We start from the raw sequence: 64199 nt of genomic DNA, 5'->3' as shown, positions 1-64199 counted from the left end.
GCCAGTAGGGAGATATAAGGATGGAGAAGCTTCTTCCAAAGAACTACAAGCTATAATTCTCAAGCCCAATAAAAGATCCAATAAGGACTCTACAAAGAATCCTTTAAAAGAAGTGGACTTTCCTCCTCCAAAAGCTGATGAGAACAAGCTTTTAGGTAGGAGTATTGCTTATCTCAAAGAGACCATGGATGAGGCTGTAAGGAGAAATAGGGCTATTATCTCTAGAGAGGGAAAGGGCATATGTGTGATGCAAGGACATCCCAAATTCTCAATAGCCAAGAAGGAAGAAGTCAAGCAACTAAAGGCTGACAAAAGAGCACAAGCAAAGCTTGAACAACAGCTAAAGTCAAGTCAAGTTGAAGAAGAGAAAGGAATTGAAGTCAGGGGTGAAGACAAGATTGCAAACCTAGATGAGGTTTTTGGGAGTATATTTGGTGAGAGTATGGAAGAAAGAGAGGAATGGCAGAAGGGAAACAGAAGAAAGGCCAAGGCACATAGAAGGAGTGAAGATAATACTGAAGTAACCAAATCTATATCTAAATCACTACCTTCCATACCTGAACCTCTTGTTGCTAATCCCACTATAAACATCCATGGTGAACCAATCATTCCAAAAGAGGAACCTATTGATTGGGACACCATCAAATTGCCTACCTTTCTAACCACTCTTCCACTACCAAAGAAACAGAAAAGAAAACCCAAATCTACACCTCCCATAACCTCTAAGAAATTCACTCAAAAACAAAAGCCTAAGCCTAAGCCATCCATTTCTAAAGATGATTATGTTCACATCTGTGACATAAAAGAAATTTCAGACATTGAACTCTATCTTGATGAGCTGGAGGATGTAAGAGGAATAGCTGCTTACAGACAGCTACCAGAGAGATTAGTGTTCAGATACAAAGGAGCTGGGGAAAGAACATGGCCTCTCCACAGGATTCTGAATGAAGGCTACTCTACCTTGATTAGAGTCTTTTCAGCTATACAAAAGGATTCTGGCTTTACCAGAACTGCCAAGACTGAAATTCTCAACAAGATTGCCAATATAAGGAAAACTTGGAGGGAGCCCAATGCTTTACCCAGGACTTTACTCATTCAAGAAAGGGGAATTACAATTCACAAATCACCTCATTGGTTGATGGAATTTAGAGATGATAAAGGAGTCAGAAGATTTTTCAGACTTGAAGACCAACTCAAGATTGCCAGCAATGAAACTCTCAAGGAAATGCAATCTAAGTTGGATATCAGTGTTGAAGATGAAGCTGAATTCTTCAGACAACTCCAACTCCAAATTGAGGAAAATGACAAAGGGCTAGGAAAGAAAACCAGGGAACAAAGAAGAAAAAGATGATTTGCTCAGGCTAAAGGAGTATCCTTGGAAATACTGTAAATCTTCAATTTCCTCCTAGTACATACATTTTTGCAGCATTTTCAAATTTCTACTTAGTTTCAATTCATATATCTGTTAAGTGTTTTGTTATCATCAAGTTAACCCTGAATTTATGCCTACAATTCTTATAGACATAAATAGGGGGAGATTGTTAGGAATATATGTGCATTAGTTTGATGATATGTTTAACAAAACACTTAAGTAGAAATTCAGTGTCTGTAGCCTCAACGGATAAGACCACTTTGGCTATCCGTTGATGGTGTAGCTTTACTTAGAAATAAGTCTAGTGTTGTAGCATATTTCAGTCTCTGTATTTAAGATGTAATTCTTAGAAGTTGAGAGAAACTATGAGTCATGTTGACTACTAGAAGATATGCAGATAGGAAGGCCAATTGTAAATATTTCATGCCTTGTAATTTTGTATAAATGAAGTGGTATCAACGGATGACTTAAAGACCTTCAACGGATGAGAAGCTAAGCTTCAACGGATGTCTCTAAAGCTTCAACGGATAACATCCTTCAACGGATGAGTGCATCAACGGATGAAAGCTTCAACGGATGTTCTGTTGATTAACCGTTGATAAGTGGTAGTTGTACCTACAAATAGAGGCACGTGGGTGAACAGAGATAACTGAAATGTGGCAGCCTAATTTCAGGAACATCAGAAAAAGCAGCCGTTCTACTCTAGTATAAAGAGACATTAAGTCAACAAAGTACTGGAGTGAACTGGAGAAGAAACAAGTGGAGATCTTACTTTATTATTTTATATATCCTTGTCTTCACTGGTAAAATTGGTAATATATAAACCAAGTAGTAGCTAGTAATTAGATAAGAATTTTTCCAGAGCTGTTTAGAAAAATCTTGAGAGAAAAATTATCTAGTTTGTACTAGGATGCAGCTGTGATCAAATTCTTAGATCACAGAATTTCTGAAATACCATCTCTGGTGGAACAACAAATCCACCAGAAAAGTTTTTAAAGGTTTATTGTGTTCTTTACATTTGTGTTTGAATATATATCTGTCTGTATCAGCTTAAAGCAATTCACACACTTGTTCATCTTGAACACACAGTCTTTATAAACTGCTCAAAACTTGAAAAAGTTTTGAGATTTACATTCAACCCCCCTTCTGTAAATCTCATTGTTAGTTCTCTAGAAATAACAATGTCATTAAAAGCATCATTGCACTCTTCTTTAGTAAGCTGTGTTAAATCAGTAGTGATTACCTGGTTGCTTGATGAACTAACTTCATTTTCCTCAGAATCAGCCATGAGAGCCAAGTTGACATATTCCACATCTTCACGCTCTTCTTCTCCATCAGCTGCCCAGTCTTTTTCTTGAGTAATGAAAGCCCTCTCCTTTTGCTTGAGCAGATCAAAATATTTCTTTTTGTAATCTACTTGGTCAAATTTCTTCTTTTCAGAAGTTGGCTTTCTGCACTCACTTGTAAAGTGTCCACTTATACCACAATTGAAACACTTGAACTTGGATTTGTCCACCATGTTCTTATGAGGTTTAGTGGCTCTAGTATTTTTCCTAAATTTCATCTTTGCAAATCTCCTGGACAGAAATGCAAGATGCTCATCAATACCATCATAGTCATCTTGGCTGGAGTTGTCTTCATTTTCAGCAACTTGCTCCTTATCCTTGCTTGATTCTGATTTGCTTGTGCCATCTTTGGAGTTTGATGTAGATCTCACAGTTTCTTGTCTGCATTCTTTCTCATTTTCAGCTACCAAGGCAACTGAACCTCCTTTCTTTCTTCCCTTCTCCAATACCTCATCCTGTTCCAGCTCTAGTTCATAAGTCTTCAAGATTCCATATAATCTTTCAAGAGTGAAGTCCTTATAATCTTGAGAGTTTCTCAAGGAGACAGTCATGGGTTTCCATTCCTTTGGCAAGGATCTTAAAAATTTAAGATTTGAATCTTTCACCTGGTACACTCTACCATACAGCTTCAGTCCATTCAACAGCTTTTGGAATCTATTGAATGTGTCATTTAAAGATTCATTTTCTTCAAAATGAAAATACTCATACTGTTGAATGAGAAGCTGCATTTTGTTTTCTTTTACTTGTTCTGTACCTTCACACAGTAGCTGAACTGTGTCCCAAATCTCTTTGGCAGTTGTGCAATTTATCACATTATCAAACATATCCTTGTCAAGACCATTAAACAAAATGTTCATAGCCTTCTTATCCTTGTGGACTTCTTCTGTGTCTTCCATTGTCCATTCTGCTCTAGGTTTTGGAATGGATTGACCAACAGCAATTGTGGCCGTAGCAACTGTGGCTACTTTGTGGGGAATGTGAGGACCATTCTCAATGCAGTTTACATAACCTTCATCTTGGGAGAGTAGATGAAGGTGCATTTTCACCTTCCAATGGTGATAACTGTCTTTGTCAAGAACTGGGATTTTTACTCCAATATCCTTCTTACTCATCTTTGTTAGTTTCCAAGACCTTTAAACTCTTTGTGTGTCAAGAGCTTGCTCTGATACCAATTGTTATTCCTAGTGGACTAACAATGAGATTTACAGAAGGGGGGTTGAATGTAAATCTCAAAACTTTTTCAAGTTTTGAGCAGTTTTAAAGGCTTTGTGTTCAAGATAAACAAGTGTGTGAATTGCTTTAAGCTAATACAGACAGATATATATCCAAGCACTAATATAAAGAACACAACAGACCTTAAAAACTTTTCTGGTGGATTATTGTTCCACCAGAGATGGTATTTCAGAAAATCTGTGATTCAAGATGTTGATCACAGCTGCATCCTAGTACAAACTAGATAATTTTTCTCTCAAGATTTTTCTAAACAGCACTGGAAAAATTCTTATCTAATTACTAGCTGCTACTTGGTTTATATATCACCAAGTGTACAAGTGAAGACAAAGATAAAAATACAATAATAAAATAAGTTCTCCACTTGTTTCTTCTCCATATCACTCAAGTACTTTGTTGACTATTGCCTCTTTGTACTAGAGTAGAACGGCTGCTTTTTCTGATGTTCCTGAAATTAGGCTTCCACATTTCAGTTATCTCTGTCAACCCATGTGCCTCTGTCTGCTGTTACAACTACCACTTATCAACTGCTATTTAACAGAACATCCGTTGAAGCCTTCATCCGTTGATGGCTTTATCCATTGATGTGTTAGCAGTTGAAGCTCTATCCGTTGAAGCTTTAGAGACATCCGTTGAAGCTTTGTTTCTCATCCGTTGAAGGTCTTTAAGACATCCGTTGATACCACTTCATTTATACAAAATTACAAGGCATGAAATATTTACAATTGACCTTCCTATTTGCATATCTTCTAGTAGTCAACATGACTTATATTTTCTCTCAACTTCTAAGAATTATATCTTAAATACAGAGACTGAAATGTGCTACAACACTAGACTTATTTCTAAGTAAAGCTGCACCATCAACGGATAGCCAATGTGGTCTTATCCGTTGAGGCTGCAAACACTAAACTTCTACTTAAGTGTTTTGTTAAACATATCATCAAACTAATGCACATATATTCCTAACAACTTTGATCCTTTCGGACTACGTGTCCATCACAGGGGGTTGTTTGCAGCTCCTTTGATATTCCAAGAGAAATCTTTGACGAACTCTCGTAGGATGATCAACTCATCATTCTTTTCTTTGAGATGGAAGTCTCTCTGGAGCAGGAGAGACGTGCTAGGGTAGCTGAGGAGCAACGCCTTGCTGCTTTGGAGTTGCAGGAGAGGATCATCTCTCTTCCATACTCCATGTCCAGAGCTTACCAGCGCAGGGCAAGGAGGTTAGAGACTGAGAAGAAGAAGCCCAAATTAGAGTAGTTAGGATTATGATTTACTTAATGTAATCTGAATCTTAATGTACTCTATGTTTAATATTAATGAAAATATTCTTCTTCTTTATCAACTTATTTTTTTTTTTTTTTTTGCTAAATCAATCAACTTATTTTTGATTGCTTGATTGTTTATGTCATGATTTCCTTGTGTCTACAAATTAATTAATTATTAGTTTTCCTGTCATAATGCTTGCAACTGTATGACTCAATGCTTATGCCTAATCAAAACTTCAGATATGTTCAATGCATTACAGTACATTTTTGTTTGACTGTTGAACACTACATAATGAGACAAAAGCAGTTTCTTAAGCAATGCGTTATAAGTGTTTGATATAAGTCCCCTTAGATTTTTTCCTGTATCTGAACTTAAGAGGCTGGTTTTATTATTTATTGTCTAAAGTCATCTTTAAAGCTTCCTGTCTGAACTAGTGTTTGTGATATTTCCTGCACATTCTAATTTTTACTTGCATGCTCTATTCGTATGAGTTTATTTGTTACTGACAGATTTATTTGATACTTTGCCACATTTGTTATCTTAAACTTGTTTGATAGCTAGTGTCGGTGTGTTACCTAATGGAAAATTGTATTTAGCGTTTTATGTAATTGAACGATGGTCAAGTTTATACTTGCTATCTGCTAGGTCACGCATTTAGAGAAAACCGTTTTATGATAATATATGGGCAAAACTGCGTGTATTGGGACCAATCCCTTTTTTCTATGCTTAGTATATGAGGATTATTATTACATTACTGCATTATATCATAGCTTTTTAATAAAGTGGATCTGCGGGGTTTAATGTTTTATATTTTTTGGGGATTAATATGGACAGAACATTTTTTTGCAGTTGCTGCTTGTTATTGTCCACTTGTTGATCAGGATGGTTACAAAAAGTAGGGATCAAAGAACTTATATTGCTTATTTTATGGCAATCCTAAGAAAATGCATCTTTTTGGTTCTTTCTAGGGGTCCAATCCCTAACCACATTGCCTTCATAATGGATGGGAATCGGAGGTTTTCTAGAAAGAATAAATTGATAGAAGGGGACGGGCATAGAGTTGGCTTCTCTGCTCTTATGTCGATGGTCAAATATTGTTATGAGTTCAATGTCAAATATGTAACCATTTATGCCTTCAGCATCGATAATTTTAAAAGAAGTCCGGAAGAAGTTAAATCAGTTATGGAGTTGATGCAAGAGAAAATTGAAGGCCTTGTTAGAGAGGGAAGTAGTCAACCAATACGGAGTTAGGGTCCAGTTTTTGGGAAATCTTAAACTTCTGAGCAAGCCTGTCAGGTTGGCAGCTGAAAGGGCTATGGCGGCTACTGCTTATAATTCGAAAGCAGTGCTTTCCATATGTATTGCGTACACTTCTACTGATGAGATATTACATGCTGTTCAAGAATCCTGCGAAGAAAAAAGGGATGAAATAAATGTATTAGAAGCAAGTGGTTCTGGATACGGCTTATTTGGACTGAACAGTATTGGGAAGGAACATGAAGAGCGTCTAATTGATGTCAGAGATGTTGAGAAATATATGTATGTTACGCCTGATCCTGACATTATAATTCGTACTTCAGGCGAGACTCGGCTAAGCAATTTCCTTTTGTGGCAGAGTTCATTTTGCCATTTGTACTCTCCATTGGTGCTTTGGCCAGAGATCCGATTCTGGCACTTGGTTTGGGCAGTTTTGGACTTTCAAAGGAACTACTTGTATTTTGAAGAGTAAACTGAAGCAATAATAAATGGTCAGACGTTTACGGTCGAGTAATCATGTCTCCCAACACTTAGGTATTTGTTAAACTTAATGTGTTTTTTAGAAAGATCAATTAATTTCTCTATCTACAGATCAATACTTAAAGGCTGTTCAGACATCTACATAAATCATGTTCTCACATAAGCAGGAGTTTTCTTGCGAAAGAATATTATTTTCACTTGCCGTAAGTTCTATTCTGTGTGCAGTCTGAATCTGAGTAGGGAAGACTAATGTGTGAAACCTTCTGCGCATCTTGAGAAGCTAATTAGTGTAGATTATTTTCACGAGCAATTGCTTAAGGATAGTGTGAATTATGTAATTGTAAATTAGTTCCTAAACTCAGCCTTAACCATGTATCAGTCAGGCGTATGTAGCTGCGATTGTGAAATAACAATGCATTCTCCTTTAAGTTTCATTATCAGTACTTGCATATATATTTCATTGCTGTTTCTTTGCAATTAATTGGGCAAAGTAGCTTCACTTTTAGTAGTTCTGCATTTCTTTCCTTGAACATGTATTAGAGTATTCATTCTACTGGGTAACAAATTATTCTGCCACATTAGCAAGCTTAAATTATTTTTTGCTCGTACATCTATATTCATTCTACTCGGCAACAGTTCTTATTGCTCTGGATAATACATTTGTATATTTAAGTCGGACTTGTTGAGCAATTACATCTGCATCTCATATGCCGAATATAGGGCTGTAATTCGGGCCGAGCGAGCCGAGTTTCGAGCCGGGCGTATTTCGAGCCGAGATTAATCAAGTCAAACCGAGCCGGTCGTTTAACTAGTCGAGCCTAAATCTCTGCCCGAACTCGACTCGTTTAATTTCACGAATCGAGCCGACTCGTTTAGCTAAACGACCCGATTTTAGCGAGTCGGACGAGCCGGCTCGTTTAATTTTACACTTAATTGAGCCAAAAACTCTACCCGAACTCGGCTCGTTTAATTTCACGAGTTGAGTCGAGCTGGCTCGGATAATTAAACGAGTCGGAACGTTTTCCCGAACTCGGCGTTTAACTAAACGAGCCGAGTTGCGTCCACTTAAACGAGTTCGAGTCGAGCCGCCCAGCTCGAATTACAGTCCTAGCCGGATATCATATGATATGGATATCGGAACTTATTTCGAGAAGTAATAAGTTGATGAGTATATTAAAGTCGGACATGTTGGTTGATTTGGGAAAGCAAAGAGATAAAATGTGTTGAAGACTGGCAACCAATGGCACTGCAGCTGGCATTCAACTTGCAAAATGTTTTCTACAGAATAATCGACGCTCAGCTCTAGTGTTTAGCCATTGAATGTATCCAGTGTTTACTGTTTACTGGTAAACTTGCTTATATCAGGAATCGGTAAATAAAGGACCTTGGCTCTACGAGAAATTGTGTAGAGATTAATGTTTATGTTTTTAAAGTTTTTAAAATTTATTTTAAATGATGGATTTAAAATGAGATCACTTAAATTGTAATTTCAAATTCGCTTAATTCCGAGCAGCTTAAAATTTAATTAGTTTCGAACTTAAATCCAATATCTTGAATTATTCAAAATTTTCACTACATGTATATATTCAAAATTTAAAATGAAATCCCGACAAAAAAAATTTAGAGGAAATATTTATGTTTCCGAACAAATTCATTACTCGCATTATAGATTTTTGTCCCGAGTTTTTTTCTAATTTACAAAATTACCAATTATTTAAGGGATCAAGTGATAATATTTTTTCAAAGAAAAAATCAACCTTGGGCTATATATTAAAATTTAAATAATGTTAATGACTCGAAGCTCTGACCCGTTTCGATCCAAATCTGATAAAATTAAAAAATATGAATTTGGCTCGATTCGATTCGTTAACGGAACTTAAGCAAAGAGGAAAGTACCAAATCCAAACCCAGAAAAAAAGAACATAAACGTCATATTCCAGCTTATGTGTCGCCCACTCCATCATGCAAATCTTTCCTCAGACTAAAAAATTATTAAAAATTAAACAATAATAATATTTTAATAACCAACAAAACATAACTCTCTCTCTCCCTCTATCTCTCTCACGTACGAGGATCAAATCTCTCTCTCTCTCTCTCTCTCCAGATCGGTCTTGCCGCTAATTTTCTCCTGAAACTGTCTTTCTTCTCTCCAGGTCTGTCTGTCTCTTCATTATCTCATCTATACACGCACACATTTATGCATGTATCATGTACATGTGTATAATGACATGTTTGTTTATTGGGATGTGTTAATGTCTTAATGATATATGTTTGTCTGGTACATTTGTTTATCTTAATGTTAATATGCTTTCTGTGATGACTATTGTTTTTGTTCTATTTATTCTTGTTTTTTTATTTATTTGTTGTTACTCACATGGGTGTTTTTTTTATAGAATTTGTTGATCATTTAGAACAGTTGTTATTGATTTATCAAGGACATTATTCTATCAGTCTATCTCGTATATTGTGATTTTTTTTGGTAATTTATCAAGAATTTGTAGTTGAGTTTGTTGTCAAACGAATTGGTTGTGATTGTAGTTTTGCTCGGATAGTTGTGTTGTTTTCGAGTGGATTTTGAAGCCATTAATTTATAAAGGACATTATTTTATCTCATATATTGTGATTTTGTGGTAATTTATCAAGAATTTTTAGTTGAGTTGGTTGTCAGTGAAATTGGTTTTGATTGTAGTTTTAACTTGGATAGTTGAGTTGTTTTCGAGGGGATTTTTAAGCAATTAATTTAGTTCTAAAATCATGATATTGTGATTAAGAGTTTCCTGGATTTGGGTATTTTTTGATTTTTTTTTTATGGATTTTTGAAGCAGTTACTTGGGTTTTGGAATTTTTATAGAGCGGAAAGTTTTTGTGATTTGGGCACTTTGTAAGTCGGGTTCTTGCTAATTTCGTATTGCTGAATTTAGGACGAGTGTAGAGTACGGGAGCTACATGCGCTAATAATTGTCTTGGTGGGGGAATGGATTGGGTTTTTACCAAGTGGAGTAATCTGTCGTCCAGGTTGGTGGAGTAACTTAATTTTTAGGAGAATGTTTGCGGTAGGGAAGCTAGGCAGCTATATTTCACGAGGTGTGTACACGGTTTCTGCACCGTTTCATCCGTTTGGCGGTGCTGTTGATATTGTTGTCGTTGAGCAGCAGGATGGTACCTTTAAGTCATCGCCTTGGTATGTTCGTTTTGGAAAATTTCAAGGGGTTTTAAAAGCAAAGGAGAAGGCTATTGAAATAAATGTTAACGGTGATGATGCCGATTTTCGTATGTACTTGGATCATACAGGGGAAGCCTATTTTCTCATGGAGGTGGATACCGAAGAAGGTGATTTGATAATATCATGTGCATCTTCGGGTGAGGAGATGGATGAGGTGGAAAGGAGACCAACGAAATGCAAGAGTTGGAATGAAGGTATTGATTCACCTAAAGCTGTTACGGAGATTCAAGTGAGCAATGGCACAGTTGTTGCTAGGCCTAGCTCACGCAAGTCTGGATTTATGGGAATTTTCAGAAAGAATCGCAGAAAAGAAAATAAATCTGAGGTGGAAGAGGATGCTGATATTGTTAGGGCAGAATCTTTGGAGAGTGCTGAGATTGCCGCGGATCTCTTGGAGGTAAATTGGTCAACCAATATCGCCTCTATCAGGAAAGACAAAGATAACAAGTCAAGAGCATCTGCCCCAGACATTTTAAATTGTGTGTCGAATACGGATTTTCTGATTGAGAAGGATGCTTGTTTGGTAGAAGGTGGTGTAACCAAGGTAAATAACAAAGCAATTCGACGCCAGCCTACAGTTTATTATGAAACTTTAGAAACCTCGAAGATTGATTTAAATGATTATAATGAACAAGACAAGGAGAGATTAGAATCTGGTGGAGTCTCTATGCAGACGGAAACTTTTGATTCGAAATCAAGCATTGAGGCTACTTCAGAAGTCAGAAGTTTACTCACTCCTGGAATTTTAGGTGACAGCGCCTGTAGTGATGCGAAGCTTTATGAAAATGAAGAATCGACTTTACAAAATAATAGAGTTCTAACAGAAACCTGTTCTGGGCCTGTTTATGTTGGTTATACAGATGATGTAGCCAAACAAGTTGACTCCTTTAGTACACTCACTATTTCTAGTTCCAATGCCCCAATATATTCGGTTCAAGGTGAGGAAAGTGATGAGAAAGAATATGAAGTGGAGATGCCCCAACCAGTAGTTAAACCTTTCTCCGATTCTGAAGAGGCTAGTCACGAATTTGTCAGAAATGAGGCGGTAAATAAGTCTTCATCAGTAGGTTTAGACGAAGAACAGTTTCCTTTTAGCCATCTAGACGACTCCAGAATTGGACAGAAGAGATGCGTGGAGGTGAACCCTATTGATCACATGGATAAAGAGCATGATTCCTCACATACAGCGGAAGGTATTGAATCAGAGGATGGATCTTCTCATTCAGAATTTGGGACTCCAGAAAAGTTTAAGCAAGAAGACTTGCCATCTGTTGGTGAAGAGTCTGAAGAAAAGGTAAGAGTAATATCAACTGGGATTAGGATACCTACAAATAACAAATTTGCAGGTCAGGACCTAGGACGAATGGCTGAATCTCTACCTAATATGCGGTCTCACGTTGATGGATTGGACAAACTTACCATTCATCATCGTTTGGGCCATTCATTAGATACAAATCCCAAATTATCAAAGTGGGCATCGATAAGGATAAATTACAAAAGCAGCATAAAGTCAGATGAGGGGAGTGCACATAGTTCATCAAATTCAGAGCGTACAACCAATGATGCTTCAGATTCGGAGGAACTAAAAGCTTCAGACACCAGCCTTGCAATTGGTAAATGTTGTCGTTTGCATAGTATTCTTCGTGGATTCTTGCATGTAGAAGCAAGCAAGCGCACTTTGAACGTAAATGTGATGTCTACTGATTGAGTTAACTTGATTCTTACAGGGGATCCTTCTCAAAGTGTTGAACACTCCTCAAGTGGAAGCTGGGGTATCTGGCCCTTCAACAGATCCAGTAGCATGAAAGATGCACCATTTGCTGTTGATTGCACGAGAAGTGCTGATTCTGAAATATCTTTAGAGAGCACTAGTGGCATGGAGAAGGAGGGAGAAGTACACGATAAAGAAGATCTTGATAAGGAAGCTTCTGACAAAGAAGTAGTGTCCAAGGAAGTGCTAGATGAAGAAGTGTCGGATAAAGAAGTGCCTAATAAAAAAGTTTCTAAATCAAAGGCAAAAAAGAAAGGAATTAGAGTACTTTCACCTACAACTGAGCAGCTGGCGTCCTTAAATCTCAAGGAAGGACGAAACATTGTAACATTCACCTTTTCAACTCCGATGTTGGGAAAGCAGCAGGTAGCTTATAGACTTGTTGCATGGCTCATCTAGGTACTTGAATATCTTTTTTTTATTGTGTGTAACGACTAGCTTACCTGAAGTACATATTTCACAGGTTGATGCTAGGATATACTTGTGGAGGTGGGACACTCGTATTGTTATCACGGACGTTGATGGTACAATTACTAAGTAAGTCTTCTAAATCTGGGAGAGATTTTAAAATTAAGCACTATGAGCTATCTTTAAAATTTTGAGTAGGTATACTCTGTAAATAGGCTTCTTGATCAGTCCACATCAATAATTTTTCTTGAAAAAGTGTGTAAATGAGGAATTTAATACCCGAGTATTTTTTGGTGTGTATATGTATTTATAATTAGCTGTTTAGTAAGATTTATAAAGAAATAATATGCCGAGTTGAAATACTCTCACTGACAAATGGTTATGGTTGAAAAAATAATAATAAGGCATGAAACCTACAAAACTTAATATGTAATATTATCGGTTTAGATTTAAGTCACACCAAGTTCATATTATATCTATATGTATAAATAACATTTTTTCTATTCAATAACATTCATTTTATATACATTTTTTATATAAATATAAAAAAATTAATATATTTAAAGTAACACGGGAACTAATAAAGTAATATTTAAAATAAATAAAAATTAATTAGTTAATTCCTTGCTCCGAGTCAAACATGCTAGTCACTCTTTTATTTTGTAGGGGTATTATATGTGGGAGGGTGCTTGTCTGAGGGGTGTTACACACCTCCATTACTCCGTATAAGCTGGCCTTATAAGTTCTTAGTAGCTAATTGGCATAAGAGCAAGATGATCATGCTATCATCTTTTTGCAGAACTGTCTTGAAGATCCCAGCTCATAACATTCATAATGACATTCTCATGTCTAAAGTGTTAACTGAAAAACAAATATCTACTACCAGCCTGATCTGTTAACAACTAGATCTATTAATTTTGTATACAATCATAAAACTAGTACTACTAGATGCTCAATATTTGGATTTCGTAACTAGTACCATGGAGAAGACTTAAAATCCTTACATGAGATATCTTTTTGTGTCATAGATCTGATGTTCTCTACTACCAGCCTGATCTGTTAACAACTAGATCTATTAATCTTATACAATCAGAAAACTAGTACTACCAGATGCTTAATATTTGGATTTGTTAACCAGTACCATTGTTAAGACTCAAAATCCAGACATATCTTTCTGTATTACAGATCTGATGTTCTAGGCCAGTTCATGCCTTTGGTTGGGAAAGATTGGTCACAGACTGGGGTTGCACATCTCTTTACAGCTATTAAGGTCAGCTATGTTTTTTTCACTAATTTAAATTTAATATGTTGTGTCATCACTCATCAGTTGCAGATCTATATAATAGTGCATGGTTGCTCATAGGCAACCAAGTATTAATTTATAAATCTATGCATTCATATAATACCACCATAATTGTGCAAAGAAATTTAAATTTTATCCACTTAACATTACTTGGTCATTCGGAAGGTGATTTTATAGGAAAAATAGTAAGTGGTTCCTAAACATCATAGTCTACTATTATAAATTACTATAGTTTTATAATGAAATCTAAGATCTCTGTTACTTTTTCTTTATACATGTCCATCTATAAGATATCTGAATCAGTTATAAATGAAAGAAAAAGGTTTAAACTCGTTGATTGCAATCAAGCTCTGAAAAACATAGTTCCTTCGCAATTTGCATGGCCAGGTAGGCTACTGGGTCACTTTGAAAAGTATTTTATACTGGACTAGCCAGTTTGGTCCAGTTTCAGAAAATTGATGGGGACGTGAGGTTATAGTAGAAATAATGTGATGGTTGGTGCTGCTACAATATATTGGCAGCCGGTGACTACATATAGAAAGAAACAGAGTGAGATATTCTGATGCGCAGGTTGTATATTATAGATATTATGTTTGAACACATGATGATTTTAGTATCAGAGATCTGAAACAATCAGATATGGAGAATGAGCTAAATGAGTCGGAGTACAGACAAGTGGCATGTGCTTACTTAAGTAGCAGATATGGGGATTCCAGGGACAGTAGTCGTACCTAGTTATAAGACCCTACATATATCAGTGACTTGGAAAAATAATTTGTAAAAGATGACTAGTTCCATCAAATAGTGCGACCTTTTTCAATCATTTATTCGTCTTGGTTTCACATGATTTTCTAATGAAGAAGAAAGAAATTAAAATCAACGAAAGATGGTTACTTAATAACCTGAATAAAATAGTAATGGAGCCATATATCTACCAAAGTTAAACTTGTGTTTATTTTTGAATTGTAGATTATGTACTATTATTTTTTTAGATATTGCTGATATAAATAGCTGATGATTGAATTTATAAGAAAGTTATTATTCTTCTCCATAACAAGAAAATATGCTTCCTTTTCCTTGTTACTGTTCCAGGAAAACGGTTATCAATTGCTTTTTTTGAGTGCCAGAGCAATTTCTCAAGCTGGCATCACTAGACAGTTCCTGTTCAATCTTAACCAGGTACATTAGTCCTGTCTTACAATTCTCTTGCATGGCAACAAAATTTGGTTTTATAATTTTATGTAGAAAAATATTATTAAAACTATTGCATCTGTTTGTATGTATATTTATTTACTGGGACTCTCAGACAGAATTTCTATGCAGGATGGAAAGGTATTACCTGATGGGCCTGTTGTTATTTCCCCCGACGGACTTTTTCCTTCCCTGTTCAGAGAAGGTGAGTGTTGATTATGTCATGAAACTCATTCAAATGTTCCTTGTTATTTGCTAATCCTTTAATATTTTTTTTTCTTTTTCTTTTTTTCAAAATAAATTGTCACATATATTTATTGTCCGGAAGTTCTATCAACCTGACTTGTATACGAAAGAAATATGGCTTTGATTCTAGTTAGCTCCATTTTCATGTTACTTCTGTTTGTAATAACTTTGGTATTGAATTGTTTCAATATTTGCACATGTTGATATCTTGGAGTCGATCAAAAGAACTACATCATATTATCTATTTTCTCTCCCTTTATCGTTAAATAAGGATCACATCAAATTGCTATCTTCCAACCCTTTGTTGTTGGAATGGATTCACCCATTCTATTCCTCTAAACTTATATACACGTTTCTTAATCTTCTCAGTCTCATCTTCACTACTTTTTGTCTATGCCGAACACAAGATATGTATCTAGGGAGGGCTAAATTATGTTTTTTGGCCAACACAAAATAATAGTCCAAATTATATTATGTATATATCAGAAACCTGTAAATTGTAGGAGGTGAGAAGTCTCTAATATGGTTTGTAATATTTTCTTATATAAGTTTTGTATGTATTGGCATATAGAGTAACAAATGGACTAATTGTGTTGAACTGAGGCATGACTTCCAAAAAAAATTCTAGCCATGTCAGCATGGGCCAAAGCATATGCCGGCCTGGTGCTGAGTTTGCCACTGCTTTCTCTGATCCTTCACTTCCACTTTACTGCACAACCTTCGTATCTATTCCCCTATATGATCTATTTTAAACAAATTTACTTGGTGACAACAAAGACAAAGTTCGTTAAAAAAATAGTCTGTACGTACGTCATGATTTATGAACATTAGTATTTTATCTTTGCGTTGAATAAATAAGTCATTAACCTTGGACTTGCGTAATTTTTTCAGTTGAATTAAGATGAAAACTTACTCATTTCTGTATTGTCCCACTCTCGTTTCTAATGCAGTTATAAGAAGAGCTCCCCATGAATTCAAAATTGCTTGCTTGGAGGTAGTTCCATGTTACTCTTAGAATCTGTAATTGCCTCTGATAAGCCTTTAACTTCACAAAATATGTTCTTTTAAATCTATATTTGCAAAACTGTTCCTAATTTTTCAAGCGATTAAATGTGCCAATGCAAACTATTTGTGATGGGCATGCAAACTATGTTTTATTCATTATGGGAAACTATATTTGAACTACTAAAAGAGTTGAATTAGTTCTTAAATGATTTTTTCACTAGCTAAGGATTGAGATAAGTACCATCTGCTTATTACTGCATGAGATAATTTAAATTATAATATATTCGTCTGAATATGCAAAGAAGTTCAATTGTTTTCTTGGTTGCCCAAACAGCCAGAGACTTATCTTTATACACATTCATATGCAATTTTCCTTTAATATAGTTAAAACATATTTATACATGCAATCTTGAAGCCTATCGTATTAAAGAGAAACTACAAAAAAATTAATTAAATAATAATGGGGAATGTTTACAAGCAATGAATATCACACTGCAGAGAAGAGTGTCTGTGTATGTGACTTATGAGAGTAATTGACTGTGCACATTTGAGTCTGATCTGGTTCTTCAAATATGCAGGATATAAAGGCGTGCTTTCCATCTGATAGAAATCCATTTTATGCTGGTTTCGGAAACAGAGATACTGATGAATTTAGCTATCTTAAAGTTGGAATCCCTAAAGGAAAAATCTTCATTATCAATCCTAAGGTACTCTTATATATATATATAATATATATATATATATATAATGTAAAGATTTAGGGTGCAACTTAACAATCAAATTCTATACTTATAATCTGTCATTAATTTTTTAGGGTGAGGTTGTTGTGAATCGCTGTGATAAGAAATCATATACTTCTCTTCATGCTCTTGTGAATGGCATGTTTCCTCCGACTCCCTCGGCCGAGCAGGTTTGCGACCTTAAACTTTCATGTTTTGACTTTTGACATCATAAATAATGGAAAATATTCACCTTAGAAGATGTGTAACTTTAACCAAAGGCATCTTACATTATTTGGAAAATTTTCACATGGAAAAAGATGTGTAACCATAACTAAACACATTGATGTTAGATTGTTTCTCAACTCAAAATGGTCCATTGTTGTGTCACTCAAACACATGTTAGTAGTGTAGTATGTTGTAGTATTTAACAGGTCTCTATATTCAATTATAGTGTAATTTGCCAATTGGCGCTGCCATTACTTCCGGGCCTAGTGGCATCAATTCTTTGCCTGCCTCATGTTCTTCACAATTATTTCTTCATCATGGTCACAGGACGATTTTAAACAACTTTTAGAAAATGCCAGATCTTCTTGTTGCCATGTCTGCTTAATTATTTCTTCATCATGGTTGCAGGAAGATTTTAACTCTTGGAACTTTTGGAAATTGCCACCTCCTCTCATGGATATGTGATATAACTTTTTAGATGTTTCAAACGAAAGGCAGAATGCCTATGGTAGCCCTCCAACTGTAAGCTCAGAAAACTTATTAGACATATTTTGGGCTCTCTCTTGGACACATCAGTATATCTCAACAGAGCTACGTAGAAGGACACCATATCCGGAAATATCAAAAAGAACAATGTAGCTAAGGGTAGGACGGATAAAAGAACAGCGAATGGTCTTTTGGATCTGAATGGGCTATTTGATAGTTGCAGGAATGGCTGTCTTGTCTGACAACAGAAAATTAGGATCTTAATGCTGTTTAATGAGGGCCGGAATTTTATCTTCATATTTTTATCCGGTTATTCGACCAATGTGTCTAAAGAATTGGTTATTGGTTGAATTTTTCATGGAGAGAAGGCTTTATTCCATTTTATTAGTACTAATTAGGCCTCAAGACGACGAAGTGAGATCAAAATTTTTGTTTGAAGAATTTTCCGGGAAGCAGAATCGCAGACTATGCAATGAGTTTCGAACTAACTTGTGGTAGTATCCAGTTGTATCATGTAATTAGAATTAGCTGAGATGTAAATTGTGTAGCCTTGATGAACAGTTCACTCTTATACCTAATAACATTCATTTACAATTGTTGTAGCTAACTTCTTCTAGCATTTCATTTATAGATCATTAGATTCTAGTTTAAAGTTTAAACTCTTATGAGAATACCTTTTTTTCTGTACGGTTTCAGTTTTTCGTTTTCATCTTTCGTAACTCAAATTTTGATTTAGAAAACGCATTACCCCGTTACATTTCTTAAGAAACAAAAGTAAATGTTGCGTTTTTATACGATAGAAGAGCTATTTTACTTCAAATTGTGACCGAGACCCAAATTTTACTTTTTACGCTGAATATTAGTTAATAATATGACTTGAAATTTCAGTAATTCCTACTTCCATATTATAATATTATTTTTGCCAAAATACTTGAACTGTATATGCAACTAAAAGCCCATTAAAGTATATATGCACAAATGGGCCAAATCTCATCACTTAGGCCCAATAAAGGCCCAAACCACAAGTCCAAAAACCATTTATCCAACATTTCCTCTAATCTCTCTCTCTCTCTCTCTCTCTCTCTCTCTTCTTCAACTCTTCATCAATGGAGTCTCCAAACGCTTCCTCGGGCCCACCACCAAACCCTATAACTCGTCTCTCCACCTTCATCCACCGTCTCTCCACCGACCTCTCCCACCGCCTCGCCGCTGCCAATTTTCCGGCGCCGTCGCCGAAAATTTCTCTAATTCCGGCGAATTTAATATCTCCAGCTCGACACTTGCCGTTTGCGTCGGTGAATCAATCAAAACAAGCAGCTCAGAGCGTCGATAGCGTTGCGAAGAGATTGATCGGAACGGCGGTGTATACGGTTAGTAATTCGAGTAATGAGTTTGTGCTTATGTCTGATCCTGATGGCGTTAAGTCTATTGGATTGCTTTGTTTTCGAAAAGAAGACGCCGAAGCATTTCTCTCTCAGGTCACATTTTTCGCCTCCTACTTGTCGAAAATTTACATTATTTGTATTTATATGGGATTAATTGATTGAATTGTTAGGTTTTGTGACTTTAGGTTCGGTTGAGGAAGGGAGGTGGGATTAAAGGTCATGCTAAAGTCGTTCCGATTACTCTTGACCAGGTGATTGTTTAGTGTAATTTATTTTTGGTTTGGGATTGTGAGTTTAAGTAACGGGGAATTTCAGTAATGTAGATTATTTTTTGTTCAGATAAAGTATGTAGGATTGGGAAATGACTGTTTGTAGGAATATTTAGTAATTATGCAGGTTTATACGAGAGGAGATTAAATAGAAAATGTGAATAAATGCTTTATTCGAGTATAAGAATATGTTCAAAATATTGAATATTTGTAAAGTTAGAGGACTTCCTCACGAGGTTTGTAAGGTTTGCTTTGATCCTAGACAATAATTTGCCTATTTATATTCACGAGGTTTATACGTAATGTGACTTTTGGTTGCTTAGGGTATAATGGATGTGTGGCTTGTATAGTGCTTCTGCTTTTGAGTATTGAGTGTGCATTTAAGCTCCTGCTACTTTTGGCTTTGGTCGAGGATCGTATGCTTTGGACTATGGGGAATAAAATTTAGCGGCAATATTGGACATTTGGTGGTAGTTACTCTCTTCATTCTAGCCTAGAACAGTGTTGACGAAGGCGTTAGGTGCACTAAGGCGCAGAACCTCCTGGAGCCTAGCCCTGAGGCGCGCGCTTCGAAGCGAGGCGCACAAGTTAAAAGAATTAATCATTTTATATATATGGAAGATATCGATAAATAATGTAATAGTTTATTTAAAATTACTTCTAGGGTAAAAACCAATATAATAACCAGACTCAAAATGGATAACAAATATAATTTGAGTTTGTGGCTGAGCTCGAAATAAGACAAAGTGCCATATATATGTAGTGTATGTGTAACTGTATATATATGGGGTTTACATTTGTTTGTATGATATTAAGAAGAAATGGAGAGAAGTACGTTTATATATACATGTATATACATGTATATATACAGTCGTTTAGGTATAGATGTATGTATAGTGGAGACAAGAAGATAATTACTTACACATGTATGGCCTAGTGTTTATATGGTATACATATGTATATATTATAGAAAAAGTGATGAAGACGCCGTTGGAGAGCTGAAGATCTTCACTTAGGGATTCTTTTTTAACTTTTTGACGTGGCTATAATCATAAGTATCATTGTTCTTGTGCTTTTATTTATTATTCATTTTATGTGATGCTTGTTAGGACTTGAAATGAATTTAAAAGCTGCTATTTTCACTTTTATTTGCTAACAGTCAACAAAGTGCGCTTTTTTGTTGCCTTGTGCTTCACACTTTCAAACCAGAAGCGCACACCTGTTTGAAGTTCCGTTGCTTCACCTATGTCAAGGCGCTTGTGGTGCACTTAGGCGCGCTTTTTACAACACTGGCCTAGAATGGTGAAACCAAACGTACTTTGACATTTAGACTTTTAGAATTCTAATTGTAATGATTTGCGTAATTAGATTGTGTATTCGCCTTACATTTGCCTATGCAAAATATGAATAATACAAACTGTCCGAAGTGCAACAAGCTTCAATTTTTATAGTCCAGTTTAAGTATATTACATCAAAACTGGGGTCTTAAAATTGAGTCAATTTGATTAGTCAAATTTAGATTTTCTCAAGCGATTGGAACCGAAGGAAGTACTACATAAACTAAAATATCAAACTCGTTATGGTTATTAGTTTTAAAGTTCATCATAAATTATGATTTGTTAATTTAGTACATCATGCAGATGACCTCGTTTGTAATATTTATTTAGCATATGATTTTAGGCATGCTTGTTTCTTAAAATAATTGTTTGTATTAATTATTGGCTCCCTGTACCCTATATAGGTCTACATGTTGAAGGTTGAAGGAATTGCATTTCGGTTCATGCCTGACCCTGTACAAATTAAAAATGCTTTAGAGGTTGGTGTATGTGTGTATCCCAGTACTGTTTTTCTTCTGTGAAGAACTTGATGCACATTCTTGTAACTTGTATGCATTTTCAAGATCGTTTTTTAATATCAGCGAAAGTAGTTAATTACTTTCTATTGAAAGTAATTCATGGAATCCTATTTCTGTACTGCCCAATATTTCCCATCAAAATACTAATTATTATTAATGGATTATGATCAAAGTTGCCTGCTAAGCTACTTATGAGTGCTACTAAAGTGATACATATGAGGAATTGTAAGATTTTTTGGCTGTTGTAACACAATTACTTGCGCGTATTGATTTCAATATCATATATAAACCAAACATAAGCCGTTTATCCCGATTGATTTATTAGTCATATATTAACTTTCCAAAGATAGTTATATGTTTAGCTTTGTGCCTTTGTGTAAGAATACAAATGTTGCATATGGAATCTGTCTTCTGGTTTTTTGGGTTTGGTGCACACTTAAGTAAGCATATGGGATCAACAATACTTTCATGGTAACAAGCATGTTATTAAATGGATAATAGGTTATGCCACTAACACATATTTTTCTTCTGATCTTTAAAACTCTACTTAATAGAAAAAAGAGATACAAAGGATTTCCAAATCAAGTAGGTTTGCCGTTGCTTGAATTATATTGCACATAGAAAGTCGGGGTCTCATACGTCTTTAAACTGTTGAGAACCTGCTATTTGGTTATTGTACTGTTATAAATAAAAATTTTAATTCTATAAACATGCGATCAAAGTTATTGATATTTGTGCGCAATATATATTTTGGCTGAAAAAGAATATAGAAATTATCGACTGAAATTACCCCCTTTGCTTTTAATTGATATGTTAATATTCCTGCAAGTTACCCAAATTCCTTATGCTCTTTGATGAGCTTATATTTTAATTTTCTGTTTGCCTTTTATAACGATGGTCATTCTTCATTTACTTTGACGAGTTTGTCAGTCACCAACTTCATTTACACTCACATTTAAGTTCTATGGCTGCTAGCTGAAAGCTTCCGATGTCAGGAGTGGGTTTGATGGAGTCCCTGTTTTCCAGGTGCGCCAATTTTTCTGAGGAGCCATTGGCTCATATATCTAGTTTCAATTGGTATGATATTATGAATTTTCCAAGCACATCATTAGCTGATTATTGTTGTTGTATCATGGCTTCATCTATACTTAAAGCACACCAAGATTGTTTGGTCTACATCAATTGCAATTAAATTATTTCGAATACATCAAACTCTGACATGCATCCAATGAGCTACTTGCTTCATATCAGGATTTCACTTTTCTTTTTTCTCATGCATGTACAGTCAGACCTCTTGGTTGTGAAGAAGAAAAATAAGCGCTACTGCCCAATATATTTCCGGAAGGTTTGTTTTCGTGAGATTGTTGGTGTGACATGGGTTAATGACATTATTTACTGGTTGAGTGCTCTTTATTGTTTCAGGAAGATATTGAACAAGAATTGTCAACAGTGTCAAGGTCAGCGAGAGGACCTGGGGTGTCTCAACAGATTATGGTATGATCAACAGGTCTCTTGGTTATTTCATGTCACAATGTTATTTATTCACCCTTCTAGTTCTAATCTCCAAATCCCCCCCCCCCCAACCCCACACACACAAAAAGGAAGATAATTTCACCTAAACCTGCATTGTTCCAGTTGTATCTTGTTGTAACCTTTTTCCATAGGAGGGAAATGGTTGTAGCAATGGTCAAAATTCATAATGTTCTGAAAGATGGTGTATCAAAAATAAATATATTGTTTCATCTACCTTACGTTCTTAGGAGCTACGAAATCCAAAGTATCAGTTTCAATTATTAATTTGCTCAACATGACATGCTAATGTTCTGTAATTAAGATGAGTTTTTCTCCTTGGCAGGTGGGGAGTCTGGAAGATGTTCTGAAAAAAATGGAGGTGATTTCTTTACTTCAAATTTTCGTTGAGGGAAGCAGAGGAGGTATACGTGACTCTGATTTACATTTTCTTTGGTGATTACAGATTAATGAAAAGAATTCTGGATGGGAGGATTTGATCTTCATTCCTCCTGGTAAAAGCCGTTCTCAGCACATCCAGGAAGTTGGAAAAGCATAGTTGCCTACAGACGATCACATTACAAAATATTGAGGCAAAGAAACTTAAAGTAATCTGCGCAAGAGCCAGACATGGCAATAGCCACCTCAGGGTTTTTTGAAATCAAAATGATTATGGCAGGTTGGATTCAGCATATAGCCAGTAATTGCAATTGTTATAGCTGGGTCTTTGTCACAAAAAGGTAGTCATGAAATACTGCATTGTTATCGGGTAATATTTGAGTTAGATGTAGTTGTAGAACATAAGATTAACTCGATCACTCCATTGGCGATTTTCTTTAGCCTTGGCCCTACCCTGGATATGTATGTGTTTGTTACCATAGTACTGAGTAAAGGCAAGTTTAACCCCCTGGGCTTTGTGTGGTTGCATTAGTAGCATAGTCTTTACTCTAAATCAATAGTATTTGAGACATAAGTTATTCCAGAGACTAGATTGTAGTTCTATCTAGTTTACTTAGGATTATGAATTAGGCAGATGACAAGATTAGTAGTCCCCTTAATTTACTAGAAAATGTGCGGAAATGAGTGCAAATCATAAGTAGTCCCTTTAATCCGGACTAAATGTAATGAAATTGACGAGTATACAAAACAATCAAGGAGTATGCAGATTTATATTTTAATGTGGAGTATTATTCTTTTCCATTTTTCTGCATCTAGTATGCTTGTTAATGTGGCTAATTATGTATTTATGTTTTCAGCAATTAGTACGCATCTTTTTGTTGGAATCAATAAATTAAGGACTAAATGGAGATTTGAGATTTACCCGTGCTCCCTGGTTTTTAAAAAGAGCGAAAGCAAGTGATAATGGATTGGATGTAAATTTAAGAAACTTTCACGACGGAAGTACTATATTTTCTTATCACTTCTTTTTTTAAAAGAACTCGGGAGCAAGACCTCAAGGAGGGATGCGTAAAATAGCGAGGGTGTCTGTTAAAAGAGAAAAGAAGAGCGAGAGTGCAAATTTGCGAACGAAATGAGCACAGAATTAACTCTCATTCACAACTTTGATCACACATTTACTTAATTTTATTTATTATGTCTGACCAATTAGAGTTGCAAAGAACTTTGTTCTAGAGAATAATAGAAATTAGCCTCTCTTTTAATATTGGCAAGTGAATTTAAGAAGATTAAAATTAGTTGAATTGCAATTTATTGGTGGGGTGTAATTGTATGAGTTCTGAAATGGACAGAGAGACGAAACAAATTTTTTAATTTCGAATAAATGATATATCCTTCATCTCATTTTAGTTGTCACATTTTCTTTTATAGAAGACAAATTGACCAATTTTTTTTTATCAAATATTAAACATTATTCTTATATTATTTCAAAAAAACTAAAAATTATATATTAAAGTAGATTAAATCTACTTTCCGGTGATGTAGTTTTTTTATTCTGTTCAACTATTAAATATTAATAATTTTCAGTCAAATTTTAGTTAATTTGACTGGGTTAAAGTCAAATGTGACAAATAAAATGAGATGCAGAGAGTAATATAAAAAAGTGAAGTAAACCATTTTTGAAGAAAAAGATTATAAGTGATCCTTTGTCATTATTAGTATTTAGTCAACTCATTAATAATTAGAATTTGTCAATATCACTTGGTCTCCTAAACAAAAAACTAGAAAATAGTAGTATTAGACACCTGAATAGGTAGATTAAAATACAATTAAGAGTTTGATTAAGCATTGGATCATGTTAAACCACAGCAAAAGCAAACAATATTTACTCATTGAAAAACAAGAAATTGAAAGGCCAACTAAACAGTTGTTATGCCCAGCTCCTTCATCCTCCTCCATCCACATACTCTCAATCTTAGCTTTACCATTTTGTCACTTGAGCCTTGCCTTCTAAATTAAGCACACTCACTTATAAGCTCCTTAATCTAGTTTAACTGAGCTTAACATAATTTGTTTTTTATATCTTACTAAAAAATATGAGATTTTTGTAAAATCCATCGTACATAGTAAAAGTAAGCTATGGTTTTTTTTTAATTGAGCATGTTTGAGCAGGTGATTTTGGAGCCGAGAAAAGGGTATCTTTCATTTTCAGTAAAAAAAGTTTCTAGAAAACTTTCGAAAAGGTACTAATATTTAATTCGAATTCATGCAATAATAAGCAACAATTTTGAATTTATAAAAACAAAACTATAACCATATAGTTAGAGTATATGTGTCAGCTTAAAATTCATGCAATTTGTATTAGTTTGTTGATTTGACTTTAAGAAATATATATAAAGCAAAGTGGTTAATTTATTTTTATTTTTTTAGTAGTAGTAGGAACAATACATTGTCAAATATGAAATAAAAAGACATGTTTAATTATTTCTATATGATCAACATCTACCCTCCATTTGCATTCTCTTAAACCTTCAACCTATATAAATACTATTGAACTACATATATTCAACTAACATTATCATTCCATATGTGATCATTTGGACAACATAGGTGTAATGAATTAAGCATTGATGTACATATATGTTGTATAGTCTTTTGAGGTCTTTTGAGAAACTAAAATGATGAAGTCTCCTCCTTCAAAGGCTCTGATCATTAGAGTTAATCTATTTTTTATAGCTTTCTTCCTTGTAGTCTACGCTACTCTTCTTCTCCGTCCATCTTCTTCTGCTTATCAGCAGAATGCAGCTGCAGTTGTACGGTGTTCATTGCGCGAGTGCCATCACAAGGTAAGGTGAGAGACCTTCCATTTGATCGATATTTTTATCAGTATTCTATCTTTAGCTAGTATTTGATTCTTCATGTGATTAACTAATCATGTTTTGGTTAATGGTAATGTTTTGTAGATGGACAACAGTTTAAAAATGAAAGCGGTGTTGGAAAAATCAGAGGGCAGTGGAAGAAATTTGACAAAAAGAGAAAAACCGAGTTTTTTAAATGAAATGGGAAGAGGAATGAAGATTGGAATGGTGAACATGGAAGATGAGGATTTAAGTGAATGGGAAATGCAGGGGAAACTAATGCACATCACTTATGATCGAGTATCGGATTTATTAGAATGGAAAGATTTGTATCCGGAATGGATAGACGAAGAGGAAGAGATAGATGGTCCTAGCTGTCCTGAAATTCCAATGCCAAAATTACAAGACTACGGATACATGGATGTGATGGTGGTAAAGTTAGGGTGTAAATGGCCGGAAGAAGGGTGGGGAAGAGATACGCAGAGGCTGCAACTTCACCTCATCGCAGCAAATATGGCAGTCGGGAGAGGGAAGAAAGACAGGAAGGGGAGAACAAAGATTGTGTTTTTGAGCAAGTGCAGGCCTATGTTGGAGTTGTTTCCTTGTCATGAATTGATTAAGCAAGAAGAAGATTGGTGGTTGTTTAAGCCTGATGTGGTTAGCTTGGACCTCAAGCTTTCATTGCCTGTTGGATCATGCAATTTGGCTTTGCCTCTTTGGGGAAAAGGTTTGTTTTTGTGCTTAAAATTCATCGAGAACTCGAATCTTCCATCTCTTGTTACAGGTGTATCCATAGATTGTTTGGCTTCCATGTTTTTAGGATTTGTATGCCTTTTAAGGACTTGAAAATTAACTGTTAGTTCTGACACTTGTATGCATGCTTTTTACAAATATTTCAGGAAATGATGAATTTTACGATGCCTCGAAAATCAAACACAGCACCAAGACTACAAGAGAAGCATACGCCACCGTCCTCCATTCAACGGATTCATACGTGTGTGGTGCAATTACTCTAGCACACTCACTTCTCAAAACCGGAACCAAGCGCGATCTTATACTCCTCATAGACAGTTCCATCTCCTTGACGAAACGTAAAGCTCTGGCCTCTGCAGGGTGGAAGATCCGGATGATAAAAAGGATCAGAAACCCGAAAGCTGAAAAAGACTCGTACAATGAGTATAATTACAGCAAATTCAGGTTATGGCAGCTCACTGACTACGACAAGATCATCTTCATCGACTCTGATATCATCGTACTTCGTAACATGGACATTTTATTTTACTTTCCCCAAATGACCGCAACAGGAAATGACGGTTCCATCTTCAATTCTGGTATAATGGTGATCGAACCGTCTATTTGTACGTTCAAGATTTTAATGCAACGTACTAAAGAAATAGTCTCGTACAATGGAGGTGATCAGGGATTCTTAAATGAAGTTTTCGTATGGTGGCATAGATTGCCTAGAAGAGTAAACTTCTTAAAGAATTTTTGGTCGAATAACACGGTGGAGACAAGTTTAAAGAACCAGTTATTCGGTTCAGATCCTGCCAAGGTGTTCGCAATTCATTACTTGGGGCTGAAGCCTTGGCTCTGCTATCGCGATTACGATTGTAACTGGGACATCGGTGATCAGCACGTGTATGCAAGTGATGTCGCGCACAGCCGTTGGTGGAAGGTGCATGACAGCATGGAAGAAGGCTTGCAGAAGTACTGCGCATTGTCGAAGAACAGGAAGATTGAGTTGGAGTGGGATAGAAAATTGGCTGGAAAAATGGGACTGCAAGATGAACATTGGAAAATCAATGTTACTGATCCACGCCGCTTGCATTAATAATTAATTTTCAGTTTCATGTTTGATTCTTTCTTCTTTCCCCTAGGAGATGATTATACTTTTGTATATGATGCACTCTGCATATATATAATTTTGTGTTAATATGATGATCATTCTTGGTTCAGGTTGATACCTGCACATAATCTTTAAGTTTCCTGCTCAAGGTCGTGCTTGTCGCGAGAATCTACTTTTTATCCATCGTTAAGTAATCAGTCCATCTAAAACTTTAAGTTTACTTTTTATCCGTTCTTAAGATAACCGGTCCTTCAAAAATCTTAAGATGTCAGAGAAAGACCTCAACAGAATCTTATACTCTCAGAACACGGAGATCAATCGTGGTTCAGGTATCATAATCTTTAAGTTTCCTGCTCAAGGTCGCGCTTGTCACGAGTATCTACTTTTTATTCATCGTTAAGTAACCAGTCCATCTAAAACCTTAAAGTTACTTTCTATCCGTTCTTAAGTAACATGTCCGTCTAAAACCTTAAGGTGTTGGAGAAAGGCCTCAACAGAATCTTATACTCTCGGAACAAGGAGATGCGAGATTTTAACATGCCTTGCCATGTAGTAAAGTTTAATTTGTTCATTGAGTTGTTTTCATCATATATGGAGTAATGAGAAGTGTCTTGTCCAGCACCAACTAAAACATCAGCTGCCTTGTCAAAATCAAGATTGGATGATTGCTTTCAATTATTTCCACAGGAAATAGAAGTAAACTTCAACAGAAATCGTTGAAGTAACATAGACTTACAGGGCAAGAATGTGTTGACACTTGACAAGATTAAAAAAGAGAAAAATTAGAGAGAGTTATGGTTGAACTAACCAAATTAGGTGCACCTAATATACACATACTAAAGCAATATATAATATTTTTCAATTACAACTACTCCTCTTAAGATGTCAAACATTCTTGAAATATTTGAAACATTCAACAATATTACTATTAGTAAGTAGCTAGTTAGTTATTGCTTTTAAATCTGCTCGATTTTTCGAGTACTCGTTTTCCGTCCCGGTATTCGGTCAAGTACTCGTTTAAAACCGAATTGGTTGAATACCGATATTGGAGGACTCACCCGTCGTTCGAGTCAACCGATTTTTAGAAAACGTCTAAACAATCAAAAAATGTAATTTAAACTTTCGAATAGAATTAAAAAAAAAATTAAAATATTACATACGTTTACACAAACTCTCCTTATATATATGTTTGCATATTAATTTGGCAGTAAATCTCCACCTTGTGAATTTTAATGCTAAATTTATGGACTACTACTAATTACAAAAAAAAAATTCCTTCTCTCTTTCATTACTAATGTTGCTATCAACAAAAAAAAGAAAAAATTTATAATACATTTTATGAGCTCGTTTTCAACCCAGGTAATATCTCCAACTTTCTATTAATTTATTTTCATGCATGTGGAAGTTTGTAATGCAAGTTGCTTCAGAAATTGAAATGAAGATTTTGCATATATTCCACTTTTAATTAAGATGTTTAATCAATTTATGTATTGGCTTGTTCTCTGCATTTGATCATGTACTAGTAGAAATCTTCAAGCCAAGAAAGACTTAATGGCTGTATAAAGGCACCTAATCTTGATTTGCATGCAATTTTCCGAAAAGAATTGAGTAAAGAAGATTAATTTGATTTGGTGTCTGCAGAAACAAAAATCAAACATGGAAAAATGTTGTAATTTCTTAGAGAGGGGGGTTGACAGATTCTGATTGTGAATTGGTACTTGTGCAAGTTAATTTTAAAGCTTTTTAATTAGGACCTGCAACTAATTAACATAAAAAATGCTCGACGATTAGCAAGGGCACAACTACAACTACAGGGAAATTAGAGCATTAAGACTAATTATGAAGACGGTAATCCGTTTGTGATAATTATCATTGTTTCGTGATTTAGTTTTTTATTAGTAGTTTTGTTTTGTTTTATTATAAAAGTATGTTAATGATCTTCTGCAGATTGTTATCTTAGTATTTTAGTGCTGTTTTTGAACTTTGTTCTTTGTTAACTTTCTTGTTCACCTGACTTGAATCCTGAGACCTGAGTTCATGTTTTGACACTTTAGAACTACATTGGATAGAGAGCGAAAAGAAGTGAAGAAAATATTCCTCCAGGATCTTGTTCTGCGCCATCATTTGTCATCGTGATTAAGTTTTAAGGCCGTGTTTATGGATAAGTGGAACTAGAATGAGGCATCAGTCATGAATAGTTCAAAGTTAGTCCTAAGAAAAAATCCCTCTATTAGCTTTAGTTTAAAACAGGTTCTTGAGATTCCTCAGATTAAGGTTAACCAAGATACTTCTGATGAATCTCCAAGTGAAACACATAGCCCGAAACCAGGGAGCTCAATAAACCAGAAAATAAAAAAAAATCTAAAAGAAACTGCTCCAATGGATTCTCCACCTCCTCCTCCTCCTCCCCCTTATCCACCAAATCCTAAAGAAACATACATAAACACACACACCGAAACCCAAGAATCTAACCGACTCCTAACTCCTGAATCGCCAACTTCTGTTGATGATGAATTTTATGATGATGACTTTCTCTCCATCGACATTGACTCTGCTCGCTCTGTCATAAATGATGATGACATTATAACACCTCCGTTCTCGTGGAAGAAGCTGTGGGAATTCACAGGCCCTGGTTTTTTAATGAGCATTGCATTTCTGGATCCTGGAAATATAGAGGGGGATTTACAGGCTGGTGCAATTGCAGGGTACTCACTGTTATGGCTGTTGTTATGGTCTACGGTGATGGGATTATTGATACAGCTTTTATCTGCTAGAATTGGAGTGGTTACAGGGAGGCACATGGCTGAGATTTGTAGAGATGAGTATCCAAGATGGGCAAGCTTGTTGTTGTGGTGCATGGCAGAGTTGGCTTTATTTGGTGCTGATATTCAAGAGGTTATTGGGAGTGCTATCGCGATTAAAATACTTAGTCAAGGTGTTGTTCCTCTTTGGGCTGGTGTTATTATTACAGCTTCTGATTGGTAAGAAATCACATAACTTGATCTAATGTTTGTTTAATTTTCACCTACGAGGACTGTATCTTTAATCTGATGTTCTTAGCATATTATCATCTTGGCTTGATATTATTTACAAGATATTTGCTTTGTCAGGTTCTAATACTTATTGAAATTACCTTTGTTATGTTAACTGGAACAGTTTCTTCTTCTTGTTTCTGGAGAACTATGGAGTGCGAAAACTAGAAGCTGTTTTCGCTGTTCTTATCTCAACAATGGCCTTATCATTTGCTTGGATGTTTGCTGATACAAAACCAAATGAAAAGGAACTACTAGTAGGTGTGATACTTAATCAGTTGATCTTCCATAATGTAGTGTGTACTTTGAGACAATTGGTCTAACTTTCAAAAACACCCTTATTTCAGGTCTTTTGGTTCCAAAAATCAGTCGAAAAACTATTACACAGGCTGTTGGAATTGTTGGTTGTGTAATAACACCTCACAATGTATTTTTGCATTCTGCTTTAGTACAATCAAGGAAAGTAGATTCAACCAAGAAAGGTTGTGTCCAAGAGGCTCTTAATTATTACACAATTGAATCCACCATTGCTGTTTTTGTGACCTTTGTGATCAATTTATGTGTTACAACTGTATTTGCTAAAGGATTCTATAACACTAAGGAAGCTCATAGTTTAGGCTTACATAATGCCGGGAAATTTCTTCAACACAGATATGGTGGAGGATTATTCCCAATTCTCTATATCTGGGGAATCGGCTTGTTGTCTGCTGGCCAAAGTAGCACTTTAACTGGTACATACGCAGGACAATTTATAATGGGAGGTTTTATTGATATTCGTCTGAAAAAATGGCTAAGATCTTTGATAACCAGAAGTTGTGCTATCGTACCAACTATGATTGTAGCTGTTGTTTATAATAGATCTGATGCTTCACTTGATCATCTGAATGAATGGCTTAATGTGCTTCAAGGTTTGCAAATTCCTTTTGCTCTCATCCCACTTCTCGTACTAGTAGCTGATGAGCATCTGATGGGAGTTTTCAGAATTGGACCTCTTTTTGAGGTAAGTTCATTTATCACATTACTCCATGATTCTTAAATGCTCAGTTCTTTTCCCCGAGTTCTTTTAACTCTCCTTTCCCCAAGTAAAAATAGTATAATGACCTCTTAAACTACATCGTTAAGTAAGAGCCAGTAGTACGTTAAGTTCTCCTACCATGATTAATGGATATATCTACTAATTTTTTATGCAGTTGATTATGTGGATCGTGGCAGCTCTGGTGATCGTGATTAATGGATATGTTCTGCTAGAATTTTTTTCCTCAGAAGTCAGGGGGCTGGTATTTGGAATTTTGGTTTGCAGCATGATTGTTGCTTATGCTGCATTTATATTATATCTAACTTCTCATGGAAATGCTCTACCCTCAACCTGGTTTAATGGACTTCGCTCCAAGAGATTAGGTTACATTGTTCAATGAACCAACAGTAATGTATCATAGAAACTGCAAAGTTTCGTTAGAAAGCAAGATAACATAGTGAATTTGCGAAGCACTTTTGGTTGAATGAATCACAGCAAAGGTGTAATTAGTTGTGTATAATTAAGTAGAGTAGTTTTTCATTGTTTCAGAAGTAGATGAACTAAAATAGCTCAGTTAGAAGTAGTACATGATCATTTATTTGTGTAATTTTGTAAACATGTAATAGTGAAAAAAGAAAGGTTATTGTTTTAATTTTTCCATTATTTTGTGATACAAAATTATCTGAGTTCATAGGAGTTACTGAGGAAAAAGAAAGGTGCTGTATGAGGGATTAGTTTGAAGTTAGAACTAGAAATATAACTAAAAGTGCCAGAAGCAAACAAGCAAAAATGCAATGAACTCTTCAATCAATAAGCAGCATATGACTACTCACTCAATCACACCTGATGCCTAGAGCTGGTGCAGGATAGCAAACTATATTGCGATTTGTAAGAAGACTGTACATAAGAAATCTGGAAACTATCGATTAATCTTTCAGCTATGACAGTTAATAGGTTTGAATCAATTTACAGTAAGAAACAAAACTTCATCAAAACCAGTCTTTAACTTCAAGTCATATGTGAACTCCAAAAGAGTCAGCTTCAACAGCTTTGGAGCTGAAATTCTGTTCCCCATCAAAACCAGTCTTTAACTTCCGATCCTTGTTAGTAAGCAGGCTGCAACATATAAGGACCAAACACGTATCAGGAAGAGATCTCAAGTTCACTCAGTTGAAATCTTTCAGCCTTCTTTTTAATACATCCATTGATTTCTTCCTAGAGCTCTGATTTTGGTTTCGATTTGAAAGGCTGCCAAAAAGACTATCAGGGGAATCCTTAAACTTCTCACAGATCATTGCCACCTTTTTATAATCTAAAGCATGGTAGTTCCTCTGACGTATCACAGGATTCATGAAGTTTTCAGGCTGACTACTCAAGAGAAGGTTTATCAACTGCCTTATTTCAGTCAAGCACTTTCCGAAGCTACCTTCATCATATACCTCACTCAATCCAGTACTCTGAAACCTATCATCTGCAAAGTTTTCTAGCTCCTTTAGGTCCAAGTTGATGCTTGCTACTGCATTATCATTGAACCTCTTTATAATATCACTAAGAAAAGCTTCCATGTACGAGTTTGAGATATGCTCAAGCGCTCCACAACCAACTTTATACAAAGCATCCAGAGGTAAAATCTGCTGAGCAGTGGACATAATAGTGTCAAGGTAAATCACAACCTCGGTCATGTATTCATCAGAATGCTGGGGAACATCATCAGAAGTCCATTTCACATTGTCCGTAAGTGCCAGAAACTCGTCCAATTTGTTGTTTACCAAAGTTAGAAGAGCTAGATATGCTTTATCCCTTGAAGCTTTGAGAAGAACTTTGGCATTTAAACTACTTTTGGGCTTCTGGACTGCTCGGATTGGAATTCCACATAGCTGGGCTGCATTCTGAAGAAAATAATCACAAGCTTTTTCAAGCATATTTGTGTTAGAAGCAATTTGCATTGCCTGGGACACACCAGTATTACCACCTTGAATTTTGTCAAGTATAGAGTTATTTAATACATCAATCAAGAGTTTGTCAACATACTTCCTCACATAATCAAAAAAATTCATCTGAGTACCAGAAGACAAGTAATTGACTGAATCCTTGATGAATGATTTAACTATGCGGCAGCACTCAGGAACCATTGAAGAAAATGGAGCAATGAATGGAAAAGCCGGCATTATATCAGACGTCTGGAGATGGAAATTGAGGACATTTGCTTGGTACTCTGACTCCTTCCTCATTACCATTTGCTCACATGTGTCATTGTCAAGAAGATCTTTAATCTGCTGCCTACACTCGGCTATAAGAAGCTCGTGATATTTATCACGACTCTTCCTGAGGCTCTCAAGAAGCGCCCCCACTTCATAACCATATTGGCGAAGGATTGCACTAAGCAGAGTCACATAATCCTTGACCATAAGAAGATGGCTTGCAATATCCATGCGTTTGAATTGTTCATCCAACACAGCAGTTACCTTCAAGATCGCTGTTTCCCACATTGTCTCAACGTGGTTAGATAATAGCAATCCACCAGCTGTCCTTAGGACTCGATCTTCAACAATAAAGTAACCTGCAATAGTAGCCAAAAAAGGCTGGTGTGACTCAAGAAATGGTTGAGCACTGGAGATTTGCAAGTCTGAATTCAGCTGTAGCACCCGATTTTTACAGTAGTAATCACGAAACTGCTCTGGTTTCCCTAGACAAGTGTAAATGTGATAAGCCCGGTATAGAGGAGTTAGATCAAACGTCAACATAGAATCTTCTGAAGAATCATCAACTTGTAATGTATATGCAATATCTACCAATCCCACACAACTTTGTTCCTCGGCTTTCCTCTGACTGGATAGCACATCTTCAGCTCTCTGACGGGCAGAAGCAGCATATCCTATCGCGGTTTGTCCTATATCCTTCGCGCTGCTCCTTACTAGAACTAGCCATTCATTAACCTGAGTAGTCACCTTCTTTTCAATATGAGATTTTATCAGTGGCACTCTTTTCTCTATCACCTTCTTAAGTGTCTTGACAGGAATATGCTCTAAATAATTTTTCTCGATCTGATCAACTGCCTTTATAGCAGGATAAAGACGACATTCAGAAATGTGATCATTACACTTAACACAAAGATCCAATACCTTAACACAAATCTTCGACATTTTAAGTGCTCCAGCAATATTCTTTTTAATCGAATAAGATTCAAGTAAATTTTCAAGTTTAAAAAGAAGATTGCTTCCAACCTCTTGCAACCGAAAATTTTCACTAGCAAGTTCACCTTTTAGCTCTTCAGCATCAACAAGTACGCCTCGTAGCTCATCAACAGCAACAATAAATTCTTCATAATGAAGCTTGCAAATCTCCTCGATTTCAATTTCCTTCTTCCTGACAACATTCTTAAGCTGATGAAGTAGTGTTTCAGGCTTCCCGCCCTCGAAAGAAAGCTGTACCATAGGTCCCAAATCCTCTCCATTGCCTATCAATGTCAAAAGTACAGAATCTTCACTTGTATCAGCACCATTCTCTGTCAGAGTCCTCCTCTTGGCTCTTGCACTCATTGTATTAATAATCTGTACATAAATTAACATTCTTAGCCAGTACCTCCATATCTATATCAAGATAAGGTAACATACTTAAATGAAGACTACCAAGATGAATGCAATGTCGCATATTTGCCTAATGTAACCATGCATAGGACCGAAACCAAAACTTTCAATATTTCGACTTCTTGATATTGTCAAGCATAATGTAATCATGCATGGGACCGAAAATCAAAACTTTCAATGTTTGGACTGCATGATATTGCTACTACCCAAGCTAATAATCATAAATCTAAAAACACAAACTATTTAAAATCACTAATTAACAAATCTTAAGATGCGGTTAATACTAAATAGTAACAGTTTACCTGTAAACAACACCAAGATCGAAAATAAAAATATATGGGCACACTTTCTGAACTTGTTGATGTGGATGATTATGTATGCAAAACACATGAAAGGCAAATTTGACAGTACTAACAGAATTTTGTGTTTAGGTATTCAAAGATTGCCCAAAGAGTGGCAGACTGTTGGAGGGTTGTAAGTTTTGTATAGCAGGACGGCACATATTTCGGTAAAACTAATAACTATTTCAACACTTGATTCAAAAAATTATTTATTTTTCCTATATAAAATATAGATAACGACTATTTTATATTAGAGAAAAATGTCTCTAACTATTTAGCCGAGTTGCATAAGTACAAAATATATTTTAATAATAGATATGGTGATTTTTTAATAAAATAGTTTTTTAATAAAAAATATTATAAATTTTAATATACATATATATTTTATGTTTTTGATGTTATTCCAATATTTTTTATTTCTAATAATTTATTTCAAAATTGTTGTAATAATCCCTTTCTAAAAGAACAAAAATGGATTATGCAGATATTGAAAACATATACGGATGTTAAATTAAATTACATTTTTGCTATACACGTTATATAACTATATATAGTGTAATATTTAATCTTATTTTATATACAATTGTATAATATCATATGTTGGTATTTGAATAGTTGTAAAATATAATCTTTTATATTTATGATTGTTTGAACCTTTTAACATATTCTATTTAGATGTGTATTATGACATTGTATCGACTTCTGGTATTTGAATAGTAGTAGGATATAATCTTGATCATCTATTTTTAAAAATATCAATGAACGGTTGATTTTGTTTTGACATGACTAAAATTTTGATAATATGTCTCTTACACTTATTATATATAAAGATATAATAGGATGTAATTAGTATTTAATTTTCTAAACAAGTATTTGAACATATGTTTTTTAAATAAGCACTTATTTTTATATCATAACCCATAACAATCATAATATAGAATATAAAATATATAATTATTATTATTAATGTTTTTTAAAAAATAACATTTTTAATTATAAACGAAAGTAACTATACTTTATACTTTATATATACTATTACTTCCAATCTGACTTTCACCGTAGTAGCTCTATCAAAAATGTAATCATAACCGCATCAGGGTTCAAACCCTGGCTACGATTTTTCTTTTTTCCAAGTAACTCTTCTAATTACGATCAGATCTTAATTGTTACGTTAATTTTGTGCAGGTGACTATGATTTTGCAGGAGGGTTTAAGACTATATCACATAAAACATATATTTAAAAGAAACTTGGTTAAATTAACACATAAAACATGCTTGTCTGATGGTACTCATACATAGAGTTTGATTGTTAAGTTAATACATAATTAGTTTTGGTTACTAAAAATTGTTGCCAATTGACTCTTTAGCTCATGCATCTGCTGCTCTCCTGCATTTGATTTTTTATCTCCTAAAGCTATCGGCCTGCAGCTTCAGGTAATCTTCAGTTTTAGCCTGGGAGCTGCTGTTGTTATACATGAATGATAAAATATTTACATATATTGCATTCTAATAAAGAACTACAGTAAATTAGATATGTATTTACAAATACTTTTACACTTTTATCATCAATCCAAGTCTTTTCATCGTGATCTTTGGTGTGTACAAAAGACGAATGCTGTTGATGTGTTTATCAAAAGACATTCAAAAATCAACAGCATTCGTCTTTTTTTTATATTTCTCTGCCTGAACAACATATCAAAAATCAGTCTATAATCTTCATAATAACTAGTAGTACATGTACCAACTAATTGACACTTCATAATAACTAGTAATACTATTATTAATAGTATGTCCACAGGCTTACCAACTCTGTTGCATAAGCTCTGTGAGATTTTGAACCCCCTTGAATTCTGGCGATTTCCAATTCTCAATCCAGCTCTTCCATACATCTTCTCCAATTGTATTAGGCATCCGTCCATTTTCCCATTTCTGGCAAGCTTTGTGATAACTCCGGTGAGCGGGCGGCTCCGTCCGACGGCGTTCCTGGACCTTCTGTGCAGGGGAGAGGTGTAGCTGCTGGTTGGGCGCCTGCAAAACAACACCGGAAGGGGGGTTTGGCTCCCACGGCGCCTCCGGTGTGAGAATAAGAACAGGCTTTGGAGAAGATGAAGGTATATATATATATTTATGCGATTAGAGGCTGCTGTGCGTTTGTGCGAGAGTGTATATATGTGGTGGCTGCTGTGTGTTTTTGAGTGTGAGAGAGTGTGAGTGAGTGTGGAAGTGAATATCTTTTTTTTTTAACCCCTAAACCCTTCAGTCTTGGGGGTATATATAGCCCCAAGGTAGGGTTTAGGGGTAGTTACCTCTAAGTCTGGGCCGTTGGATGCTGGGACCAGAGGACGCCTGGCTTGGGTGGATCGCTTACACGTGTCCAGGAGAGGACCACCTCCAGAGTACCCTAACGGCATCTGACACGCGCCGTGCTTGTCTGGTGTGTTGGTTGTTGATAGCTGTCATAGTCACGTGCCTACGTACCTTTTCTTGGCGGGTTGTGGGATGTGCATGTGCTTGACGGGACCTACCTCACTGTGGTTTTAGCCCTGATCCGGATCCGGGTATGCAGGCGGATCCGGATCCGGGGAGTAGGATGGGCCCGGGCCTGGGCTCCTATGCTTGATTGGCCTGGGAGAGGGGGGTCTTAGCAGGTCGGCTGAGCCTTCCTCCCTTTAGTCCAGGTTGACGTATACCCGGGTCTCTTATACCCTATCATTTGCCCCCCACTCCCTTATGCAGATTTTCTGGATGAGGGAGTAGATTTGGGTCACATGGTTGCCTTGGGAGAGTTTTCCGCTCCTGGTTGTCCTCCAATCCGGATGTGGTTTAGTAGAAGACAATCCGGATTGAGGTAGAATAGTTGCTGCTTTAGAAAAATTTCCGTTCCTAGTTGCCCCCGAATCCGGATCTGGTATAGTAGAAGCCGGTCCGGATTGAGGTAGAATAGTTGCTTCAAAAAATTAATGGTCCTGGTTGCCCCCAATCCGGATATGGTGTAATGGATGCCAATCCGGATTAAGGTAGAAAAGTTGCTTCAAAAAAATTAATGGTCCTGGTTGCCCCCCAATCCGGATCTGGTGTAATGGATGCCAATCCGGATTAAGGTAGAAAAGTTGCTTCAGAAAAAATTAATGGTCCTGGTTGCCCCCCAATCCGGATATGGTGTAATGGATGCCAATCCGGATTAAGGTAGAAAAGTTTCAGAAATTCCTGGTTGACAATGATCCGGATTATTGCTATTGACCCGGGTCCTGGGTTGTGGAATTTGAAAGGTTTTGCCCATTTTCCCCCCTTCAAATTTGAATTTTGGGCAGTTACTTCCTAGAAACTCGGCCCATAATGATTATGGGTTTTAAATGTGGTTTAATGTGTATATATTTTTTTTTGTAACTGTTGGGTGAACCAGTGCTTGGACGCCACGTGGCAGGGGAGTTGCTCTTTCCTGGGCCTATAAAAGGCTGCCTCCAGTGTTCCATTTCATTTTTTATTCTCACCCAAAAATAAAAAGTCTCTTCGCCTTCTTTTAATTCCCTCGGAGTTCTTCGACGTCTTGGAATTTCTTTGGGTTTTTCATCGCCATTCTGCTTGCACTTGTGTTCGACAAATCTGTAAGCCTTTTTCTTCTTGCTTTTACTTTTTTGGTTTCTCGTGATATTTCTTTAGATTGTTGCATGCTCGAGTTTCATCTCCTATTCGTGAATTGAAAATTCAAATCGGTCTTTGTAGTTTGTTTTGTTTTGTTGTTTATTTTGCTTGGATCTGTAGGTGTTTGGGTTTTTTGCTCAAAAAATTGGGTTTTGGGTTAGATTTTTCTGGGTTTAGTATATTTTTTCTCTGTGGCTGTTCTTCGTGTTCTTGAGGGAAATATATGTATGTATATGTTTGCTGTGCATTTTTTGCTTTTTGATTCTCGAAGTCGCTGTTTGTGGGTTAGGGTTTCGATTTTGATCCGGGTAGAGGGTACAGGATCCGGGTTTGGGGGAGGTTTATGGTAGGATTGTATGACTTGGGTTTTTTAGCTGGTTTTGAGTTCTTTTGATCCGGGTATATTGGTTTTGTTTTAGGTTTTTTGTTGCTATGGGTCCGGATCTGGGTATTTGCCACCAAGATCCGGGCCTATGGGGGTTTTGCTTTCGTGGTTTGTAGTTAACATGATCCGGATCGTTGATGTTTTTCCGGGTTGGACTTGCATTGGTGGTCCGGGTCATTAGGTTATGATTAAATTAACATAACGTACCTGATCCGGACCACTTAGTAAGACGAATAAAATATGTAGGGCACAGATTAACTGACCTTCAATTCAATAGGTATATGGTCCGGACCAAGGAGCGAGCTAGGAAAGTATATAATTGCTATCCAAACTTTTCTGAGGAAGAGAGTGATCCGGATTCGTCTGGTAGAGAACAGATCCAGGGCGAGATGGTTAGAAGGGGGTCTGGGTCCGTGGGAACAATTACAAGCTTCCGGTTCAAGAGGCTTCCAGAAAACTCTGTTATTTTTACGCCAGAGGGCCGCTGGTCTGATATTAAGTACCATTTCGTGAGAAAGCCACCCGGGTTCGAGGATAGCATTTATTATACCCGGGTCAGATATGAGAGGCACGAGGATGGGCACCCGGGTATTTATGACCAAGGTGCTCTGGAAGCAGCTTTTGCTTCCTTTGGGATCAACCGGGATCATTACCAGCTGAAGGATTTTCATGCTGAGGCTGACCCGGATGATATGGACAAGGCGATCCGGGATGCTTTTCAATTAACCAGTGATATTGCTTGGAGGTGGCCCGAACCGTATGAGAGGATCTTCCATCGTCCTGCGGATGGTTTTGTTCCGGTTTGGCTGGAACATCTAAGGTCCGGGTGGAGCCCCAGGTGGCACATTTTTCTGAAGCACCTTTGTAAGTATGTCTACAGGATTTCTCCTATGCAGATAACTCCGAATGGGATCAAGTCTATGACCTGGTTCATAGCTTGCTGTAACAAGTCCGGGCTCCTTCCTACCTTCAAGTTATTCCACCAGATTTTTTACCTTTCTAGGTCAAGCCAGAAACCTTTCTACGAGCTGAGGTTCCGGGCAGCAGAGTGCGGATTCGGTCCGGGTAGGTCCAAACCAGTTATGCATCAGACCTCTTTGAAGCATTGGAATGGGGAGATACTGATGTTGAAGGGTTACGATTTGGAGTATCTTCCTTATTTCACGACTGGGGAGGTTAAGACGAAATTCAACCCAGAGATCTTGGAGGGGGAGGCTTTAGACCAAGTTAGAAAATTTTGTGGTAGTCTCGGGTTCCAGCCAACCCGGGATACGTTTATGAACCATAAACTCCTGTTCCAACTTGGCTGTAAGTTTTTCTTTAACCCGGGTTCTTGTCCATACTCGGGAATCCGGATTACGTTACTCTCTCTTTTTGCTTGTTTTAGGGAACTGTTTGTTATTTGATCCGGGTCTCTATGATTTCCCTTAGGATCCGGATCCTCGTATATTTTGCTTTTTTACTTTTCGCCTGTTTGCATGAATCTTCTTCCCATGATCCGGGCATGCTGCAGTACTTTACTCCCGGATTTGGGAGTACTTGCATTTTTATCAACCCTGTGCTTATAGTTTTCCTTTTCCATTTTTCAGGTTTGCCGCATTACAACCCTGCATCCCGGGCCATAATGTCTTCTTCAGCTTATGCAGCAGCTTTTAACTCGTTGGGGTTGGCATACAAGACAACAAAGGGGGCCCCTGGTACTGGATCCGGATCCGCGGATGCAGAGGGTGGTGCCGAATCTTCTGCCCCCCGGAATGTGGCTGATCCGGGTAATGTTCCTCTCCCTAAGGATCCAGAGGTCCAGGAAATTTCTGACGAGGAGCCTCCTTCGAAGAAGAGGAAATCCGCCCCGGGTAAGCCTCCCCGCGGAAAGACTGTTGTTGCTGACCGGGTCATATGCGACTCGGAGGGGAAGGGACCGGATGGGGAGCCCGTGAAGATAGGAACCAAAACCTTGATAGACCTGGCCGGATTCATGTCCAGTATTCCTTCCGAGGAAGATTGGGAGGAGGTTGAGGGCTATAATATGACTGCCGCCTTGAAAAGGGTCACAGGTCAATGGGGGGAGGTGACTTTTGAAATTTTAGTCTCGTAGTTCCGGATTATGCCCCCCAATCCACTGCTTATAACCTCTTTTTTTTTTTTTTTTTTCAGCTTGGGAGTGCAATTTCCATTTGCTCCGATGTTGCTTTCACTGAGCTCAAGGAGGCTAACAACCGGACTAAGGCTGAGAAGATGCTCTCCGATTCCCTTAGGGGTGAGCTGGAGGAGGCCCGGGAGGGGTTCCGGGTGGTGGAGTCCGGGCTGAACGAGAAGTTGAAGGACTCTGAGACCCGGGCTGAGGGGCTGGCCCAGGAAGTCGAGAGGCTGAAGGCCGAGCTTGCTGCCAAAGAGAATCTGAACAAGGAGGCCATCATTGCTGAGTTCAAGGCCAGCGATATCTATGACTTCGAAGTTGCTCAGGCCGGGGTTCCCGAGGTACGCAGATCCTGGGTTGTTGCAGAGCGGCATATCAAGACTGACCCTTTTGCTTCGTGGGATAGCTTCATTCAGGAGTTCCTTGCTGCGAAGGCTGCTGTTGAGCAGGGTCAAGGGGAACCGGAACCCTATGATGGTCCGAGCCCCAGTTTCCTTTAGATCCGGATCAGCCTTGCAAGGCTTTTCGGGCCCAGCCCATGTAATTTCATTTCTAGGATTTCTTTGTTTCGTACTTTGATTTGAACCGTGTAATATTTGGATTTATTCCGGATTGATGTCAATCCGGATTAGCCTTTGAATTTCCTTTGAAAATATTTGCTTTTCTTCCATATTTTGTTATCTTTTTGTGCAATCCGGATCCTTGTCATGGCCCCTAATCCGGACTCGTTTCATATCGGGTTTGGTCCGGGTATGGGACAGTGTCCGGATTGATGTTTATTTTTTTTTTGCTTTATGTACTTGAAAATTTAAGTACATAATTTTTGTTTGAAACCTGAGTTTGAATGCTAATCCGGGTTGCTTTTTGGTTTTAAATTTGCTTTCAATCCGGGTATGTCTAACCCGGGTTGTTTGCTTTTTAGCTTTATGTGCTTGGAAAATTTAAGTACTTAATGGTTTTTTGCAACCTGGATTTAAATGTTAATCCAGGTTGTTTTTTGCTTTTAAATTTGCTTTCAATCTGGGTATGTCTAACCTGGATTGGTGATTGCTCCATTTACTTGGAATTTTTCTAAGCAAATAGTGGTTGCTTTTGTTTTTTGCTTGTAACCCGGGTGTGAGAAGGTACCCGGGTTGTTGTTTGCTTCCATAACTGGTAATTTAAAAGTAATAACTTTCTGAAAAGGGAAAATTGTTTTCATTGGTTTGCAAATTTTTTCATACAAAATACCGGATCATAGATTGGTTGCTTGCCATAGGCTACAAGTTGTGGTTGCTTTTGTTTGCTTTTCTACTGGTAAAACTTTCTGAGCCTGAGTCCATGCCATGTATTTGGTACTTCAGAGTCATCCATGTTGATGAGCTTGTATGTTCCTGGCCTTAAAACTTCCTTGACTTTGTATGGGCCTTCCCACTTTGGCATTAGCTTTCCGGTATTAGTGGGATCTGAAGCTTCTGTGTCTCGTAGGACCAGATCTCCCACTTTAAAGTTTTTGACCCGGGACTTCTTGCTGAAGTGCTCTTTTGTTTTCTGCTTATACTTTTCCATTCTTGCTACTGCCTGGTCTCGAACTTCATCGATTAGCTCAATATTCGTTCTGAGCCCCTCCTCGTTTGCTATTTCGTCAAAGTTGATTGCTCGATGGGAAGGGGATCCTACTTCAATTGGTAGCATGGTTTCAGTTCCATAAGCCAGCTTGAAGGGGGTTTCTCCTGTGCTTGTTCTGGGGCTTGTTCTGTATGCCCAGAGTACATTAGGCAATTCTTCTGGCCATTTGGTTTTGCTTTCCCTGAGTCTCTTCTCTATCCCCCTGAGAAGTATTCGATTTGTTACTTCAACTTGGCCATTTCCTTGAGGGTAGGCTACTGATGACTTCTTGTGCCGGATGCCCCTTTCTTGAAGGTAGGATTCGAATTCTGAACCAACAAACTGTGGACCATTATCTGAGACCAGTACCCTCGGGATCCCAAACCTCATCAATATGTTGTCCATGAACTTGATGCAGTCTTGTTGGTTTATTGTTCTCATTGCCTTTGCCTCTACCCATTTTGTCATATAGTCAATTGAGACTAGTAAGTACCTGAGGTCTCCTCTGGCTCTGGGAAAGGGTCCCATGATATCAATTCCCCATACAGCAAATGGGATTGGTGACAAGACTGAGGAGGGTAGGACTGGGCTCATCCGTGTCACATTGCTGAAGAGTTGGCATTCCTTGCATTTTTTCACAAAGTCTATCGAATCCTGGTGGATGGTAGGCCAGTAGTACCCCTGCCTTATGATTTTGTGAGCTAGTGCTTTTGCGGACATGTGGTCCCCGCATATTCCTTCGTGAACTTCCATAAGGCAGTATTGTGCCTCTCCTGGGCCTATGCACTTGAGAATTGGGGAGGAAAAGGTCCGGCGATAGAGTATTCCCTTTTCCATGAAGAATTTTGAAGCTTTTGCCTTTAACCTTTGAGCCTTCCCTTTATCCTCCGGGAGCTCTCCCTTCTCCAAGTAGTTAATGAATAGAGTCATCCAATTCTGACTGTTTTCTATTTCCATGACTTCCTCAGATTCTGTGCTTGGCTTCTGCAATTCTTCGAAGTAGACGGAGCAATCCAGGTCTGATGAATTTTGAACAAGTTTAGATAATGAATCAGCTTTTGAATTCTCCTCTCTGCTGATTTGGATTACTTGGACTTTTGGTATGGAGGCCAGGTAGCTTTGGACCAGAGCCTGGTAATTGGCTAGAACTGGATCCTTGGCTATGTACTCGCCATTTGTTTGCTTTACGACGATCTGGGAGTCGCTGTAGATTTTGAGATTTTGGATCCTGAGTGTTCTTGCTAACTTCAATCCTGCAATCAAGGCCTCGTACTCTGCCTGGTTGTTTGTTGCTGAGAATGCAAAGGAGATTGCTGTTTGGATTTTGAACCCTTCTGCGCTCTTTAGGATGAGCCCGGCTCCCGATCTTTCATTTGTTGATGAACCATCAACTTTGAGAGTCCAGGTTTCTGTTTCTTGATCTGTTTTTTTCTCAGTGTCAATGCACATGGGCACGGGGTCTTCTTCTGGGAAATTACATTCTATGATGAAATCAGCTAGAGCCTGGGCTTTGATTGCTGTTCTAGGGATGAAAGTGAGGTTGAACTGACTTAGCTCAACTGCCCAGTTTACCAACCTCCCTGAGACATCTGGCTTGTGTATTATTTTCCTTAATGGTTGATTTGTTACAACTCGTATTTCTCTTCCCTGGAAGTAGTGTCTGAGTTTCCTGGATGCTGTGATTAAGGCAAAAGCAAACTTTTCTAGACTCGGGTACCGGGTCTCTGCATCTTTTAGCACTTGGCTCACATAATAAACTGGTTGCTGTTTCCCATTCTTTTCCCTGATCAAGGCTGCTCCAACTGCCAGGGCCCCTGCTGACAGGTAAAGGGATAGGGGTTCCCCGGGTTGAGCTTTCGTTAAAACAGGGGGTTGGGAAAGGTACTTTTTGATTTCTTCAAATGCGCTTTGGCATTCTTGGCTCCAATTGACTTCTCTCTTATTGGTTGCTCCTTTTAACAGGTCAAAGAAGGGTAGGCATCTCTCAGCTAGCTTGGAGATGAATCTTCTTAGTGCAGCTAGTGATCCTGCTAGCTTCTGCACATCTTTTTGTGTTCTAGGAGCCTTCATCTCTTGGATTGCCTTTATCTTTTCTGGGTTGGCTTCAATTCCTCGGTTGCTTATCATGAATCCAAGGAATTTTCCTGCCCCTACTCCAAATGTGCATTTTTCTGGATTGAGCCTGAGTGAGTATTTTCTCAAGTTGTCGAAGCATTCTCTCAGATCTCCTATGTGCCCGGGGACGCTCGTGGATTTTGCAATCATATCATCCACATAGGATTCCAAGTTCCTTCCAATCTGGTCCTTGAAGATTTTATTCATTGCCCTTTGATATGTTGTTCCCGCATTAGTCAATCCGAACGGCAGCATTACATAGGCATAGACCGCCCTGTGGGTGATGAAGGCTGTCTTTAGAATGTCTCTGGGATTCATTTTTATCTGGTTGTAGCCCGAGTAGGCGTCCATGAAACTTAGCATCACGTGCCCAGAGGTTGCATCGATCAATTGATCAATATTTGGCAGAGGGTAGGGGTCTTTGGGGCATGCACTGTTCAAATCTGTGTAATCGATACACATTCTCCACTTTCCGTTTGCTTTTTTCACCATCACTACATTTGCCAGCCATTCCGGGTACTTGACTTCGCATATTATTCCGGCTTTCAGTAGTTTCTCAATTTCTTCATCGATTGCTTTCTGCCTTTCCGGGGCAAAATTTCTTCTCTTTTGCTTGACTGGCTTCCTCTCTGGGTTGACGTCCAAGCTATGCATTGCTATGGATTCATCCAACCCGGGCATTTCTTTCGGGGTCCAAGCGAATATGTCAGAGTACCCTTGGAGTAGCGAAACCAGGTCTTCTCTAAAATTAGCCTCGAGCCCGGATCCTATCTTTATCTTTTTGGAAGGATCGCTTGTATTAATCAGAATTGTTTCTGTTTCAACGGCAGCCTCTATCTTGGATTGATCCGTATTTGATACCATCTTTTGGATCCGAGCCTCTGTGTTGTTTCTCATATAAATCTGAGCCTGGGCTGTTATTTCTTTATTATTTCTTTTTCCAATTACTTCTGGGTTGGTTGCTTGCACAGTAGGGTTGGTTTGGCCAAGGCCTAGGCTCAATTCAATGCCTCCTGTGACTTGGTTGCTTTTTTGCTCTTCTAAGCCTGGTTTGGTTGCTTTCGGATTTGAGAGGGATTCTATTACCTGAACTTCTTTCCTCGCATCGTCCCTTGAGTGGGGGCGATGTTTCTTAATACTTTGTTGTTTCCGGAGTACTACGACCTTTCTCTTGTTGTCTTGGTGGGTTTCAGCCATTACCAGAGCCTGACTGTAACATCTTTCAGCTACTTCATAGTCTCCCTTGATTTCTCCTACCCCGGTCGGAGTTGGGAATTTGATTTTCAAATGTGATATGGAGGTGATTGCTTGGATCCTGGTCAAGGCCGAGCGGCCGATTATGCCGTTGTAGGATGAAGGAGTATTGATCACGTAGAACTTTATCACATGGGTAACTTGGTTTGAGCCCGATCCGAATACGACTGGCAAGTATAAAGTTCCCTGGATCGGGACTAAGTTGTTCCCGAACCCATACAGAGGGTCCTCTTGGCACTCATTGGAGCGTACGCTCCCAAGTTTCATCCTGTCCACAGTATGCTTGAAGAGTATATTTACTGAAGATCCATTATCAATCAGCATCCTTCTCACTTCGTTATCAAAGATGTCGAGTGTTACCACCAAGGCTTCGTTGTGATTTGGGTTGACCCCTTCATAATCTTTGCTGCTGAATGAGATCATCATCTCCGGGTAGGATTGGATTGAGAATACCTTATCTCCTGAGCCCGGGCTCCTTGGGGGAGAATGTGAGCCTCCCAGGACCACATTTACCACATTCTTACCTTTTCTTTGTCTTTCCTCTCTCTGATTTTTCTCCATTGAGATGTATTGATTCAAGTTGCCTTTCTTGACTTGATCTTCGATGAAGTATTTTAAAGAGAGACAATTTTCAGTCTTGTGCCCATGGGTTTCATGATAGTCGCATTGCCTGTTGTAAGGCCTGCTCTCTGGCGGAGTCTGCATTGGCTTTGGAGGATAGTAGAATGGCTTTCCCTTGATCTCCTTTAGTATCTCTTCCCGGGTTCTGTTTAGTTGTGTCCACTCTGGCTCTTTCCTGGGCTCCCTTTGCTGCCTAGGGGGACCGGGATCACTTTTGGACTCTGTTTTAGGACCCAATCTTTGGAAAATTGGGGTGTTTTGTACCACATTTGTTTGCTGGGTTTGGTTGCTTTGTTTGAACTTTTTCTCCTGATGGTAACCCCCTTTCGGTCGGTCATCAGAAGATTTGTTCCTGTTCCCTCCATTCCGAGTCATTCTCATCGCTTGGAGAACATCTGTTTCTTTTATGAACCGGGCTGCCATGGAATAAGCCGCGGCCAGGCTTTGGGGCTCTTTGTTTATCAACTCCACAATATACCTCTCATTGTGTTCTGGATCCAGGTTTCTTCGAAAAATGCTTAGAGCCTCCCTTTCATCGAGATTCGAGACTTTGTTGATGGCTTCCTGGAACCTCCGTATATAGGCTGAGAGTGCCTCGTTATCATATTGGCGGATTGTCTCCAGGTGGCACATGTGCATTTCATGTGTCTTATTGGCTCTGAATCTTCTAAGGAAGGCTCCTCTGAATTCTTTCCAGGAGTGAATGCTTCTTGATGGGATCCTGCTGAACCATCTTTGAGCCCCCCCTTTGAGGGTCGAGGCGAAGAATCTGGATTTCGTCAGGTCATTGTAATAGTATATCTGAGCTATTTGTTCAAAGTAGTTGAGGTGCTCTTCCGGATCCCCCAGTCCGTCGAAAGAGTCAAAGTTGTAATGTTTGAGATTTTTCTGTCGAGGGATGGCTTCTAGGGAGTGACTGAAGGGCGTGAGGGTCTCCCCAACTTCCACCCCGGATTCCTTCTCCATTTTTCTCTGGAGCTCGTAAATCATGTCCTTAAGATCTTTCTGACCTTCCTCTTCGTCATCAGAAATAAGTTCGGGGGTAGGGTCCCTCCGAGTTCTTTTGCCTCTTGCTTTAGCTAGTAGCCTCTCCTCCTCCAGTTGCATTCTTTTCTGAATTTTTTGCTCCAGCTTTTCTTCTTCTTCCTTTCTTATCTTTTCTCTGATTTCTTCTAGCTTTTTCTTTCTGGTTGCCTCTGTCTCCTTTTTGCTAGGCTCCTTCTGATTCTTCTTTGCCTTGGCCCCAATTCGGTCGAAGACAGATCTCCTGGATTGCTGAGAGTCCCCGGACTCTTCTTGCTCGTCATCTTGCTCAAATTCCATCTGAGCCCGGGCTTGTTCATCTCTGTAGAGCCTGATTGCTTCAGCAAGTTCGTGGCTTGTTAAGTTAGCCATATGCTCTTCTGCAACTGGAACATTGGTGTACTTGTACTGATTGAGCTCTATGACATTTCTGGCATCCCTTACCGGGGTATGCTGCGTCAGTGGTTGCTCCTGGAAGATCTCTCTGTCTCCAGGTTCTTGGGCTTGAGAGGGTTCTTGATCCTGAATGTGGGTACTGGCGGAGGGCCTACCAGCTGTACTTTTTCCTGCTCTTGCCATTACCGCAATTGTACAAACAACTGACCAAGATTTGAGGCTACAAATGTGGATCTGAGGTTGCTTTTTTGAATGTTACAAAAATTTTCCCAAAATAACAGCAAGCAAACTTTTTGGGTTTTGCTAACAATAATACCAAGCAAGAACAACAGGCTCTTGAACACAAAATAAAATATGCAAGCTAAAACAGTTATGGGTTTTAGATCACCAAGACTATTAAACCCCAGGCTCCGAGATTACCAAGATTATCAAACCCTAAACTAAAACTTAACAAACAAGAGCGGGCTCACACAAACACGGCCTAAAGGAACAAGCTCATATAAACGTGGCTAAAATGAAAACTCATATTCAAGAAAGGGTTTGGTTGTTTATGTTCTTACAGGCTTGAAAGTGGACTCTCTCAAGAGTTTGCTGATGGAGATGAATCCAGGGGCACCGAGACCCAAGGATGGAGCGCCCTCCTTCTAGCGCCAAATGATAACTCCGGTGAGCGGGCGGCTCCGTCCGACGGCGTTCCTGGACCTTCTGTGCAGGGGAGAGGTGTAGCTGCTGGTTGGGCGCCTGCAAAACAACACCGGAAGGGGGGTTTGGCTCCCACGGCGCCTCCGGTGTGAGAATAAGAACAGGCTTTGGAGAAGATGAAGGTATATATATATATTTATGCGATTAGAGGCTGCTGTGCGTTTGTGCGAGAGTGTATATATGTGGTGGCTGCTGTGTGTTTTTGAGTGTGAGAGAGTGTGAGTGAGTGTGGAAGTGAATATCTTTTTTTTAACCCCTAAACCCTTCAGTCTTGGGGGTATATATAGCCCCAAGGTAGGGTTTAGGGGTAGTTACCTCTAAGTCTGGGCCGTTGGATGCTGGGACCAGAGGACGCCTGGCTTGGGTGGATCGCTTACACGTGTCCAGGAGAGGACCACCTCCAGAGTACCCTAACGGCATCTGACACGCGCCGTGCTTGTCTGGTGTGTTGGTTGTTGATAGCTGTCATAGTCACGTGCCTACGTACCTTTTCTTGGCGGGTTGTGGGATGTGCATGTGCTTGACGGGACCTACCTCACTGTGGTTTTAGCCCTGATCCGGATCCGGGTATGCAGGCGGATCCGGATCCGGGGAGTAGGATGGGCCCGGGCCTGGGCTCCTATGCTTGATTGGCCTGGGAGAGGGGGGTCTTAGCAGGTCGGCTGAGCCTTCCTCCCTTTAGTCCAGGTTGACGTATACCCGGGTCTCTTATACCCTATCACTTTGCATTGTAAATTAGAATAACGCTGTGGAGGCTTTTCAACCATGATGCATACACCAAATGTTCTAGCTCTCTCTGTACAACATGTTTCTGCAAAATCAAGAATACTATATTGTAGAAGATAAACAGCTTCCTTAAATGGGCTCTTAAGTTGAAATACAAGTTACTTGGCTTAAATTTGCACTCCAACAGTATCTCAGTGTTTCATCACTAATACATTACCAATCACCTTCGTGACTTATCTTGCCTTATCTTTAAGCCTTATATCATCTTTATTAATAAAATATTCATTTCTCACTCTTTCTTCCCCTTTTTTCTTTCTCTTTCTTCCACTTTTTGTTCATATCTTTTTCAAATTTTTTTATTATAATAATAATGAAAAAATATTCATCTTTATTAATAAAATATTCATATCTTTTATATGTTTCTATCAGTGACTTCTTTCCAAGTGAACCCATTGGGTTCAAGTCTTTCCTGCATTATTCCTCTAGTTATCGAAGAGCATTTTCCAGAAGGTTCCAACCTTAATTGAATAAATTCTCAGTGAGTTAAGATGTCACAAGTACTTAAAAATATGTTTCACAGATAAAACTTACAATCCACGAACACAAGATTTAGTTACTACTGATTTTAATGAGCCGCTGCTATAAATTATTTCTTTTTATTTAGGCCTTTTCGGTTGCATAAAAAATGAACTCATTTGGGAAATAAAATGACAGAAAATAAATGTTTTGCTTCTGGTTTTCCTCTGTTACTAAATTTTCCACATCAGTTACTAAATGATGTCTTGGTATGTCTAATACATCAAATATTTATCTACAAACGATGTATTATATTGTCATTCATATGTGAAAAATAGGGACTTTTTACTACACCCACGAAGACATCGATTTTGAACATTTTATACATAAGTTCCGAGTCGTTGCCTATAATTAACTTTTTTCTTGTAGTGTTGTTAAAAAATAAAGTGTATAGTCCCTAATTATTACTCCCTCTGTCCAACCATTTCTTTACACTTTCCTTTTTGGGATGTCCCATCCAATTCTTTACATTTCAAAACTTACCAAAAATAGTTAACGGGTCCCACCACTTTCCCACTTTTTCTCCCTTTTCACACTACTTTTACTTCACTATCTCCCTTTTATATATTAAAAATCAATGGGTCCCACCACTTCACTCACTTTTCTTTCTCTTTTTCACTATTTTATACATATTTTTTAGTCTTCGTGCCCAAACCAAACGTAAAGAATTGGTCGGGACGGAGGGAGTAATTATTTAAATAAAGTATACGAAAAATGTTAGTGAAAATAACTTATTTACAATCATTGTTTAGCCTGTTGAGTGATAGTATGTTATGCAATATTTACACTTTCCTTTTTTTAGGCTTTGATGATTCCGATGATAACAATTTTTTTGGTTGTCTGTGATCTTGAGTTAAAGATTGTTTATATTAATCGTAAATTGTGTAGTTTCGATACATATGGGTGTAAAGTGATTGAAACTTATATTGTGTATGAATCAATAAAATTTCATTCCAACTTGGACGTTCTCGTGTTAAAATATTAATATTATGTTGTTAAGTACACGAAGACAGTATATATATGTTTATCGTTTATAAATGATGTATGTATATGTTGTGATCTATTTTAAGGACTAATATAGCGTTATTTAAATCGTTGTTTAGTCTTGTTCGTGAATGATTTCAACTTTTTTCATTACCAACTTAATAATAATAATAATAATAATAATATGTATCATTTATCCAAACAAAAATTTCTAAATTCGTTTAAAGTGTCATAAATATTAGTTTAAGATTATTTATAATGTCACTGAAGGAATTCATACAATATTCTATGTGAATAATTTGATCATTTTTCTTTAAATTATTTAAAAAGAAATAAATCAAGTCATATAGTTGAGTGAAATTATAAGTTTTATTCATGTATTGTAATTCTAAATATTAAAGTAATTTTAAACATATTATGTTACCTAATCTTTCCCGATCTGTGATTTAAGTATAATTTGGTGATTTTTCATGACAAATAGTATGATTTAAATTTTTTATAACATGAAATAATTTTGTATCAAATCAAACAATTATACGGGGTTCAATACTTCATTTACAAAGTTTTGAATAAAAATATAATGTCAATTATATGAAACAATTACAATTTACCTATTTTTTTAAAAAAAGTACTATATAAAATCGTTAAATGTTAATATCTTTTTCAAATAAATTAACCGTAGAATTTTGTTATAAATATTAAAATTTAATTTTCTTCTTCTAATTTTGAATGAAATAAATTATAATTTTAAACTCCATTATTTTATAATTTATCATTATTAAAAATATCACATACACATATTTTAAATTTTGATAATGATGCATATTATTCTAACGAAATGGAATATTGAGAAAGAGTTGGTCGAGTACTACGCACCTACTTTTACCTATCAAGTCTTGATTAATTTTTAATAATCGGGCTTAGTCCTTGACAACTCGGCACAAATAATCTAATAACTTTGATCTACAATATTTATTGGCTTGAAATTAGAGTAAATCGAGTTGTATATCTGTAGGGCAAAATGAAATTAGAGAAAAACCAGGTTGAAAGAAAAATGCAGGGTAAAATGAGTAAATCGAGTTGTATACAGATATCAACCGGATATTGTCAAGCATCTGTGTTTTACAACTACCCAGGCTCATAATCATAAATATAAAAATGCAAACTATTTAAAATCAATACTTAGCAAATCTTAAGATGCGGTAAATAGTAATAGTTTTACCTGTAAACAACTTACACCGGGACCGTAAATAAAAATATATGGGCACCTTTTCAGGACTTGTCGATGTGGATGATTATGTATGAAATAATTAGGTATAGTCGATGTATGCAAAATGCATGAAAGGCAAATTTGACTGTACTAACAGAATGTTTAGGTAATAAAAGACTATTGGAGGGTTGTTAATTTTGTATAGCAGGACGACAAATGGTTGGGTTCTTAATACAAGACTAATAACTATTTTAACTAACTACTAATATTAGTAGTTATATAAAATATAACTGCTATTTTATATTAAAAATTGTCGCTAATTATATAAGTTACATAAGTATATAATATATTTTAGTGATAAATATAGTAAATTTTAATTAAGTTGTACGTACTTAAGAGTATAAGTTTTTTGTATTATGTTAGGTTTATACAAATAACTATTACTCTTTTATATTATGTTATAAACTTATAATGTGTTGGATGAAATGTTGAAATATATTCATATGTGTAACAACCCGCACTTCCGGACTATTAATTCTAAATCGAAAACTAATACAAAATACAATTTACTAATCCAAAATTTTATTACAAAGATGACTATTACAAAAACGCAGCTAACGGAAGTACAACAGTTAATATGCCCCAATTCCAAGTCCTCGAACTCTAACGATTTCCAACTCGAATCTTAGAAGAAACCTGAAATTGTAAGTAATGAACAGCGAAACCCAACAAGAAAACAATAGATCCAACTAATAGGTCAAGTAACATATACACATATAACAAAATACGATAATCTATGCGATATGATATACGAACACACACTTTCGATACATATTCTTATTCTTATTCGATACATACGATACACATAGCACATAAACAACAATAATTCAAAACTCGTAAATCATGTCACGACCACTACAACCCAGTGATAGCGGTCCTAAATTTTCAGAAAACTGTCACTACAATCCGGTGACTGCGGTCTTAAATTCTTATTCGATATTTTCACAAACCATGGCATAAATCAGAGATCCAAAATTATCGTTGGCGCACAACACATATACGACAATACATATACTATAACACATAGTACTTTCAAATAGATCATCACTTAGCCCATGTTTTGATAATCAGATAGACACGCAAAATACATAATTTTGAAAACACTAGTGAGATCGATCGAAAACTTACCTCAAATTCTGACCAGATCTGAACATAGACTTTTTGACCATCTAAACGACGTTTTCTTGAGAAACACGAAACACTAAATTTGAAGATAACGAAAAGTCCTCTCCTAAAAGTCCAGAATCACTGAATTCCGATTTACGATGAATTTTCTAAGAATTTTACAAGATTGTTGATTTATGTCGAGAAGAGCCCTACGAATTTTATGAATAAAAATGAGGAAGACGAATATGATCTATTTGTAATGATACAAAACCCTATATCTTAACCTAAAAGTTATCCATATTAGAATCTGATCCAAATTTTAGGCTCAAAACTCTAATTCAATTTTAAATCCTAGTCCTTATCAAATTTAATACTTTTTTTTAGTATTCTATTATTAATCTAATTCTAAAAATTACGAGATATTACAATATGTTAATAAAAATAAAAGTAATGTGTTCAACTCGAAATTTACACTACTCAAGTTTCAGGTTCGAATTTCGCCAACAACAAACTTTAATATTATTATTTATAAACATATTAATAAGGTTAAAGGTTCAAATCTCATCAATCATATATTATTTAATCTTAACTAAAATCTAATTTTATTAGAATTTTAAATAATATAAAATATAAAATCTATAAAATATTAATGAGGACTCATCGTACGGATTATAAAATTAGTTTTTCTTAAAGAATGTAAATGATTTTTGTGGGAGAGTTTTTTTGTTGAGCTATGGAATATTTTCTTGAGATAGTAAATTTTCTTTTCGGTAGTAGATGTTTTTTGTGAAGTAGTAAATGTTTTAAGCTGATTTTTTATTTTTGGAGCGGAATTTTTTTTTGGCGAAGAAAAATTTTATGTTAATATAATGAATGTTTTAGGTGATATAGAAATTTTGTGCTAAGATGATAAATATTTTGTTGAAGTAGTATATATTTTTTGTACTAGGAGTTTTGTATTTTAAGATTAAAAAAATACCTTTTTAAATTTTTGTGGGAGTCATCTAAATGAAAGAGTCGTGGAGGATCTATAGGAAAAATGAGCCCTTCTTCTAGCGCCATATGATAATACATGCACATGTTTTCACTATTCATGTGGTAGTTGGGCATGTGCCTGCTTGTCCCGGGTGGTGACCATCAAACACCTCGACAAAATAAACTTGAACAATATGGATATAATATTAATTTAGAGAGAGTGTTTGTGAGGTTGTATTTTGTGTGAGGAATAGTATGTGTTGTAAATGTGTATAGAGACATGTATTTAAAGTATGGCCATCCTTCTACAGTAGCTACAAGGATGGCTTTACATTAATGGGTGTACAATATTGATATTGGTTGTACTTAATATCAACAGTTCAGACTATTGTAGTTGGTGCTTGATGGCATGAGTTTGTAATATGTTAATACAAATGTGGTGAGACAGAGTAACATAAACGTGGTAGACATTGTTGGATAGTTTCAACCCAAGTACAAATCGAGAAAAATAGAGATAAATTTCTTGTATATAAAGGAGCCAATTAACTCCATCAGTATGAGATTTTTTGGGTTATGCCTAAAAATAAATCTGTGCGGGCATGGCCCAAAGTGGACAATATCATACTAATGTGGACTTAAGGCTTGCTCGCGGCCCAACAAATTATCCTCCCCTCAAAACAAGAAACACATAACCCGTATTCGTATTCCCGCGATAAATTTGTCTACATTTTGCACGGCCACAAGTCACCTCGTAAAACTCGCCGCTTGAACACCATCAAGAAGACTTTCGACATAAGGCACCCAATAGATTTCCAATTGCCACTAAAGGGAATCTCCAACATCGCACAACCGCAACCCGTTACTCCCCAAAGATCCTATTAACTATGGGCTCTGATACCATTTATTAAGATCAATCGCTTACCACTACGTCAAAAGTAACTACTTTTGGAGAATGCGCAATTATAACCTTTATAATGTAGCAGTTATCGCTATATTTTGCTACAGGGAGATGTTAGACACCCCAACAATCCTCCCAGCATCTGCTACTATTAACAAATTCATGTCTGAACCCCGACATCTGCCAATACTAACAAGTCCCCGTATGAGATTATGGTTGCACCACATCTCTTTGACATAAATCTCATAAATATGTGCGACAGTGAAAATTGAACCCCGTGACCTGCTAAAACTAAAACTCATGCACTAGGCACTAATCAGAACTAATCTTTGACAAATATTTTAGATTACAAGCGAGAAGTGGTTGAATTTTCTGATACTAAAATTTAAATGAGCCAAATACGATAAAAACGTAAAACATAAAATATAACATTAAACATAGATTTAGATATGTATTTTTAATTAAAAAGGACAATTATTATATACATAGAGTGTATTAATGGCATTTTATATTTTGTACTAAAATTGATTAGTATATAGTTATTTTACTGATATTATTGGATTACTAAATATAGCAAAATATTATCATGTTTGTTACATACAAATATACTTTGAGTTATATTCGATCAGTAATAAACTGTCCCGTTTAAATTGGTTCATTCATTTAAAAACAATACTTTTGTTAATGAAAAAAATATAATGTCACAAAGATAATCAAATGACAAATACAACACGTGGTAACATAATATCAATAAGTAAATTAAAAAAACAAGAACGGTATAGTTAGTCATGCTTATTTTGGATAGTTATAAACTTGTTAAGTTCGTTACTGTCAGTTTGTTAATGCGAAAATAATATGATTTTGAAAACTATTCCTGTCTTTTTAATTTTTTTTAAATGAGCTCTAAAAATGTGTTTAATGAAAAATTATACGCTTGCAATACTTTAATTAACTTTTTCTTGAAAAAGTTTTTTAAGAAACATTGAAATATTTTTTATCAAAAAAATTCTTTCTTCCACAAAAAAAATTCTTGAATTTCTTTTTTTTTAACGTAATCTCGAATTTATTTTTAAAACTTCCCCTGTATGAAATTTTTTTACGATTTTTTTGATACTTTTTCACAAAAAAAACTTCCAAAAGAGTATTTTCTTTGACAAGTATTTTGTTTTGGGAGAATTGGTTTTAAACAAATATGTTCAAGAATATATATTTTCTAAAAGGTTTGTAGCTAGTTCCCTAGTAATTCCAAATCCAATTGAAATTTAAAAATAAATATTAAAAACTAATCAAGAAGTCATTGCCATTTTGTTCGGGATCGGGATTACTATACTTAGATAATCAAGTTCCAATATAATAAGGATTTATATATACTAGAATTTTTTGCACACTTTGCTTGGCGTTTATATATTAAAATTATATTTATATTTTTTATTTTTTAAATACAAATTTTTTATTTTTTTATTTGGATAAAAGATTATTCATAGTAAAATTTGAAAACCAACTTTGATTGACTTTATAAAAACATGAAAAAAAATCGTATCCTTTGAGGTGTCTTCACCAATAAAATAAATGAGACAAAATAAGTGTTATTTAAAAGTTAAAAAAAGATATTTCATTCATTGTATACCTTTGAATTTATAAAAAAACGTGAAAAATCATTTTATCATTTGTATTTTTATGTTTTTTCTAATGACTTATAACTCTAAATTGCTAACTTAATCGTGATAAAACTAAGTATATATGCTTAATATGACACTTAATACCTAATTTTTCAAAAAATAGTAATAAGTAAAATAAAAAAATTTACATTTCGTATATTTTTCTTTGTGAGATACTTTTGAGATATTAATATATTTTAATATATGATCTTCAGGTCCACCATTTGTCTAGGCAAGCCAAAATATTATAAGAATCTGAATGACATCTAAGTTATAGCCTGAAGCACGTCAGATTGACATATATACAACATGAAGGAAATGTTAAACACAATATCCATGAATACACCCATCAAGGTTGATACTGTAATTTTTTTGGAGAATAGACAATATTATTTCTTAAATATAAAAGCAAAATAATACTCAGGCACATAAACTGAATACAGGAGAATGATTCTTAGCCTTATTACAATTGTGCACATAAAGTATATATAGCTTCAAACACCGATGAATTAATTTCAGCAAGTGTATATACTAAACAAAAGCACTCATGTCTGTGAGACTGTTATAACACCGACAGGTTCATATCCAGCTTTTCTTTGCACATTTCTTTGCACCAATAATGGTGAAAAGAAATTATTCTAGCATTAAGAATTGGTCATAATATGTTGAACAATCTGGCACCATCTTATCAAGAATACAGCAAGTCTAACTAATTGTGAAAACAAACATCAACCATAAGATTACTATGAATAAAATCGGCAACATGTAATCCAAAAAATTACTTTTTTGTATAATATTTATGATATATTCTTGCAATGATACCAGAGTGAATATCGTATGAGAAGAAAAATCAAACTATCATTTACAGTTAGTGAAGTGCAATTTCAATTCTAGAAACTAAAAGTCTATTATACTAACCAGTAGAAACAAAAATACAGAATTACCTCTTATAGATACTTCTCAATAAATTTAAGTTTGAATCTGCTTTTTCATTGTCGCGAACTAACTCATAAATTATCAAGATTGTAGAAGTATAATTCAAGTTGCGATAGGCTGAAACTAATCCCCTCAAGAAAGCGCATCTAATTGTCAGTTTCTATAAGCCAAACTGAGTACAATCATTCAAAAAAAATAACAAACAATAAAGATTCTCTTTTTGTAACCTTGGTTGTATCCTTGAATCCATTCTTTGCAGCTAAGTCAGACTTTAAATTTAGGCCCGCAATAAATTTAAAAACATTATGGCATTCTTGATTTAAATTTAAATGACAAATGTTTGTAAGTAGGAAAATAAAGCTTCAAAATATAAGACATCAATTTTATGTATAATAATATGACATTTGTTTTTAAGTACGAATATATATTCACTACAATAGTACAACAAACTTAAACATCTAAGAATGGTTAATAAAGACACTACCTAAATTGTTATCGATACCTTAATATTACTGAAGTTTTCCAACATTTACTTGAAGATTATAAGACTATAGACATCCTATTCGAAATCGCAACAAACCCGAAAATATATTCTTGACACCAAGCCTTAAATAATTGTATATAAAGAATGTTTTGTACTCTCGAATTCTTAACTCCTTCAATCATGTTTCTCATAACTCTAACATACATTTTAACAAACACTTGGAGCACTACAAACCACAAACCATGGTGAAAAATACGGATTAGAAAAAGCATTATTTCTAGTGTGCATACCTTGTTTTACTGCAATCTATATTCCATGTACCAGGTAATAGATCTGCAAAATGAAAATTTAGTCAATAACTAAAATACGAAACATAAATTATTAAAATTCAAAAATATGAAGCAAAGGCTAATTTAAAGAAAATAAAATTAAAAATCATACTAAAACAGATATTGATTAGTTATACTGTTGATAATAAAATTCAAAATAAACCTAGAAATAGTATTTCACTCACTTAGAACTTTTGTCAAACACATTATCTACATTCATTAAAATTCTATTAACACTATTATCTTGTATAAAATCTATATATACATACAAACATAAATAAATATGTGTACTAATCTTTAGAACATGCTCAGATTATATGCACCAAAATATATCTGCAAAACCAACAAAAAATTGTAAGTATACGCGGTGATGGAATTCAGATGAGAAATGAAAATATTTGTGAGAGAGAGAAGGATTTGAAATTATTTCAAGAAGAAAGAGAGAAGGATTTAAATTTATTTGAGAGAGAAGAGGAGAAAGAAAGGAGATGATAGAAAGTTTTCAAATTTTGAATTTACATTGGAGATCTGCAAGTATATACTGTGATATTTATTCAAAGTTGTGTTTGATATTTTATAAAAAAGACGTGAATGACGTTGACATGTCAGTATTTTTTGGAAAACCAGCATCATGTGAATAATTTGTTATTTTTTCACTATTGTTCAATGGCATTTCATGTAGTTAAATAGGAAGTCTTGGGGTAGGGGGTGTGAAATGGGCTTGCAATTGTGGATTTAGGATTTATCATATATATATATATATATATATATATAGAGAGAGAGGGAGGTAGGTAGGTGTATTCTATGGAGTCCGCTATTTCATTGGAGTCATTGGAGTCCATATATGTTCTGCAAGTAAAATATTGCTTAAAGTTTGCAAAACATATTATTTTTCAAATGATATTCCACAAATATCACTATTTTATTGAAAATCTTGCAGATTGCATACATTTTACAAGTAGAACATTGCAAAATATATTATTCTACAAAACGTACTTAATTTGTAGAATATAAATGTTCATGTTGCAAAACAAACATATTGTACTTGTAAATATATGAGATTTGCATGATTTTATTAAAATAATGATATTTGTGAAACATGTTTTGCAAGATAATACGTTTTAGAAGATATTTTATTTGCAGAATATAGATGGACTCCGAGTACTTCAATACAAAGGTGGACTCCATATATATATATATATATATATTTGTTCGCTTATAAATAGAACACAAGTTATATATTTTTTCATCACAGCTTTACTCAGAATTAAAATTAGATTCATGTTATTACATTTATTTCAAGAAGACTTTTAGAAATGAAAGACTACTATTCTTTAGACGTTGACACACTGATGCTGGTCAATACTTAAGTTTTATTGTATTGATATGAAATATTTGAGAATACCACTTAGGGGTATGGAGTCCTACAAATATGGGTATTGTCATAAGATATCCTTAAGGGTGAAGAATATTTTTTGTGATACTAAAAGTAAAAAATGATAAAAAAATATCGTTTATTTCTTAATTAAATACGTAGATTTGTAAGTCCTGACTTTGAGGTCTGAGGTGGTGGGAAGATTAGGGTTGGGGCGAAATAAATGAAAGACATGTGCGTTATGTTAAAATTGAGTCCTTAATTTTACTTAATATAAATTAAAATAACAGTTCTAAATCATTTTTGCAAATCCAACGGTAATTGAATATTTACTAATATTTTATAGACAATTGTTACATTATAAAAACACTTAAATTATTTTAAGAACTTTCGTAAATTTAGTTCTCCCAATCTCCCCAAATTGTTATGCTTTTATGTAAAACTTGACCAATTTTTTAATCAAATACTAATTTTTTTCTAGTTCATTTTTAATATATATATATATGTAAAAAATTTGAGTCTTATATTTTCGGGCCTCTGGGCGGTAGCTCACCCACATTTTCCCAACGCCGCCACTGGGGAAGTGTTAGGGCGAAAACACGCGCTAATATTTACGCAAGTATACGCGTTCGCAAGTAGTATAAGATATAAATCAGATTCGTTCCCACAGAGACTGGTTTAGGTTAAGTTCAATTTATGCACCTATGCAACAATGTATGGTTATCGCTCAATGCTAAGATAAATAACAAATTGGGTTTTTATTAAACTAAGAGATTATACTAAATAACATTAACTAAGAGAATTGAAGTTGAATTACTATATATGACAAACATGGGATTCTAACTTTATTATATACTTCATTCAATAGCCTTTTCATTCTTAACCTTAGCATGTGATGGTGAGGACACTAATCAGATAACACGAAACTGATAAACGCCAACTTTCGTTGCACGAGTACCATTCTACCAGACATCCACAAAAGAGATAGAAGCTGAATAGGCACCAATTATATTGAGACCCTATATGTCTATAGAATTTGACAACATAACGGTTTAATAACAAGTTATCTATCTTGATTACATAGGGCAAGTAAAACGGTTAGAGTTACCTACGAATCATGCATACACGTACATGAACCTATGCTAGCATGGCAAGTTCTAAACCTCTATATTCACTGTCGCTTCAATAGAGATTAACACGCTATCTTATATGTTAGCTACTCATATAAGACGAATAAGCACAACCATACTAGGATATCAATCAATCACCACGCACCAAGATATCGAAACAATTAACTATTGAAATCCATAAGTAAATCCGCTAGAATCCCATGACAACGATTAGCCCATAATCGAACTCATCGTCACCATGGGTTCCAATGAAAGCATGGTATAAACAAGGTCTTAATAAACTAAATAATAATCAAAGTACGAATAAACGAGATCTAGGTTCAACAAGAACGAAAACGAGCATCCAAAGTTACAACTAATTCAAATAATCACAAGTTGAAATCAAGATCTTCTTTTTCGGAGTTGTTCTGTGCTTCTAGGTCTTCTCCTTGGTATCCCAATCTTCCCGGATGATGAAACCCTTTTTTTTAAGTATATATACGCCCCTAGTGGACCTGGACCCTTAAAATCGTCAAATTCTACTCAAAAAAGGCTTTTTCAGCGAAATCAGCGACCAGCCGCGCCCTGAGCGGCCGCTCGGCTCTCCTGAGCGGGCGCTCAGCTCTCTGAGCGGGCGCTCAGCTCTGCTGAGCGGGCGCTCAGCTACTGACTGGGAAAAATATTCTGATGAATCTTGTTTTGGCCATAACTTGAGTTCTACTCGTCAGAATTAGGCGATTCAACTGCCCACGCGAAGCTATTGAGATTCTCTACAACTTGACAATGGCCTTGGCTTCCAATTCTGATCACTTTTAATAATATTTCCTTTAAAAGCTCTTTTCTTCATTTAACTGATACTTGAAATGCATTAACACAAAAACACATCAAAATACCAACAACTTGAGTCCAAAATACCAATTTAAGCTTGTAATAAAGCATTCCAAGTGGATATAAAATCCACTTATCATACCCCCAAACTTGAATCGATGCTTGTCCTCAAGCATAAACAGACTCAAAACTATAAAACAAACCTAATGAATGCAACTATGTGAATGCAACTAAATGATAATGCAATCGATCCCCTCAGAATAACCATAACCAAATGAATAAACCAATGCCTCTAAGAATGCAATAACTTGAAACAGAGTTCAAATAAATCCCACAAACCAACTCATAAACCAGAAACGTGCGGGTGTGGATGCTTAACAGATATACTCTCGATACTAGATCAATAACCCTAACTTATCTATCATTGAAACAATCAAAAGTTTATAAACAGAATAGACAATAAACGCATTATGACTCACAACACCTCTTTTCTACTAGAGTTATACAAGGATTCACACTATTATTGAACACATAGCAAAGATGCTTATTTGATCGTGTAATGAATGAGGTCCCAAAAGACTTATACAATAATACCCATGTAGCGAGCGTTAGGTTAGCGGATCCCAGACTATAAAAGCCTTAGGTCACTAGGCACAAAGTCCCCTAGAACTTAATAACTCGAGTATTAAAGAGCTCACTCTTGATCAATTGTGCATAAACACATACTTTTTTTCTTTCTTTTTTTTTTCTCTTTTTTCTTTTTTTTTTCCTTTTTTTTTCAACACTTTCTGAATGAGTGCGTTTCGCTCCATCTCATTCAACCCTAGACTACTCATAAAAATATGAGCCGGCTACTAGCCATTTGACGCCTAGCCTTACAACAACTAGCAATGAAATCCAAGTTTTTCTCCAGATAAAAAAAATCAGTATTTTTACGTCATTACGAGAATATCACAAATTCTAAATATAACCAAGTGATTAAATCTCAACAACAAACAAGTATGATCATGATCTAGATCAAAAGCAACCCTATAAGACTTTGTGAAAATATTTATTTCTGGCATGCAAATCAATTCATTAAGACTTAAACATCCCTCTATTCCTCATCACCACACTCAAATCAACATCAACTTATCCAATATCATAGTTCATCTTAAGGGATCATGCTAAATATGCATGCAAATGCAACTATATGAAATTACATAAAAACAAACAAATATGTCCTAAATGAATAATCATGCAAAAATATGAATGAACTACAACTAAACATGCAACATAAATCTATATGAATCTATATGGACACACACTACTAATCCTTACATTATCACCCCCAAACTTAAAATTTTCAATGTCCTCATTGAAGGTAATAATAAGGATTTCAGGCATACCTAGTCGTCGGAAAGATCACCCTCTTCGGGTGGAGGATCAGGTGGCCAATCAACCTCGCCACTAGTG

At 36.1% G+C, this 64199-nt stretch overlaps 5 protein-coding genes and 1 pseudogene across 7 annotated transcripts; 5 read left to right on the top strand and 1 right to left on the bottom strand.

The window, feature by feature from the left end:
• Nucleotides 1-5456: 5456 nt before the first annotated feature.
• On the top strand, nt 5457-7389 carry LOC141710527 (dehydrodolichyl diphosphate synthase CPT3-like; annotated as a pseudogene).
• Nucleotides 7390-8955: 1566 nt separating this feature from the next.
• LOC141711436 (phosphatidate phosphatase PAH2-like) lies at nt 8956-18136 on the top strand. Of its 2 annotated transcripts, none has more exons than XM_074513876.1 (11): nt 8956-9107; nt 9780-11790; nt 11905-12314; nt 12412-12485; nt 13542-13626; nt 14752-14838; nt 14983-15055; nt 16047-16090; nt 16680-16808; nt 16916-17011; nt 17457-18136. In XM_074513876.1, the coding sequence occupies exons 2-11, from the start codon at nt 9999-10001 to the stop codon at nt 17511-17513; spliced, it is 2847 nt and encodes a 948-aa protein (XP_074369977.1). In that variant the 5' UTR covers nt 8956-9107; nt 9780-9998; the 3' UTR covers nt 17514-18136. The 2 variants fall into 2 exon arrangements, with proteins under 2 accessions (XP_074369977.1, XP_074369978.1); XM_074513877.1 differs by having other exon boundaries at nt 8970-9107; nt 9876-11790.
• Nucleotides 18137-18596: 460 nt separating this feature from the next.
• On the top strand, nt 18597-23460 carry LOC141711435 (protein TIC 22, chloroplastic). The gene is made up of 8 exons (XM_074513874.1): nt 18597-19012; nt 19105-19170; nt 20930-21004; nt 22019-22069; nt 22329-22388; nt 22466-22537; nt 22899-22934; nt 23019-23460. The coding sequence occupies exons 1-8, from the start codon at nt 18641-18643 to the stop codon at nt 23109-23111; spliced, it is 825 nt and encodes a 274-aa protein (XP_074369975.1). The 5' UTR covers nt 18597-18640; the 3' UTR covers nt 23112-23460.
• A 2011-nt stretch (nt 23461-25471) lies between these two features.
• On the top strand, nt 25472-27774 carry LOC141711434 (UDP-glucuronate:xylan alpha-glucuronosyltransferase 2). 2 transcript variants are annotated; one of them, XM_074513872.1, is made up of 3 exons: nt 25472-25794; nt 25912-26533; nt 26706-27774. In XM_074513872.1, exons 1-3 carry the CDS (start codon nt 25627-25629, stop codon nt 27635-27637), a joined length of 1722 nt encoding a protein of 573 aa, XP_074369973.1. In that variant the 5' UTR covers nt 25472-25626; the 3' UTR covers nt 27638-27774. The 2 variants fall into 2 exon arrangements, with proteins under 2 accessions (XP_074369973.1, XP_074369974.1); XM_074513873.1 differs by having other exon boundaries at nt 25671-25799.
• A 1456-nt stretch (nt 27775-29230) lies between these two features.
• Nucleotides 29231-32351, top strand: LOC141710526 (metal transporter Nramp3.2-like). The gene is made up of 4 exons (XM_074513090.1): nt 29231-30633; nt 30809-30945; nt 31032-31684; nt 31875-32351. Exons 1-4 carry the CDS (start codon nt 29843-29845, stop codon nt 32097-32099), a joined length of 1806 nt encoding a protein of 601 aa, XP_074369191.1. The 5' UTR covers nt 29231-29842; the 3' UTR covers nt 32100-32351.
• Nucleotides 32352-32448: 97 nt separating this feature from the next.
• Nucleotides 32449-35726, bottom strand: LOC141710525 (exocyst complex component SEC15A-like). Its single transcript, XM_074513089.1, has 2 exons — nt 35589-35726; nt 32449-35250 (listed from the first exon to the last, which is right to left on the bottom strand). The coding sequence occupies exon 2, from the start codon at nt 35236-35238 to the stop codon at nt 32866-32868; it is 2373 nt and encodes a 790-aa protein (XP_074369190.1). The 5' UTR covers nt 35239-35250; nt 35589-35726; the 3' UTR covers nt 32449-32865.
• Nucleotides 35727-64199: the final 28473 nt, after the last annotated feature.

The sequence above is a fragment of the Apium graveolens genome, chromosome 3 (genome assembly GCF_009905375.1).
Source record: "Apium graveolens cultivar Ventura chromosome 3, ASM990537v1, whole genome shotgun sequence".
NCBI classification, from domain to species: domain Eukaryota; kingdom Viridiplantae; phylum Streptophyta; class Magnoliopsida; order Apiales; family Apiaceae; genus Apium; species Apium graveolens.
This window is presented reverse-complemented; position numbering and strand designations above follow the sequence as displayed.

Bases quoted from the DNA above. Each gene is read 5' to 3' on its own strand.
- LOC141710526 (XM_074513090.1), top strand. From the start codon at position 29,843: ATGAATAGTTCAAAGTTAGTCCTAAGAAAAAATCCCTCTATTAGCTTT. The intron at 30,634-30,808 runs GTAAGAAATCAC...TAACTGGAACAG, and splicing joins ATTATTACAGCTTCTGATTG to TTTCTTCTTCTTGTTTCTGG. The intron at 31,685-31,874 runs GTAAGTTCATTT...TTTTTTATGCAG, and splicing joins GAATTGGACCTCTTTTTGAG to TTGATTATGTGGATCGTGGC.
- LOC141711435 (XM_074513874.1), top strand. From the start codon at position 18,641: ATGGAGTCTCCAAACGCTTCCTCGGGCCCACCACCAAACCCTATAACT. The intron at 19,171-20,929 runs GTGATTGTTTAG...TACCCTATATAG, and splicing joins TTCCGATTACTCTTGACCAG to GTCTACATGTTGAAGGTTGA. The intron at 22,935-23,018 runs GTGATTTCTTTA...TGGTGATTACAG, and splicing joins ATGTTCTGAAAAAAATGGAG to ATTAATGAAAAGAATTCTGG.
- LOC141711434 (XM_074513872.1), top strand. From the start codon at position 25,627: ATGATGAAGTCTCCTCCTTCAAAGGCTCTGATCATTAGAGTTAATCTA. The intron at 25,795-25,911 runs GTAAGGTGAGAG...AATGTTTTGTAG, and splicing joins TGCGCGAGTGCCATCACAAG to ATGGACAACAGTTTAAAAAT. The intron at 26,534-26,705 runs GTTTGTTTTTGT...CAAATATTTCAG, and splicing joins TTTGCCTCTTTGGGGAAAAG to GAAATGATGAATTTTACGAT.
- LOC141711436 (XM_074513876.1), top strand. From the start codon at position 9,999: ATGTTTGCGGTAGGGAAGCTAGGCAGCTATATTTCACGAGGTGTGTAC. The intron at 11,791-11,904 runs GTAAATGTTGTC...TGATTCTTACAG, and splicing joins AGACACCAGCCTTGCAATTG to GGGATCCTTCTCAAAGTGTT. The intron at 14,839-14,982 runs GTACATTAGTCC...ATTTCTATGCAG, and splicing joins TCCTGTTCAATCTTAACCAG to GATGGAAAGGTATTACCTGA.
- LOC141710525 (XM_074513089.1), bottom strand. From the start codon at position 35,238: ATGAGTGCAAGAGCCAAGAGGAGGACTCTGACAGAGAATGGTGCTGAT.